The sequence below is a fragment of the Sorex fumeus genome, unplaced genomic scaffold (genome assembly GCF_029834395.1).
Source record: "Sorex fumeus unplaced genomic scaffold, SorFum_2.1 ptg000044l, whole genome shotgun sequence".
In the NCBI taxonomy this organism is placed as follows: Eukaryota; Metazoa; Chordata; class Mammalia; order Eulipotyphla; family Soricidae; genus Sorex; species Sorex fumeus.
In genome coordinates, this window is record NW_026606101.1 from 14158144 (window position 1) to 14228278 (window position 70135).

The window sequence follows — 70135 nt, forward strand, 5'->3', positions numbered from 1 at the left end:
CATTTTCATCACTCCCAAAACGCATGCCACACTCACTAGCAGTCACTCCCCAACCACTCCCACTGTTAGCCTGGCAGCCACAAAACTTTCTTTTTGTTTTGGCTACATCTGGTAGTGCTCAGGGGTTACTCCAGGCTCTACACTCAGGAATTACTCCTGGCAATGCTCAGGGGGATCACATAGGATGCTGGAATTGAACCCTGGTTAGCTGCTTGCAAGGCAAATGCCCTACCTGGTGTATTGTTGCTCTGGTCTCTGGAATTTTTTTTTTTTGGACCACTCTCAGCATTGCTCAGGGGCTATTCCTGGCTCTGGGTACTCTTAGGGGACTGACCATATGTGGTGCCAGGGATTCAAACCAGGGTTGCAGCCAACAAAGCTGCAGGCAAGGCAGATGCCTTACCTCTTGCACTGTCTCTATGACCCCAGTCCCCGCCTTTTTTTTCCCCAAGTGAGGAGATCATACCTAGAGGTGCTTTGTTGGGGCCACACCTGGTGGTGTCAAATGAGGGATATGTACAGTTCAGGGGATCAAACGTCGGACCTTGCTGATCAAACCCAATGTCACAGGGGCTAGAGAGATAGTACAGAAGGTAAGTTGTTTGCCTTGCATGTGGTTGACCCAGATTCAACACCTGCATCCCATATTGTCCCCTAGCACCACCAGGAGTGATTCCTGAACACAGAGAGGTGGGAATAACCCATGAGCATTGCTGGGTGTAGCCCCCAAACAAAAAAGCAACAATAAAAGTAGCAATTGCATGACTTTATCTTTTCTACTTGGGCTGGAGCGATAGCACAGCGGTTAGGGCGTTTGCTTTGCAAGCGGCCAACATGGCTGACCCAAGTTTGATTCCTCCACCCCTCTCGGAGAGCCCGGCAAGCTACCGAGAGTATCTCGCCCGCACGGCAAAGCCTGGCAAGCTACCCATGATGTATTTGATATGCCAAACACAGTAACAAATTGTCACAATGGAGACATTGCTGCGACCGCTTGATCAAAATCGATGAACAATGGGAGGACAGTGACAGTGACATCTTTTCTACTTATGAGTAGCATTCCATTGGGCATATGTGCCATAGTTTCTTTAACCAGTCATCTGTTCTTGGGCACTTGGATTATTTCCAGATTTTGGCTATTATGAATACAGTTGCAAAGAATATAGGAGTTATTTCAACTTAAATAATATTTTTAGTTTTGGACTACATTGGGAAGTGCTCAGAGCTTACTCCTGGCTTTGTATTCTGGAGTCACTCCTGGTAGTACTCAGGGAACCATATAGTACTGGAAATCAAGCCAGGGCTGGCCATGTGCAAAGTGAGTGCTTTATCCCCTCTACTATTTCTCTCTGGTCCTAAAATGTTTTAGATGCCCAGACACCCTAGCAAGCTGTGGCTGTGGTTATCTCTTGAGGCTTGGGATATGATTCAAATTGGAGGTGGATCATTTCCTTCCTTTCTTTTCTTTGGATCTTGGGATACACCTGACTGTGCTTAGGGTTTACTCTGGCTCTATGCTCAGGGATCACTCCGGAAGGATATTTGGGACCATCCGGGGTGCCGGGAATCAAACCCCAGTTGGCTGCATGCAAGGCCAGTGCCCTACCAGCTGTACTCTCTCTTCAGCCCCTCCCCATTCTTTATATGCACTTTTACATGATTTAAAAAAATAATAATGTATTCCTTATATTAAAACTGATTAAAGGACACATCTGCATTATAAATTTTTGTTTGTTTGTTTAGCGGCCACATCAGGTGATGCTCAGGGTTTACACCTGGTTGCACTCAGGAATTACTTCTGGCGGTAGTCTGGGGACCATATGGGAGCTGAGGATCAAACCTGGGTTGATTGTATACAAGGCAAGTACTATATGCAAGCAATAGTACTACCTGCTATACTGTCACTCTGGCATCCTAGATCATTTGGAAATATAGATCAGCTCTAAGACAAATTAAAATCATTAATGTCTTTTTTAAAGTTTATCTTTATTTATTTAATTTTGCTTTTTGGGTCACACCCGATGATGCTCAGGGATTACTCCTGGCTTTGCACTCAGGAATCACTCCTGGCGGTGTTCAGGGGAACCATATGGGATACTGGGAATCGAACCGGGGTCAGCTGAATGCAAGGCAAACGCCCTACCGGCTGTACTATCATTAATACTTAATTTTTTTTCTGTAACACACTTGGCAGTGCTCAGGACTTAACTCCTGTCTCTGTGCTCAGGGATCACCTCTGGCAGGGGTTGGAGAACCATATGGAGTTCTGGGGATCAGAACTGGGTCAGTCACATGCAAGGTAGCACTCTACCTGCTCTGGTCCAAAATCATCAGTAATCTTCTTCACTCCATAAATGCATCCAGTGGACCTCAGAAGGCCTGGGCAGAGAACTCGGTGGGCTGCGAGCAGGGCTCTCAGTGCTGGAGGTCCAGATTGGATCTCAGGAACCACATGCTCACCCCCACCCGCTAGGCCCTACCTGAGCACTGCTGGGTGTGATTCCCAAACAGAGCCCCAAACCCAAGCAATCAAAAGTAATGACAACAGTAATCCAGAGGTCAAGCTTTCAGGTTCTGATAAGGCGAAATTGGATTTGCTACTTTGGGACAGTGATGCTTGACATGCAGATGCATCTTTCTCAACCTCAGTCGCCCTTCCTGCAAATGGGGTTGGAACGAGGTTGTCGCAGGACAGCGTTGCCCTGTGCTCTGCCCTGACAGCTCTGGTCTCAGGCGGGCATTCCCGAGGCCTTCGCTCTCGCCACTCTCCCTGTCCAAGTCTCTCTCTGTCCTTCTCATCAGATCACAGAGCAGACAGTGAGCTGACTGACAATGGGGACTCGGGGACATGTGCTGTCCCCCTCTGACTCACAAACCAAAGGGAAATGAGAGGGGGGCTCCTCTCCTCCTCCCTCTCTCCCTTTCCTGGGAAATCCAACAGGTGGTGGGGCCCTGGCACCGGCCTTTGTGCAGGGGTGGGGGGGCGGGGCTGGGGGAGGGGACCTCGGAGGGCCAGAGGGGCCCCCCGTGTATGTCTGGGAAGATGGATGACTTCATTACCATGTGAATCCTGGGAAAAGGCTGCTGGCTGGGTGGTGGGTGGGCGTGAGCGGGCCGGGGGCTTGGGGTTCTCAGGCCTGGACCACACAGGGGCTGGAAAGGGGTCCCTGAAGCATCCTGAGGGACCCATTTAAAAAATATACAGTGATAGAAAATGGGATTTCCCCTCTTGTTTCACTTCTTATTTTAGGACATCTCCATCCTGCAGGGATTAAAAGAGCGCAGATGGAAAACAAAGAGATTTCTTTAAAGGCAGAGAAAAACTTTTTTCTCCCCTCTCAGGCAACTTTCCCACCGAAGGCTGCACATTTGGGGCCTGAATGGTTCCAGGGGAGCCTTTCACAGCAGGGCCGCAAATCAGCATCTCTGTGGGAGCATTTCCCGGCAGGCTGATCCCTGAATGGCCCTTTCATTCCTGTAAAATATGTCCGAGGTAAATCCGGGGTGATTAGCAAATAGCTGCAGAGAAATTGGGAGAAGCCAGTTTTAGGCCTCTCTAAGCAGAAACCAAACCAAGGTGCCATCAGTTTGGCCCCAGTGGGTAGGATTGGCTGGAAAGCAGGCGGCGGGGCAGGGAGGGTCAGAGGGCTCAGAATAAGGAGAACACCACTGAGCAACTGTGTTGTGCCCATTTTGCAGATTAGAAGCTGAAAGCTTCCTGTTAACTGGCTAAATTGACATCGTGAGGGAGTGAAAATCAGAATTTCAAATCCTGATTTCTTTTCTTTTTGGGTGGGGGTCACAACCGGTGATGCTCAGGGATTAGATGCTCAGGTGCTCTGGTTCTGTGCTCAGGAATCACTCTCGGTGGGAATTGGGGGACCAAACCCAGGTTGACTGTGTGCAAGGCAATTGCCCTACCCACTGTACTATCTCTCTGGCCCCTCAAATCCTCGTTTCTAAACTGGAATCCATGCTCTTTCTGTGAGGGCAGAGAGAGGACACAGAGGCTCCTCAGACACCAAGACTGGGAAGTGACACCGGCAGAGGGGGACATGAAGCACAAGATAAGACCCAGAACACACACACACACACACACACACACACACACACACACACACACACACAGAGAAGGTCAAATAGTGCCTAGTTAGAAGGTAGTGAAATCAGTGCCTTGAACAGGACTGAACTGTAGGGTACATGCCTCATGATGTGAGTCCTGGGTTCAATCCCATCACCACCAAGGATGTCAAAGATCCTTTCACTATCCCAAACACTCCCAGTGGCCCGTCATGTACACCCAAGTGGGCATTTCCTCACAAACGCTCTCAACCACCACAAGGCATCATGTAGACCAGAGCATGCCTTCACAAACACAAGTGGGTAGAAACACATCTATGACACTGTCCACGGACAGTTCCCACGCCCCCACACTTGGAGAAACACTCACAGGAGCACATGCTCTCTCTCTCTCTCTCTCTTTCTCTCTCTCTCTCTCACACACACACACACACACACAGGTCCTTTCCATTGAGCAGAAAGGACTTGGGTCCAAGAGAAGGGCCCAGGGCACCCCACCTCCATCCCTCACTTTACACCTTGCCCCTGGGTTTCTCTGGTTCCCACCACCTGTGACGTGTATGTGTCCTGTGCCTCCAGCTTGCCTCCTCCACTCTGCCACCCCAGCTGAGCCCTTTACCTGACATTAGCTCCCAGCAGTGAGGGGGTGGACACTAGCTCCCAGCAGTGAGGGCAGCAGGCACATGGAGTACCTGAGTGGAACCCCAGAGGTGAAGTCTTCTCTTCCTTTTCTCCCTGAGCAGGTCCCAGGGCACAGGGCAGGGCCACCCCAGGGCACTGAGTTGCTGGAGCACAATGCGAAGGAAAGGCCAGTAAGCAAACCTCAGCGGGTCTCATCCGCCACCTGGTCTCACTTTCACATGCAGATGGATTTTCTGTTTCACCTGAAAAGGACCAAGAAGGCGGATGCTGCCTGCTATTGGGTGAGATGACAATTGACCAAATGGCCAGCAGAAGGTTACTAAAGGTGGAAACAAAATAGAAATCAAAGGAGTATGTACCACAGGCAGGCTCTGAGTTAAAAAGACAAAATAGGCCTGAAAATAACTGAAATTTTGGGGCTGGAGAGATAGTACAGTGAGTGGGTAAGGTTCTTTCCTTGCACACGGATGATCCAGCTTCCATCCCTGACATCCCCTATGAGCACCTCCAGAAGTGATTCCTGAGTGTAAGGAACTCCTGAGTATTGCCAGGTGTGGCCCAAAAAGGAAAAAGAAATCTAAATCTATGTGAAGATATTAACAGCAGTAATCTATGACTGGCAGGAATGTGTTTTACTTTAAAACTTCACACATTTTAATTTCCCATTTTTTTTTTTGATGAGTGGAGGTCATACCTGGCCATGCTCAGAGGCTACTCCTGGTACAGTACTCAGGACCAAGAGGTGGCAGGGATCGATGCCAGAGGTCCCACATGCAAAACATGCATTCCAGCCTTCTGAGCAATTGCCCCAACCCCATATTCTAATATTATTTATTTTTTATTTCCAGGGGGATGGGGTGGGGTGGTGGTTTGAACCACACTCAGCAGTGCTCAGGATTTACTCCTGGTTGTGCATTCAAGAATCACTCCTGGAGAGCTTGGAGACCATACATGATGCCAGGGATCGAACCTAGGCAAGCAACCTATATCCTGTATTATCATTCTGGCCCCGTATTCTAATTTTCTACAAGGCATGGCTTCTGGATAACACAAGTTTTTGTTTTTAGTAACTGTTTTTTGGGAGTCAGACCTGACTTTGCTCTGGGTTTATTCCTTGCTTCTATGCTCAGGGATCACTCCTGGCAGTGCTCGGGGGACCATATATGGTGCTGGGTTGGCTGTGTACAAGGCAAGTGCCTTATCCCTTCTACTATCTCTCTAGTCCTAGGAATAAAAAAAAAGATTTTTATGGCACATGACAAGTGGGTAGTAGCTTCTTGTGGCCAGAGTTTGGGAAGGTTCCTGATTGTTGATGTCAGGGCCTTTCCCTGCATTATCTCCTCTGGAAAGGAGGCTCAACAAGTGGGCAGTGCAACAACAGGTATGCCGAGGCTATGAACTTCAACTGCTTCTTTTTTGTGGCTTTTTTTTTTTGGGACACTGGTGATGCTCAGGAGTTGCTTCTGGCTCTGCACTCAGAAATCACTCCTGCCAGTGCTTGGGTGGACCTTATGGGATGCCGGGGCTTGAACCCAGGTCGGCCTATGCAAGGCAAACACCCTACTCTGTACTATTGGCCCAGCCCCTGCTATGGGATTCTTCCTGAAAGACCACACTGCCCAGTCCAGACTGGGCCCTCCTGGGGCCTACAGTGAGGGGTGTGCCCGTGACTGCTGCAGGTTTCTACATGTGCACCTGGGTGTGTATTGCACAGGCTGCATTGCTCTGCGTGGGGGCACTAGGCATGTGCCCAAGCACCTGCAAAGAGGATCCCAGCCCTTCATCAGGAACTTTTGATTTTTTGTTTTGGGGCCACACCTAGCAATGCTCAGGGGTTACTCCAGGCTAATCAGTCCTGGCAGTGCTCAGGGGAATCTTATGGGATGCTGGGGATTGAACCCAGGTTGGCTGCATGCAAGGTAAATGCACGACCCGTTGTAAAATCTCTCCAGCCCCTCTGCCTTCGCTAAAACTTACCAGAAGTTGAAATTTCTGACACTTGACTAGACCCAGGGAACTTGAAGGGCCTTGCCACATTTTTGCTTGTTTTTTTTTTCCTCTCGGTTTTGGTGTTGGGGGCTCTTCCCAGCTGATTTGGTGTTGGGGGTAACTTCTGGGACCACTGGGGTCAAGCGTGTCTCCAGGCCTTGCCCTCAGCTCTTTTAGGTTATTTTGTTTGTCTCCTATCTGCTATTCCAATGCTCAGGCCCATCGCTTAGGATATTTTTGTTTTGTTGGTTTTGGGTCACACACACCCGGCAATGCTCAGGGCTTCCTCCTGGCTCTGCACTCAGGGATTACTCCTGGTGGTGGGTGCTTGGTGTACCATTATGAAGTCCAACAGATTTGCATTCAGATTTCTTCTTTGTCACTTGCAGGTGGTTTGTGAGCCTAGAAAGGTATAAGATGCTTCCTTGGCCAGATGGAGTTCATAGTTAATATTTCTTTTCCCTTTAGGCTAAATTTGTTATTTAGCCTTGTCTTTGTTTTTTTGGAAAATGTGGCCATCTATAGAAATATTAGAAATACAAAAGATTATGAAGATCACATTTACAGCAAAGATTACTTTCCAGGTCACCTGATTCCTGTTGTTGGCTTCAACTTTACCCCAATAGGAATTTTTTATACTTTTTATAGACTCTTCTGTATCGTTGGAGGGCCACACCAGGCTATAGGAACAGGAGGAATAAGTATCACTTATGGAGGCTCTCAGCCTCCCTTTTGGAGACTCACAAAGCTCCCTGGGAAGGAGTGATTGTGATTTAATGGGAACCTGAGCTCTAATGAAGGCCACAGCGCCAGGCCTGTACTGTCCCAGACCTGGCCAGTTCAGCTGCCACAGTGTTTTATCTTTAAAGTGCCCTTATCTTTCTGGTTGGACTTTCAAAGGTGGAGAGGAAGTGGCAGGCCCAGCGTTGCCAGAGTTCAGCACAGACGGCTGCCCAATAGCTCTAGTCCCATCTTCTGGGTAGGAAAAACAAGATAGTAGGTTCTGGAGAGATAGTCAAGCGGGTGAGGCCCTTGCCTTGCAGGTGACTGACCCAGCTTCGATCTCTGGCACTTCATAGACTCCCCGAGTCCTGCCAGGAGTGATCTCTGAGCGCAGAGTCAGGAGGGAGAGCTGTGCATCACTGGGTGTGACCTCTACCCCTGTCCCCACCAAAAAAAAAAAAAAAAAGAAAGAAAAAAAAGGAAAACCAAGGTAGAAGACCAGAAACTGCTCTGCGGCCCACGGTGATTTGAGCATTGAAATGAGCGGCCCGTCTCACTGGGTGTGGAAATGAGAGCAGGGAAAGCAAGTGACCGGCTCCAGCAGAGGACCCTAGCGAGGGGCAGAGATCTAGTAAGGCGCAGAACCAGTGTTGGCTGAGGCCCTTTGGCGGCCGCCTGCCCCCGCCCACTGGAGGCGGAGCTCCGGGCCTTCCCCGCCCACTGGGGCGGGGTCCAGGGTATCCCCGCCCGCGAGGCGGGGCCCCAGGCCTCGCCCCCACCCCCGCGCCGCCGTTTCCTGCCTGCGCGGCTGGGCGGGCGGCCGGCCCATCTGGCGGCCCCCACGGGGCGGCGCGGGGAGGCGGCCCAGACTCACTGGAGCCAGGCGCCGGCCGGGCGGGGTTGCGGGGGAGCCCTGCCCGCTCGCAGAGCCCAGGTGTGGCCGCGGCGGGGGCGGGGGTGGTGCTTTCCTTCCCGCTCGGCCCTTCCTGACGCACCCGGGGCAGGATGCAGCCTTCCCGGCCTCGCGGCGGGAGAGGGGTGCGCGGGGGGCAGCAGGGCCCCTGTCCGGTGCCCACTCCTTGTGAGACCCCCGGCAAGTCTTGCCCATTTTCCGGAAGGTTTGTGTGTATGTGTGTGTGTGTGTGTGTGTGTGTGTGTGTGTAGGGTGGGGTGGTGGGTGTCTCCTTTTTTCTATTTGAGTAAGAGCAATCGAGATCCCTGCATCTCATCACCCCCCACCCCCACCCCCATTGTGGGTGCTGGACACCCCTATCCTGCGTTAGGTCCTGCATGTCACCCACCGGGCAGCATCCAGTTCTCAGCCCTCAGATGTGTCCCTGAGCAGAGTCAGCAGGGGCATGGTGGGGTGGGGGTATGCTTGACCCCCCAGGGGCACTTCAGGGCTTTACTCCCCATTGCCCGCTGGTGGTCCCAGGAGGGGAGGGTCTTAGCCAGGTGCGCTGAGGCAGGACGGAGCCAGCCCTGCTCCATCCCATGCGACTCTCCTCCCTGCCAGCCCCTCCAGGAAGGGGACCCCAGAATCCGGGTTCAAATCCTCCCTGTGCGATTAAAGTCTCTACTTGTTTCCTTTGTTAAGTGAAAAAATAAGTAAAATAAAACCAAGGCGGAAAAAAAAACCAAAACAAAAAAAAGGAGGGTTTCTGCCTCACAGGGCTGTTACAACTATTAAATGTTTCTGAAATACATAGCATAATGCTAGACACATGTTAAATACAAATGAAATAAGTATGTTTTGGGGCTCTCTGCCCAGATTGGTCTTGCCCCCAGGGTCTCCCTCCCACCTACTGTAACCCCAGAGCCTGCAGGGGCCTGGAGGGACCCCAAACAGATCGGCGGCAGAACACGGGGGCTTGGAGGCAGCTCCCAGGAATCCACCCCCACTCTCCGGGGTGAGACTGGCACCAGGCCCACCCAGGGCCCTGCCCAGCCGCCCACCCCCGCCTCCCCAGTGCGCAAGCCCAATCCGTGCCCGGCCTGGTGCCATTTTTCCGTGGGACCCTGGCGGTGGCGGTTCACATCTGGAGTCTAGACTCGGAGGCTCTGCGGGCCGGGCCTACCGCCCGGGCGGGCCACGGCTGCCCGCTGTTTGCTCAGCTGAAGCTGGTTAATTGGAATTAGAGTGGCCTCTGTGGTGCTGGCTGGCCGGGCGGGCCCTGGACGGCCGTTGCCGAGGTCTGTGGAACATCTGGCCCCGCCAGGACGGTCATTAGGTGGCAGGCGCCCGGCGCCACTGCCACCTCAGGCTCCGCTGGGGGCCGGCGGTGACTCAATGAGGTCTTTGTAGGCCCCGGGCTGAGGAGCCAACCACGCTGTGGGCCTGGGCTGCCTGCCCCATCTGCCGCCCTCAGAGGGGCCTTGTTCGAGGACCACATGGCCGCCCCTCCGGAGGCGGCGGGGCTGGTGGAGGCCTGGGAGCCCCCACGCGAGGAGCCCCGCAGCGGTTCCCCCTTCCTTGCCTCATAGCACCCCAGGAAGGCCCAGAGAAGGGTTCGTGCGCACCGGCCAGCAGCCGCAGCCCAGGGCTCTGGAGGGAAGCTGCAGGGCGCTGGCCCGCGTTGGCTGGCAAGCTCCCACTGCTCACGCCTGCACGGCCAGACAGAGGAGCACCCACAGCCGGCAACGGCGAGCGTGGAGGAAGCCTGGAACCCAGGGGACTCCATGCCTAGAGCTGATTGCAGTGACACTTGATTCTCTGATCCTACTTGTCCTTTAGCCAATCCAAACTCCGGGGAGCTTTCGGCCTCCAGCCTGGGTCTTAAGTAGGGGCGGGCTGGGGTTTGGAGCCTTGAACCTGAGGCCGTGCCCTCTCCCCTGTTTCTCAACCCCAGGATCCTGTGCCAGGCAGGTGGGTAAGGGCTGCGCCCGCACCTTGCCTGGTCCTCTGGGGGTGCTCCCGCGGGCCAGGGCCGCTGTTTGTCCTGGAGAAAGCCCTGACCCTGGCTTCTCCAGATCTTCGGCCTGGATGGCACTATGGGTAGAGGCCCCTGCAGACTCTCAGGCGGGCGGCCTGCCCAGGGCTCCTGGCCCGGCCTCCCTGTGGGGATGGGGGCATTCCTACATCAGGATCCTCCGGGATGTGCAGGAGTCACTTTAGGAAGGTCCCTGGCCACACACAGAACAGGAGTGATGGGTTTGGGTGTCCCAGCAATCTCAAGTCCAGCGTGCTCCCGCCGAAGCCCTCGAGACCACAGGCCTGGGAATAACCGAAACTTCTTGGGGGCCGCGAGGCCCTATCTTGTCTCTGGCTTTACGGATGCCTGTCCTGTGGGAGCCAGGCCAGTGTCCTGCTGCTCCCCTCCACGTCTCCAGCGGCGGCCAGGGCAGCTGCACTTGGCACCAGTCCACCATGCTCGTTCTCCCCCCACCCCCCTGTTGGGAGTGGATGGTGGTGGTGGTGGTGGGGGAAGGGCCCAGAGCCCGTTCTGCTGGCCAGGGTGTCCTTGGGGTGCTGAGTCGACTGACTGGTCCATGCGGGGCCAAGACCTTGGGGTACAGAAGGGAGCAGAGGTCACAGCCTCACCCCAGACAGTGTGAGTCCGGAGTGCCCAGGAAGAAGCAGACAGGAAAGTATTTTCGGGGAAGGGAAGACCCAGTAAATCCAACACGAGATGCGGGTGCGGCGAGCTCGGCCAGGACAGCGGCCCACGGGGGGCAATGGAATGAGTTTTTTAATGGGAGGCAAAGTCAGTTCGCAATACAAAACCCTATAAAGCACACCCACTTTCCCCACCTGGCACTGGGGGGGATGGGGACCGTAGGGGGCTTCCTTTGCCTGCGGGGGTGGAGAGGCAGGGGTGGGCCTGCCCCACAGTCAGTCGGTCGGTCGGTTGGTCGGTCAGCTGGTTGGTCAGTCGGTCAGTCGCTCCCGTGCCCGCAGGCTGCACACGCGGCCGCAGTCCCGCCGGCGGCTCTGGCTGCAGAAGGTCTGGGCGCTGCCGCGTCACTTCTCCTTCTTCTCCAGCCCCTGCGACCCTGACGCCTCGGTGCCCTCTTTGGATTCTGTCGCTGCCGCTGTATCCTTAGGATTTGACTCCTCGTAGCTGACCGAGAAGCAAAACGAGCAGAACATCAGGTTTAAAGGAGGCGGGGAGACGCCTGTGTGCCCGGCTGGCGGGCCGACCCCCCCCACCCAACAGGAGCCCCTCGGCACACGGGCCACCGCCCGCCACTGACAGGATGCTGCGATGTCTGTGCCCGCAGTAGCCAAGAGAGAGCGAGGGCAGCGGCGAGGGGAGGGGAGGTGGGGTTGAGGCTGCTGCAGACCAGCGCTCGGCTTCCTGAATGTTCCACTGGAGGGCAGTGGCAGGGGTGGCAGGAGAAAGGCCGGGAGCCGGGCCGCCTCCCAGGGCACGAGGTGTCCGGGGGTACAGGCGGGGGCTGGGGCAGTTCACCCGGCAAGTGGCAAGGCGCCACGCTTGCAGGCGGACACCCTGGCCTACCTCTTCCTATGGACTTCACTCATTGAGCAACTGAGTTCAAGCCAAGGCCAACGGCACATTTCCTCACCGGGTCCCCCCCGAGGCAGGAATGTGCCCACTGAGGGATGAAGAAAGAGAACTCGGGGAGAGGAAAGTAACTTGCCCAAGGTTATGGATACACACCCGGTGAGGAGCAGTAGCACCCTCACGGTCCTGATCCACTCTCGGGAGCCCCACGTTCCTGTGGACACCCCAGGCCCCGGCCCCCAAGGCCTGGCCATGGACACCTGGTGGTGGTGGCGTGGAGAGAGGGTCGTGCCGCCCGCCCCAGGCAATGCTCCCTGGCCCGTGCACTGGAGTGGGGGGGTGGGGGGAGGTCTGCCCTACCTTGGGCCTCGGGGCAGTGGGGGAAAGTGGGCAGGCGGACACCCGCTGGGCACTACATGGCGCTGGGGCTGTGCGGGCGCCGGCGGTGCGGGCCGGCCAGCTTCTGCTGCATGGAGTCGGCCAGGCTGGCGGGGGAGCCCGAGACCGTGGGGAAGTGGGTGAGCCTCGGGGTATGAGGCAGGATTTCCGCCGAGGACTCGTAGCTGTGTGAGAGACAGACAGAGAGAGAACGAAGAGATGGAGAGGAGAGACCAGGGAGGTCCGAGCAGGGGGCAGAGTCGTGCCTGCGGGCATCGGGGCTGGGGGACACCACCCCCAGGGACCCCATGCAGCTGGGCAGGGGCATGTAGCCGCAGGAATCCCAGAGACCCACGCCAATGGCTGCGTGCTAGCTAGCTAGCAGAGGGCCCTGTGCCACCCGGGCTCTTCGGGGCGGTGGGGCGAGTGTCAGGGCTGGCCTGCCCTTGGGCAGCTGGGCCCGCTGGGAAGGGAGGAATGAAGGAGAAAGCAGAAAAGGAGAAGGAAAGAGGTGGACAGGGAGGAGACGGGCTGCCTGTGCTCACTGCCACCCCCTCGGGCGGATGGGCAGGTCAGGTGCAGGCGCCGGGGGTGGGGGGGTGGGGGGCACTGCCGAGCTGATAAGCGGGGGCTGAAGCTGGGAGGGGGGAGGCCCCCCCCGCCTGCCCCCAGGTTCACCCCCAGCCGTGCCTCTGAGCGTGTGGGGCTGCAGGCAGGCGGGCGGGGAGCCTGGGCGCAGGGCAGGGCAGAGGCAGGTGCGGGGGAGGGTGAGTCACGGGTTCCCCTGCAGGCAGCCAGGTGCACCGAAGGCCCCAGCAGGCGCTTGGAGGGACAACCGGGGGCCAGGCAGGTGGAGCGGGGTGGCGGGCCCCCAAGTGGGCAGCTTCCAGCTATTTCTGGGTCCCCGGCAGGCGGGTCTGGGGGTGTCGGGGAGCAGACACCTGTCGGCGTCACGCACTCGGGGGGCAGGGGTGAGGCTGTGCACGGGGCGTGGTGGGTGTGTGTGTGTGGCCGCGGGGAAGGGGTGTGTGTGGCTGTGTGGGACCTGCCGTGCGGGGGCTTCCTGCCAGCCCAGGCCCTCCTCCTCTTACTCAGATGGGAGGACCAAGGTGGGGGAACCCTGACATGGGGATGGGGGGGCAGCAGAGTAGGGTGGGGTTGGGGCAGTCAGCTGCCGGCCCAGAGACAGTTCCCAGTTCCGGCTGCTGCCCACAAGCCAGGCACACCCTAAGCGGCGACAGACATTGCAGGGGACAGGAAGGGCCCCCACCCGGCCTTACCTGAACATCTCTGTCACTTCTCCCTTGGCCAGTGCCACCAGGACGGGAAAGCCGATGCAGGCGGGGACCAGGTAGAGCAGAGCTGGCTGCAGAAGGACAGGCGGGTGAGGGGATGGGCGGGGCACACCCTGGGCCCTTTGTGGGGCGTGGCTGTCCCGCCCGCTGCCCCGTGCCCAGCGCCCTTTCAGGAACACAGGGAGCCCCCCATCTGCCCAGCCCCCAACCATGGGGGGGTCACCCAGCATGTCACCCAGCGCCCCTGCCTGGGTCCAGCCTGTTCCCAGAGAGCCTCAGTCCTTAGGTGGGGGCTAGAGCTAGGACACGGCCCTCGGGACGCCCACAGGTGGTGGCGCTGCCAGGACTCGCCCAGGGGTCCAGGCCGGGCCTGTGTGAGACATCAGCGAGACCGGGGGGACGAACATCACAGGAGGAGGATGTGAGGGTGTCCCTGCTCCCCTCTGCCTGCCCCCAGCCTTGGGGGGGCTGTGGGGAGGGGGAGGGGTCCCGGCCCCTAGAGGGATGTGAAGAAGCCTGAGGACAGAGTTCGGCTGCGCCGACTCAGAGCGACTCTCCCCGGAGCACCTGGCCCAGGTGCAGCCCTGCGGGTGCTCGGTGTTCCCAGAGGTCTGAAGCCCCCAGGAGAGGCCCTTGCATCCTCCTGCAACCTGCCCTGACCCGCCCGCCTGTCTCCTTGTCACTGGCCGCAGGCCCCCTGCCCTGCAGTGTCTGGAGTGCCTGGCCCTGGCTGCGAGCCGCAGGCAGGCCCTGTCCACTCGCTGTCCCTCTCCCGGTGCCTGGTACGCAGAAGCCGACCCGGCCAGTCCTGAGCAAGTGGCTTCAACCCGGGGGCTCAGGACGGCCGCCGGGGAGAGGACACTGCCCGGCTGGGGAGCGGGACTCCACGAGCATCCCTGCCGGCCCTGCGGGTCAGGACCCACATTTCCTAGAGGACCTGGCGGAGGCTTACGCAGGGGGAAGGAGTTGCCCGAGGCCCCAGAGCGTGGGAAAGTGGCCAAGCTGGGGTTCAGACCCGGACAGCCAAGCCTCCCCACCGCCCCCCCACTGTGTCAGGGCCCTGCTAGGAGCTAGGCTCCGGGGCAAGAGTGACATCGCTCACAATGACACAGGTCCACACCAAAACCTGGCAGAGGCAGCCAAAAGCAGGACTCAGCAAAACTTACAACTTCAAGAGCATCTACTAGAGATGAGCAAAGCAGGCGATCTCAGCTCCCAAGTCAGGTAAAGCTAGGGAAAGCTAAAACGAAACAACTACCCCCCACTACCCCCCCGCCCCCCCAAAAAAAACCCGAGGAAAAAGAAATGAAGGCCGAAGCAGAAATCAATGAAGGAGAAAATGGAACAAACACAAACGCACTAAGCGATTATTTCCGAAAAGTCGATCTCCTCATACCCATTTCATAGATGAAGAGGCTGAGGACAGGAGGGAAAAGGCTCTGCCCTAATCACACAGCCGGGCAGGATGTGCGCGCAGGCTCCTTGATCGCTAAGTCCAGCATACTCTCTTCGCTGCGGCTATGCTGGCAAGAGAGAGGGCTTTCCGGGGGAGGGGGGGAGGGAGAGGTCAGCCCCCTCAAGCCCGCCTCGCGGCCGCCCTGGAACTCCTCTGGGAGTCCACCTGTTCCTCTGCCTTGGTGAAGTGAAACTGTTTTTTGTTTTGTTTGTTCTGTTTTTGGGGGGCCACACCCGGCGATGCTCGGGAATTACTCCTGGCGGTGCTCAGGGACCCTGCCAGGCAAACGCCCTAGACCTGCTCAGATCGCTCTCTGGCCCCCGAAGTGAAACAGTTTTACTGAGGGGGCGGGGGTGGTGGTGTGGGAATCCCAGAGAGATCAGGGGGCTTCCTCCAAGCGGGGAGTGTTCTCAGGCGGGGGTGTGGGCTACCCCCCAGAACGGGGGCGGGGGGGGGGCGTCTTGAGATTTCTTCGTTGCTCTCAAGGCACGAGCTGAGGCCTCCAAAGAGAATGTGAAGGAGTGGGTGGCAGGCCCAGCAGGGGTGGGTGAGCTGGGCCACCTCCCACGAACCATCTGCATTCCCTCTGCGCCATGGACCCCCGGGGTTACTCCCTAGCTTGCACTTGTGGGTGGGGCTTTCGATGGAGGCTGATGGGCTGATGAGCACATAGATCAGGTGACCCCGATCAGGAAACCATCCCTGTGCCCAACAGAGGAGGAGATGAAACAATTCCAGCAACTGGCCACAGGGAAGAGTGGGGAGAGCCGCAGGGGCGCGCACGGGCTGGGAGCAGAGGTCAGGGGCCACTGGGCTGCTGTGAGACCCCCGGGAGGTTTGTCTTCTCCGGGCTGTTCTCTCCAGCGGAAACCGGCCCTGTCCTCGACCTCCTGGAGTCCAGCGTGGGCCTGATGCAAGCCTGCCACCTGGTGGCCTCCTGGGGAACAGTTCCCGGCCCGGGCGACCAAAAAGGTGAGTCCAGGCTGGCCCCCAGTTCCAGGCGCAGTCACTTGACAGCCTCCTTGCTAAATGCAGTTCACTCTCAGTCCGCAAAATCCCTGGGATTCTTTGGAGCAGAAATAAAGGGGAGGTGGTTCCCCACTGGCTTTTGCTTTGCTCCACTTATCAGCAGGGGAGCCTTGGATCTTCTATAGAGAATACTAGGGTCAGGTGGAGAATTCAAAGTGCTGGTGAGCATACTTTGCATGCAGGAGCCCCTGATTTAATCCTGGCGCCACGTGGCACCCTGAGCACCACTAGGCGCAAACCCCAAGATGGGAGAAGCTTCCAAGCCCCATCGGGTGTGGCCCCCAATCCCAACACCCCCCAATTCCTCTCCCTCCCCGACTCTCATGTCCATTTTGCAGATACTGTGAACCTATAAACACTGTGAGGACTGGATGTGTTAAATGAGCAAAAGCACATAGCAGAGGGCCTGGCACAGAGCGAGCAGCCTGGTGATTAGCTCAGAGGAGCTCCAGGGAAGAAGGGCTGAGGAGGGGACCTGGGCACTCACTGCATATCCACAGTGGCCACTCTTCCTTGTTCTTTTGACTCTGAGGTCACACCCAAGCAGCGCTCAGGAAACCTCACAGTGCTGGGGCTGAACTGAACCAGGACTCGTGGAGATGTCTGCGTGGAAGGCAAGCGCGTACCTCCCCAGCCCTGGTTCTTGTTAATTATGAGGGACTTAAGCCAGGGCCCAGCGAGGGGTGTGTGTGGGGGGGTGGGGGGGAGGGGAAGTGCAGGTCTGGCCAGCAGGCCCAGAGTGCGGGCAGGGACTGGGGCCAGGCCCCACGACACCCCCGTGGGAGACACCTGAACTCATCTCCCATTCCTGAAGGCCCCTTCTGAAGGACTGAGCGCAGCCTGGCACCTGGGAAGTACTTGTCCTGCTTTTGGTGGTACTGAGAATTGAACCGGGGGCTCCTGCAAGCGAAGCCCATGCTCCCGGGCTCTGCAGCGGCTCCCAGCAGAGTCAGCTCTGCCCTACTCCAGCCCAGTCACCCCCACCAGGCCATGCGGGCAGCTCCTGCCCAGCTGCCGTCACTCAGGGGCAGGCGGAGGGGAAGTGATGGCCAGGCAGGTGGGCACTGGGCTGAAACACCCAACACCTACCTCACCTTTTTTTTTTTTTTTTGCTTTTTGGGTCACACCTGGCGAGGCACAGGGGTTACTCCTGGTTCTGCACTCAGGAGTTACTCCTGGAGGTGCTCAGGGGACCATATGGGATGCTGGGAATCGAACCTAGGTTGGCTGCGTGCAAGGCAAACGCCCTACCCGCTGTGCTACCTCTCCAGCCCCCCCCACCTCCTTTCTTCACTGTTCTCCCCAGATCTACTGTCACTGGGGGCCAGGGGACACTCACCAGGCCCATGAGACGTGGGCAAAAAACTTGCTGAGGATTCTGGAAAAGGTTCTGCGCTCCTGACAACGCACCAGGCGCGGCTAATGTCCCTGTCCTACCCACACGCGGGTGGCTGCCTAGCGCAGTGGCAGCTGCTTTGTGACATGGAGGAAAGTCCAAGAGGATCACGGCCATGCTTACTGACCCCGCTGGGTACTGCCCATCTCTGCACTGCTTGTCACCTGCACCCGCCCTCCCACCCTGGCCCCACTGAGTATCGCCATGCTCACCTGGGCATGCTTGAAGATGTGCATGATGAAGATGGTGAGGCCCAGGCCAAAGATGTAGGCGGCAAAGCTGGTGTAGAAGTAGGTGTGGGTGTTCTTCTTCAGGCTTCCAGGAAGGGGCGGGGGGGGCAGGGGAGAGGGGGGGAGTGCAAGTCAGTACTGGAGTAGCAACGACCCGGAGTGCGGCAGGGACCCCAGAAGCCTGGAAGTGGGTAAGTGCATCCTAGTGTGGTCCCCAACTGTCTTTGAACCTGGAACTTGTCACCCCCCTTTAACACCTCCCCCCCCCCCCCCCCCCCCCCCCCCGCCTGTTTACTCAGGGGCAAAATGGGAAAATCACAAGCTGTCTTCCCGGTGGTTGTGCATATCAAATAGCTTAAACAAAACAAAACAAAGCAACACCCAGCACCCAAGGCCCAAGAGAGTGGCTGTATTTTTAGCCAGTGCATGAATCACCCAGAAAGCGTGGGAGGAGGAAAAAAAAAAAAAAAGGAATTCTGGACTCTGCTCTAACAGGTCCCGGGCAAGCACCCGGAAATCTGCATTCTGAAACCTCAGGCAGCTACGACACTGGTGGCTCAGGCTCTGAGACAGGGAAACGGTGACTGCACGGGGCGGAGGCCCTGCCCAGCCTTGCCCTCGTCACTCTGTCCTCTGCCACGTGAGCTCCACAAGCCCACCAGTCCCCAGCCTCTCCGTGAGGCCTGGGGAACTTGCCACCCCTCCTCTGCGCCCGGTGCAGCAGCTGCACGCACCCCAACAGCGCCCCCTGGGGGAAGCGTCTGGGAGTGTGGACGGGATCCTTGAAGCAGCTCTGCCCGGGTGGTCTAGCCGCCAAGTCCACGACAGAAGCCCAAGATTCTGCCTTGCAGGGTGCTGGTGATGGAACCTGCCTCACCAGCAAGACATGGGATCTCTGCACAGGTGGAGGAGAGTGGGCCCGGGTGTGTGTGTGAGCGTCCTGGGAGCGACTATTAATCTTGGTGCGGGGGTGCAAGTGGGCAGAGCTGAGTTGCCATGCACATGGGGGCTCGGTCTCACACCACTACTGGCCACATTACTGCTGGTTCTGCTTTGATGGGGACACAAGGAGACTAAGCAAAGCTCCTAATCCCCTCAAAACCAAGCACCCTCGCATGCCCTCCACGGGACACTTTCCCTTTTTTTTTTTTTGGACACACACACACACACACACACACACACACACACACACACACACACACACACACAGAGCAGTGCTCAGGGCTTACTCCTGGCTCTGCACTCAAGAATCATTCCTGGTGACACTCAGGGCACCACGTCGGGTGCCAGGGGTCGAGCCTGGGCCGGCCGCATCACAGGGAAGAGCCTACCCACTGTGCTAGCCCCCTGGCCCCACCTTCCCTGTGTCTCAGCTGCAGACCTGAGCTGGCCTGCTCTCCTCTCCCCAGTGCTCACTTCCTGCCATTGGAGCGAGACACAGAGGGGCCTGAGTCGGGATGCTGTAGGCTGGAGGCCCGGGAGGCGGGTGTTTCTTTGTGTGCGTGTTGGTTGGGGGGCCCCAAGGGGCAGAGCTTCCAAAAGCTTACTTACCTGATGTCAAAACGTAGCAGCAAGGCGATGAAAATTCCTGCGGGGAGAGAGGGTGCGTGAGAGGGGTGCGGGAAGGCGGGGCCTGCGGAGGGCCAGAAGGGGCAAGGCAGGAAGCAGCAGGGCAGGGGGAAGGCGTATGCCAACTGGGTTCAATCCTCATGACTGTGTAGGGTCCTCAGGCCAAATGAAAGTGATCCCAGGGGCTGGAGCAGTAGCACAGCAGGTAGGGCGTTTGACTTGCACGTGGCCGACCCGGGTTTGATTCCCAGCATCCCGTAGCACCGCCAGGAGTAATTCCTCAGTGCATGAGCCAGGAGTAACCCCTGTGCACCGCCGGGTGTGACGCAAAAAACAAAAAATGATCCCAGAGGTAGGAATAAGCTGAGCACTGTCAGATGTGGCTAACCTCCCCCGCTACCCCCAAAATATAACTTGCTTAATTGCGGAACCAGTGGCATGGGCCAAGGGGGCAGCCGCTACCCCGTCCCTCTACCCTCAGCCCACCTGGGAAGAAGCTTTGGTGCCATGGTCTTGCCAGCATGTCACTGGCCTGTCCACTCTCAAGCTCCCCACACAGCCGCTGCTGTTATTCAGGAGCCCAGGCGGGGGTGGGGGCAGGGGAGCGGCCGCTGACCACGGAGACACCAGCACTGTAAGTGCCCAAGTGGGCGGGCGAGCCTCCTGTGTCAGCAGCTGGTGGGGGCGGGGGAGAGGGGGTAAGGGGAGGTGGACAGGAAGGAGCGGCTCTTTGCCAGGGGTGGGCCATGTGCAGAGGTCTCCCTGGCGGGGTTGGAGGGCCGGGAAGGCTGCAGTTCCAAGCAGAGGCAGCCGACAGTGGCCACATGGCACGGGGCACCGACGGGGGAGGCCCCGGGCCAGGATGGAGGGGCCACCCCATGGGAAGGGTCTTGGCGGGGACATCCTGGAGACAGGTTTTCTTCCTTTTCTGATCACACCTGGTGATGTTCAGGGGTTATTCCTGGCTCCGCACTCGGGAATTTCTCCTGGTGGAACCCGGGGGACCATACCGGATGCCAGGGACTGAAGTCGGGTTGGCTGTGTGCAAGGCAAACGCCCTACCTGCGGTCTTATCTCTCTGGACCCCAGAGGTAGGTTTTGTTTTGTACTTTTTGTTTGGGGGCCACGACTGGCAGTGCTCAGGGCTTATTCCTGGCCCTATGCCGCGCCTCCTGGAAGAGCCTTTTCCTCTGTTCACACTTCCCCTGAGCCCAGGGCCCAGCGGCCCCAGCACGAGACACAGCTTCTCTCTTTTCTCATCTCTGGGGGCCAGAGAGGACAACAGCCAATTCTGATCTGGTGGAAAACCCAAGTCTTCAGTTTCAAAAACGAAAACTGGCAAAGGGGCTGGGGCACAGTGGTGCGCAGAGCGGGTGGGGAGTTGATGGGTGGGTGGGGGTCGAAAGTGCAGCCTCTCTCCGCGCTGGGCGCCCCCTGGTGGCTGGATTCTCCAACCCACTCCGAACAGGGTTCTGCCCAGAACTTTCAGGCGCCTTCCAACAGCCCAAATGCTGCCTCTGAGAGGGCAGGGGCTCCGGCAGAGGCTCCAGGAGGGCGCAGGCAACTGACACCCGCTGAGAGGCGGAGGTATTTTGCAGGGGTGGAGAGAGACGAATGCCCCATGCTTGCCTTAAGCCCAGACTACATTCGACCAGCACACAAGGTGTCAGGGCACGGAGGCCCTGAGAAGCCAGACGCTTGCTGGGCCTCAGACTCTTTCTTTTTGGCCACACCAGGCGCTGCTCCAGGCTTACTCCGGGCTCTGTGCTGAGATGACTGGGGGATCATCTGTGGTACCAGGAAATGAACCGGTTCGGAGCCATCCATGTGCAAGACAAGCACCTAAACTCCCACAATATCTCTCTGGCCCCCAATGTTGTTTATTTTTTTTGGGGGGGAGGGCTTTTTTTCATACAAACGCCCCACTCACTGTACTATTGCTCTGGCCCCCTGAAATTTTTTTTTTTCTTTTTGAACACCCAGCAACGTTCAGGGGTTACTCCTGGCTCTGCACTCATTACTCCTGGTGGTGCTTGGGGGACCATATGCGATGCTGGGGATCGAACCTGGGTCAGCCACATGCAAGGTAAACGCCCTACCCGCTGTGCTATCTCGCTGGCCTCTGAAAGTTCTTTTAAGCAGGCCTGGGGGTGGGGGTGGGGGGTAGGGGTGGGGCTTCCAGGCCTGATTCTGATCCCTGGGCCCAGGAGACCAGGTACGCCCTTCAGAGGCCACTGCCCTGACTGATACCAAGCCCACCCCTGCAGGTGCAGCACCCGGAGCCTTGGCCGCGGTGGGTGGCCTGCAGAGGAGTCACCCTAACCCTTTCCTGCTGCCCTTCTGCATGGGTCCCCTTCTTCTGACGCCCTGGCCCTGGGGCCCCGCCCGGCCTGGTCACCTGGAATGACGATGTCTCCGAGTCCCAGCATGGCGAAGTTGTCGGCATCCAGGCCCTTTTCCAGCAGGTCCTGGGGAAACACCACTGCAGGAAAGCGCAGGGACGTGAGAAGTTGGCCGGAGCCCACCCAGCTCGCCCCGGCCCCCCTCTGGGATTTCTGGGTGGGGTGGAGGATGGGTGGAGTGGCGAGAGGATGTGAATGGGCTGCAGTTACACGGAAGGATCCAGGACTGCCGGGGCCACAGCCGAGAGCGGCGAGTGAGCTGAAGCTCCCGGTGGCACTGGCCCTGCCTAGCAATGGGCAGCTCCCAGGGCACCGGCCCCAATGCTCGGAGTCAACGAGACGCTGACATCTGTCAGGCTCCCCAGGTCATGGACCCCCAGAAAAGGGCCACACGCCTGCACATTTCTCACTCTAAGCCCTCCCCACAAGTCCGCCGGTGGACGTGTTTGGATACGCAGATGGAGAGAAACGTCTCACTGAGCCACGTGCGTGCGGCCCCAGGAGCAAAACAGGCCACCTGAGGCTGTGAACGGGCCATGTAAGGGCTTCAGGCTGCTCACCTGTCAAACGGGCACAACAGCTTTAACCCCATCTACCGCGGGGAGGTTCAGAGACTCACAACCTGGGGAGCGGTTCGTCCCCTGACTCCTTTACAACCCAATCCCAAGGGTGGCTGGGAGGTGGGGACGACACACATCGAGAGGGGCTGTAGCCTTGAGTCCCTAGGCGAGACCAGCCATACCTGCCTGCTGCCATGAGCCTGTGCTCCCCTCGGTGCTCCCTGCTCCGTGCCATCGGCCCCCGGGATCCTGCCCTTGCCTCTGGGTCTCAGCCTGAATCTGAGGTTTCACTCCTAAGCCTGCTACACTTTCCCCCAGCCTCCCATGACAGGTCTGCGTTTGGCAGGGGATTTTGGGGGAAAAGCCTTTGATCAAAGACCAGATGCGCCCTCTGGCCCCTGATGCGGCTGAGGCAGGGGACTGAGGATGCCTGGGCTCTCGCTGCTGACCCGAGACGCCCCAGCAAGCATGTGGAGGGAAGGGAAGGGAGGGAACCGGCGCAGGGGCTGGCTTCCTGAGACCTGAACAGCGGCCACAGCCAGACCCAGACGAGCGGGGTGGGGAGCTCCAGGTGACAGCCCCCTGCCAGCCGTGTGCAAGGCCAGTCACCCCACGGCACGCTGCACTGGAGCCAAAGGTGGGGTCTTGGGTAGTGGCCGCAGAGGTGAGCTCAGAGGCAGGAGGGAGGTGGGAGAGCCCTGAGCGCGGAGGCCGGCGCTGGCTGTGGGGGGCGGGGCACGCACTCACATTTTATCGGCGCCTCAAAGGACTTGGCGACGGTCACCATCACATTGGTGCCAAACACCTGTGAGGAGGAGGAGAGACGGGGTGAGGCCAGGGCCAGGGTGGGCCCTGGGCAGAGCCGAGGTCCACTCTGGGCCACTCGGCCCGTTCATGTGGTTCTGAGGGGCCGCCGGGCTCCAGGGAGAGGGGGGTACGCGGCAAGTCTGAGAGGGGCGTGTGTCTGTTCCAGGTATGGCGCTGCCGGAGAGACTCGCTCAGCTCAGTGCCGCCCTCACCCCGGGCTGGGGATAGGGGTCTAGACCACTGCCCCTCCCCCTGGGCAGTCCCCCCACCGCCCCAGGACTGCTCCTTCAACTTGGCACCTGCCACCCTGCTCGACATCACCGTTGGTCCCCGGATGGGCCCAGCGGGCTGAGAGCACCCAGCCGGGGGTGGACACTCTTGGGTGGGCCGAGGCGGAGGCCTGGAGACTCACCCAGAACACGTCGTAGATGAAGAGGCCGCCCAGGAGGATGCAGCCGGTGCTGACGTTGTTGAGGTGCAGGAGCTCCACCCCGTTGAGGGAGAAGGCCAGGCCGAAGAGGTTGTTGGCGATCCAGTGCTGGGGGAGAGAGAGGGTGGTGAGGCCGGTGCCTGCGCCCACCCCGGGGCACCCCCCCCCCCCCGTCCCCACCCACTCACCTTCCGCAGCAGATACCAGACGCCCACGACGCTGCTCAGGCCCAGGCACACCAGGTCCTTGGTGTCGAACTCGTAGTTGATGATCTCTGGGCAGAGAGGCCAGGTAAGTCCACTCCCCGGGCTGGCCGGGGCCGCCCCTCCCACCTGTCAGCCCCTGGACGGAGGAGGGCAGGGCTGTGGGCACTGCTGGAGGCCACAGGTTGGGGTGCTCAAGGGTCAGCCCAGAGAGAAGGCGGGCCTGACTCGGCCCAGGGTCGCCCTGAGCAGCCACCACCAGTGTGGTGCCCCAGGGGTCCCTGTTTGCTACTCATGGCGGAGGCAAGAGGGAGGGTGCTGGCAGAGGAAGAGGAGTGGTGGGGGGTGCTCGGTGGCGCTCCTGGGGGGTCCCGCGGAGGCTCAACCCTCAAAGGTTCTCGTCGGCCCAGAGCCAGGGATGTCTCTCCAGTTTTGGAAGAGTGGGCCGTGTCTGGCATCACTGCCGCTTTGGCTGGCCACACCTGGCAGTGCTCAGAGTTTATGCCTGGCTCTGTGCCCGGGGTCACTCCTGGGGGTGCTCGGGACTGAACCCAGCCGGCCGCTTGCCAGGCTACTCTACTACTCGCTGTGCTGTCTCTCGGGCCCCTGGAATGACTCTGAGGACACAGCCAGCTCGGGACCACGTTCCCCACATCCCCTGGGCTAAATGGGCCTATGGTACAGCAGCCCTCGCTCTAGCTGGCTGGACCGTACAACGAGGACCCTCGCAGACCACCAGGCCTAGGAAGTAGGATCCCAAAGGCTGCAGAACGTGCCAGGCACCCCAAGAGGGCAAGACCGTCATAAGCTCAGACTCGACTTGTTCTCTGAGGGACAACACGTGCCACTCAAAAATGGATGGCACGTCTGACAGGCTCCACAGGCCACCCTACCCCGGAGCTGCCTCAGGACCAGTCTGTCAGCGCACAACCCCAAGGCTTGTCCACCTTAAGACGACTCCTGGTGGTCCTGGGGATTGCGGTTCCTGGGGGCCAAACTGAGGCGTCACACCTGCTGGGCCCACTGTTCACAGACGGTGACTGCGCTTCCCTCTGGCCAGGCCACTCACACCCGCTGCAGCACACCCTAACCAGCCCCGGGACTGGGTGTGTCCCGACTCCCAGAGTCTTCATTTCCTTTTCTCTTTATTTTCTGGGGCTGGGGACTGGATTCAGGGCTAGTGTGTGAGGCAGGAACCCTACGGGGGAGCAGGGGAGCAACAGGCCTAGTTCTGCTTTCCCAAAAGTTGTGAAACCTAGCTCTCTGACAGGGCCATGACGGGGTGGGGGTGGGGTGGGGGAACGGGGCTAGCCTGGGTGTGAACCCCAGCACCACACACACAGCTACACATAAAAACCATCCTAGCGGGACAGCAGTCACACACGAGAACAGGCCTGATGAAAACAGTTCAGGATGGCCTCCCCATCCTGGTTGGTGTCCAGGGGTGCTCAGAGGAGCCTCCAGCCCATGGAGCTGCCTCCCCGGCCTGGTGCAGGCTCTCCCCTTCTCATACAGAGCCCTAACTACATGCCTCCGAGGCAGGAATGAGGTCCTGGGTCCACTGTACAGATGCAGAGAACTCTCCAACCAGGGACGGCCAAGGTTCGGGGAGGGAACCGTGCTGGCCCAGAGTCGAGGGTGCAGGTAGGTGGGCTCTGGCCCCACCATCCCGCCCTCCTGGAGAGGTGAAGGGGCGGCGGGTAGCACTGACCTTCCTTGTTCTCCCCAGAGCCCTGCGTGAAGAGCAGCTGGTACTGTCGGTTTGGGAAGTTGGCTGGGAAAAACTTATTCATGAAGGGGCTGGAAGGAGAAACAGAGACGTCAGTAAGCAGAGCTCCCGGGGGGCGACCACCGGCCCAGCCACCCCATGCAGGCACCAGTCACGGCCGGGGAATGTTCCCGCTTCACAGGGGAGAAAACAACCTGAGGAGGGTCAGGCAGGGAGTCGGGATCTGAGCGGACCTGCTTCTCGGTTCCGTGATTGCCCATGACGCACAGAGCCCAGGTGGGTGTGCGGTGACACTCACGTGGGTCCTCAGGCGGCCACAGACCCTGACGCCTGGTCCCTGCGCTATTCCCACACTGACCTGAGCCCACCTGAGATGTTTATGGGGCCATTTATGGGGCCGCATGGGATGGGCAGGTGAGTCACAGCCCCGCGGGTGGGGCCGCCCTCACGTTCCTTCCTCCCACCAGGCCTTTTTGGACCTGGATCCAGACTGAAGGATTTTCTCTGATGACTCAGAATATGGCAATTCCTGGCCAGGCGGGCACTGACTTCCTCTCCAGGATCACCTTTCCACTTCAGTACCTGGGGCCTCGGGGCAGCAGGGCTGGGGAGTAGGTGGCCCAGCCCCGAGGTCGCCTCCAGCTGTGGAGAGGCGAGAAGGCAGGGGCTGTGCTCAGGCCGGGCCTGGGCCCATAAACGCAGCGTTTGCTGTGATGTTCAGCTGGGGCATTGGCCTCAGCAGATTAGAGCGGCAATGACTGAGGAGGGTGTCAAACCCCGAGGGGTCGCCCCCGACAGCAGGTAGATGGAGGCGGTTGGCGTGCAGCTGTAAGGGGGAGCCGAGGGACCTCTTGATGAGACCCGGGGCCTTGGGAAAAGACGTGGATTCAAGAGACAACTCGGCCTCAATTCTCCGCTCATCCAACAGCCAATCCCACGGAGGAAGGAGGGGCAGGAGTGAGTGCCTGGGCTGGGGACAGGGTGGCACCAGGACAGGCGGAGACGGGAAGGAACCATGAGGCTGGAAGTCACTTTCATTTACTTTTCGTTTTTGAGTCGCACCCGACGGTGCTCGGGGGCTACTCCTGGCTCTGTGCTCAGGGATCCCTCCTGATGGTGCTTGGGGATTGAACCTGGGTTGGCTGTGTGCAAAGCAGCACCCGGCTCCTGTTCTGGCCCGGAAGTCACTTTGATCCCGTCTGCAGAGGCAGGGAGAGGCCCGAGCTGCCGGGCCTCCACAGCGGCTTCTTCCACAGGGAGCTGGATCTGGAAAGCCCCTGCGTGTCCTGGAAAAGTTGCTCTCTGCTTCCTTACAGGGGAGGCGGCCAGGCCACAGTTCTCTGTCTCAAAGGCTACGGAGGAAGGCAACAGGGCTCGCCCGCTCCGGCACTGGGAAGGACAGGTAAGGGCAGCCTCAGCCTCGATCAGGAAGCCTCTGCGAACCGGAGTCTGTGAGCCCGCAATTGCAGGCAGGGGTCCCAGCTCAGCACCTCGTGCCCGGCAGCGGGGAACACTCGGTTCCCGGCTGGCCGCCTCTGGCTGCCTGACATCTGTGGCAGGCGGCCTCTTCCTGGCTCCTGTCAGAACTAAAGGTCACTCCTCCCTGAAACCACATCCTGGAGCCCTTCCCGCAGGCTGGGGGTGGAGGCGTGGGCAGGGGAGCCATAGTGTGGGTTCTGCTGGCTCAAAAGGTCAGCTGAAGGCGAGAGGGCGAGCTCAAAGGGCAGGAAAAGAGGCTGAGGTTAATTTGGCAGCAAGGATTCTGGCTGGGGCCTGGAGTCTTGGTGCCGGGGGCAAGTGATGGTAGGCACAAGCTGTGGACTTGGTGGCGGCAGTGTCTTCCCGAGAGGTGTGAAGTGGGCGGGGGAGGAAAGGATCCCAGAGCCTCAGCCTGTGGCTCTGAGCTCAGCTCTTTGTTTTTGGGGGGGCACGCCTGGTGGTGCTCAGGGGTCACTCCTGAGTGCAGGAGACCATCGGGAATGACGCAGATCAAACGTGAGTCGGCTCTGTGCTACTGCTCCAGCCCCTCAGGCTCAGCTCTGGCAGCAGATCACTCTGCCGCCCCTGGAGACCAGAGGCCAAGGCAAGAGCACCTGGCCCAGCCGCTCTCCTTACCTGGCTTCCACCTGCCATGACCACCCCCGCTCCCAGGGCACACACCCTCTGCGCCCTGATCTCCCTGTCTTCAACCCTCCACAGACCACGTGGCTTGGAGGAAGGTCTGACTCTAGGTTTGTGCACGAACAGCTCACCAGAATTCTAGTAACAAGGCAGACTTTTTCTTTTTTGTTTCTGGGCTACCCCCTGCAGTGCTCAGAGCTCTGTGCTCAGGGATCACTCCTGATGATACTCCCGGGACCATATCAGCTGACGGGAATCAAACCTTGCTGGCCATATGCAAGGGAAGCAGTGACCTGCTGTACTCTCTCTCTGGCCTGGTCATAGTAAATGTTACCATGGACAGTTCGTGGTGCTCCTGGCTTAGTCTGTGTTGCTCATTTCTAGGGTCAAAATTATAAACTGGCTAACAGACGACTGCCTCCTGGATAATAAACGAGGAATCTACACGGTTTCTTAGTTATTCTACTAAAAGGGGAAAACAATGGGAGCTGGAGAGAGAGTACAGTGGGTAAGGCCTTGCAGGCAGCTGACTGGGTCCGATCCCTGAGCACAGAGCTAGGAGTAAGCACCTAAGCACTGCCCAGCATGTCCTCTCTCCCTGTAACAAAACCAAACCAAAACAACCCCCCTAAAAAACCATAAAAAGATAACAGGTTCAAAACACCCAGTGTGGGCAACTGGGTGGAGATCTCTCTGGCAGAGTCGAGTTAAAGAACAAACAAGGAGGCTGGAGTGACAGCACGGCGGGTAGGGCGTTTGCCTTGCATGTGGCCGACTCGGGTTCGATTCCCAGCATCCCATGTGGTCCCCCGAGCACTGTCAGGAGTAACTCCTGAGTGCATGAGCCAGGAGTAACCCCTGAGCATTGCTGGGTATGACCCAAAAAGGAAAAAAAAAAAAAACAAAAACCCCAAAATAATACAAAACAAAGAAACCCCAAACAAGTCCCTCAGTAAAAGGTGAGAACCGTCTGGGTCACAGAGAGGATGGCGGTCTCAGGGCTCCAGTGGGTGCGGGGTAGGTGGGCGAGTGCTGGGGACTCGAATCATGACAGGAAGGAGAGGATCTGCCCACCAGTAACGGGACCGACCACATTGGGTGTGGCTGGGCGAGTGCACAGGAACTCACCCACTTCAGCCAGAACAAAAATCAAGGGTGAGGTGGCAGGGAAAGACGACAGGAAGAGGTGAAAGGGCAGAGCTCCAGGTTTAAGACTGTGAGTCCAGCCACCCAGCAGGCTCTGGCAGGCCGGCTCCATGCCCAGGACGTCCCATGGTGGCTTGTCTCTCTCCTGTCACCCCGCAAGGGGAGATCTGCGTGAGCCTCATGTTTTTTTTTGTTTTTTTTTTGGGCAGGGGTGAGGGGGGATCACATTCAGCAACACTCGGGTTACTCCTGGCTCTGTGCTCAGGAATTACTCCTGGTGATGCTTAGGGGAACCGTAAGGAATGCCAGGGATCGAACCAAGATCGGCTGTGTGCAAGGCAAACGCCCTACTTGCGGTCCTATCGTTCTGGCTCTGCCTCCTGCCCTTTATTTCCCCTCTTTTTGGTTTCTGGGACACAGCTGGTGGTGCTTGAGGGGTGGGGACGGGGGTTGTCCCTGGTGGGGCTTGAAGAGCCGCTGCTGGGGGTCGGGCCTGGGGCTCCCACAAGCCCTTTGAGTCGTCTCCATTCACAGGCGAAGGAACGTGTCGGGACGTGGAGTGCCGCGTGAAGGTGCTGGAGCCAGGTTGTTCCTGGGCGCCTACAGAGCGGCCTGGCCTCTGGGGTCCACTCCTGACCACTGCACTGACCGGAAGCGAGTGGGAGCGAGGCCAATGCTCACCCTGCGTGCAGCCTCTTTCCGTCAGCACTCTCGCTCTCTCTCTCTCTGCACCTTCCACCCTCCTGGGCCATCCTTGGTTCTCCACCGCACACCAGCTCCAGGACCCAGCTGGGCAGGGCTGGGGAGCCAACTGAGGTGGCAAGTGGAGTGAGGGATGCCGGGTGCTGACGACCCCCCCATGAACAGGCCTTGGGGGCCAAAGTGGCGAACCGCAGACCCCCAGGCCCAGACCAGGAACCCCCACTGGACTCCCACCAGCCCGTGTCAGAGCAGGATGCCCGGGAGGAGAGCAAAGGCTCTGAGGCCACACAGGCCTGGGTTTGACTCCTGGCTCTCCCATCTCATCAGCTGTGTGACCCTAGCTGGTTTCGTAACCTCTCTGGGCCCCAGTTTGCTTTTTTTTTTTTTTTTTTGGCCTTTTGGGTCACACCCAGCGATGTTCAGGCGTCACTCCTGGTTCTGCACTCAGGAATTACTCCTGGCGGTGCTTGGGGGACCATATGGGATGCTGGGGATCGAACCCGGGTCAGCTGTGTGCAAGGCAAATGCCCTACCCACTCCGGCATCCTGGGCCCCAGTTTTCAAACATGATTAAAAGCAAAAGTCAGCCATTGGAGGTTATCCGGCAGGACAACACAGTTCACACAACGCACGAGGCACCAGGCTCTGGGTGCAAAGCTTCCCTGGTGGAAGGTACCGTGGGATCCTCCCAACACTCAGGTGAGGCAGCTGAGGCCAGCAAGTGCTCCTGAGGCAACTAGGACTCCAGCTCGGGTGAGGCCGTCGAGTTCCAGGGCCCACGCTCCCGGCTCCGCCTGGTGTGGCAGCAGATGAGGGCGCCTGCCGATGGCAGTAGCGTCGCCAGCCTCAGTGTGGAGGCGACCTCACCCGCCCTCACCTCAAAGCTCCCTGGGCCCCCACCCCACCCCCCCGTGTGGTGGGGTCAGACGCCCCAGGCTACTCTCAGCCCTGCTCCGGAGGAAGACTGTGGCCCAGAGAGGTTAGAGACCTGGTCCCAGGTCACCCGCAGTTGTGACATGGGGTACGAGAACCCGGCTGGGACAGCCGGCAGAGGCCACGCTCCCCTCCAAGGCCCTCGCCCGTTCCTGGGAAAAGCGGCTTCGAACGCTGCAGAGGCGGCTTCTGACCTGATGGTGTGGGACAGGGCCAGGATTCCCAGCACGAAGAAATACATGGACAGCAAAAGGTTGATGTACTCCTGGGAGAATATCTGAGCAGAAATACAAAGAGAAACAGAAAGTCAGGCCATGAGGAAACCAGTGCGCCCCTTTCTCGCTCTCTTTTATTTTTATTTTTTGTGGGGGGGGGGGAGGCTGGGGGTCTGGGCCACAACAGGGGCTATTCCTGGCTCTGTGCTCGGGAGTGACCCCTGGTGATACCCAGGGCACCATCCATGGTGCTGGGCAAATGGAAGAGGGTGGGCCGAAGAGGCGCAGGCCAGTGCAGGCCCTCAGTGCGGCTCCCCGACCCCTCTCTGGGGTGGGCTCAACCGGCTGAGGTTGGGGAGTGGCGTCAGGGAGACTCTCAGACAGCCCCGGGCCTTCTGGCTTCTGTGGCTATGGGAGGCGGGTGGGGAAAGAACCTCACTGTGGCCTGAGTACTAGGCCCAGCCCTCTGGGGCCCCAGGCGCCAGCCTGTCTGCGCGATGATGGGGGAAGGGGGCATTCTTCCGAGTCTCGAGTCTTCTGCACCCCGGAAACACTCTTCTCGGGCTCCTCCTTGCTCAGAATCCAGGTAGGGCCTGGCAGAGGCCACCTCGGCCCTGGGCACCCTAAGACACAAGCTCTCTGTGCTGCTCCGCTCCCTCAACCCGCGTCTCTGGGCGCTGTGCACCCCCCCCCCCCCCCCGTCACGCCCACAGGTCCGGAGCTCTGTTCCTGGTGTGCCAGACTCTCTCGCAGTGCTCCTGAGCTCTGGGACGGCAGCACCTCACCCCCCCTCCATCACATCACATTTGCTGCGTTATCTTCCGACTCTGTTGCCACCGAGGCTCTCTCACCGGGAGGGACGGGCTCTGGTGGGGGGTGTGGGGAGACGCTGCTGGCAGGGAGCAGGAGGGGAGCTACGGGGGCGCCCCTGCCTGCAGGCTCACTCTGGCCTTGCGTCCACGCGCCACGCTGCCCTCTGCGCAGGCCTCGTCTGAGCCACCATCCCGTGCACCTGCTTCCTGCGGCCCGTCTTCTCCGAGTCTCCACTCAGCTATTTCCTTTTTGTTTCTGTTTTGGTTTCTGGGCCACACCTGGTGTTGCTCAGGGGCTACTCGTGGCTCTCTGCTCAGGGATCACTCTGGGCGGGCTTGGGGGACCTTATGAGATGCTGGGGATCGAACCTGGGTCAGCTGCCTTCAAGGCATGCGCTTTCCCCACTGTACCGTCACTCTGGCCCCTCCCTTACTATTTCCTGCGTCCCTCCTATGTGCTCACCACTGGGGAAGGCCCAGGGAAGAAGCAGACGAGCCCATGGCCTCATGGGGTTTGAGTACCAGTGAGGGAGAAAGAACATCACAGGACCTTTACCCAAAAGACCATCTGGGGGGTCATGGGGACAGGCAGACACAGGGGGCAGGGGGAGTGAAGGGGGAAGAGAGTTGTGCCTCAGCCAGCCAGCCAGCCAGCCAGGGGAAAACTACTGGAAGACAGCTGTGTGGCTGTCAGAGGGTATATCTGAGATGGCAGGAAGGGTGCGTGCAAAGGTCCTGAGGTGAGTGCAGATGGTGCAGGGAAGAGGGAGGGCTGGAGCTGAGGCAATACAGAGTGTACTGTAACTCCCTGAGGAACGGAGACCCTGGGAGGGGTTAGAGAGGCATCAGGGTGAGACAGGCCAGCTGTGATCTGACGCTTAAGAGGCCATCTCTGCTGCTGTGGGGGAGCAGATGGCCCCCTACACCCTTCGGCAGTGGCACCATGAACTGGGGGTGTAGGGGTCTGAAGTCAGTGGCCACAGAGTCCAGGTCTCTCCTGAGAGTGGGAGCTGTAGGCAGTGCTCAGCGGCTGGCAGAGGCTGGGAGAGCAGGGCAGGACAGGGGCGGGCCTTCCGCTTTCCTGGCCCTGCAGAATGGCTTTCACTTCCCGTCTGATCCTGGGATGATCTGCTTGGTGTCAGTCTCTGCCACTGAGCACGGTCTGCGCCGAGGGTGTGGAGGGGTGGGCCCTTCTCGCTGCCGTGTCCCTGGCATCCAGCCCAGACTGGTTGTAGGGAATGAATGAGCGAACAGATCCTGGAGGCTGCACAAGGGGCTGGGTGCCCGTTTCTCAGGCCCGCAGTCGGGTTCTGCTGATGAAGCGGACACTTTTCTGGGGTGTTAACCCTAAGCCTGTCTGACGAGCATGGCTGAACCCCAAGACTCTCACTTCTTTGCGCTTTGGCTGCGAGGAAGGCAGAGCTGTGGCCCCGTCAAGAGCATTTGAGCGGAGGAGCACGTATCTTTGGGACATGGGGTTGGGGCATGGCTCTCGCCCAAGGCTTCTTCTTTTGATCTTATTTTATTTTACTATGATGAGGATGATGATCCGTTTTTGGCTTTTTGGGTCATACCTGACGCTACGCAGGGGTTACTCCTGGCTCTGCACTCAGGAATCACTCCCAGCAGTGCTCGGGGAACCATGTGGGATGCCGGGGATCGAACCGGTGTTGGCTGTATGCAAGGCAAACACCCTCCCTGCTGTACTATCCTTCTGGTCCCTCGATCCTGTTTTAATGGTTTGTTTACTCTAAGTTCTTCCTTTTATGTTTCTTATGTTGTGGGATTTAGGTTCTCTTTCCTTTTGGACCACCACATCTGGGGGTTCTCAAGGTGAAGGGCCATGCAGTATTGGGGATGGAACTGGGGCCAAGCACATGGTTTTGGAGCACAGCCGGCCATGCTCAGGGGGTGACTCCTGGCTCTGCACTCAGTACTCATTCCCCGCAGTGCTCGAGGGACCATACTGGGAAGCCGGATTGAACCTGGGCCGGCCACATACTATTTCTCTGGCCCCAGTTGCCAGAAATTCTTTCGGGAAACCCTGCTGCAAGATAAACTCTGAAGTCATAAAAACGTGAAAGGGTTCTGAGGAAAGGGTATACCATGAGCACTCGGCACAGACCCGAGAAGGACCTGCTGAGGGGCCACAGACAGACACGGCACACACTCGGACTCGGGGAAAGCAGACTCGGGCCCAGCACACAGGGACACACCAACACCAGCAACGTGACCAGGAGACACACAGCTGAGAACATGACCCAACGTGACGGAGCAGGAGCCTCTGGTGAAGGAAATGCAGCTGGGGGTCGAGGTGGATTTCAGGGGTGATGCAGAAGGAAAAAAAATGAGAAGGCTCTAGCATGGACTGATGATGGAGTGCCATGATTTGAAAGAGAAGATAAATTCAACTATTTACCCAGGAAAAAAGGGGGAAAAAAACCCCAGTGACTACCTAATTTGGCATAGGCTTGTTTTGTTTTGTTTTGGGGGTGACACTTGATGCTTCAGAGGGTGCTACTCTCGGCTCAGTGCTCAAGGGTGGTGCTTGGAGGACCATATGGTGCCCAGGGATGGTACCCGAGGCCTCCTGCAAACAAAGGTTGTGCTTAGCCCATAGAACTATCTCTTCAGCCTTCGATGTGCTCTTTTCTGTTTGTTTTTGGGCCACACCCAGTGGTGCTCTGGGATCAGGCCTGGCAGGGCTCAGAGGACCATGTGGGGTACCGGGGATCAAACCCAGGTGGGCTGCATGCAAAGCAAGCACCCAGCCCACTGTTCCATCTCTCTGGCTCTCCTTGATTAATTTTTAATTCTCTCTTAGAGAATTAAAACCAGAATGACTTTTTCTGCTTCAAATGATGGAGGCAGTGGAAGTCGGCCATGTGCCGGCCTTTTGGGTCGCACCCAGTAAAGCTCAGGGCTTACTCCTGGCGCTGCACTCAGAAATTACTCCTGGTGGACCTCAGGAATCATATGGGATACCAGGGATTGAACTCGTGTTGGCTGCGTGCAAGGCAAACACCCTCCCCTCTGTACTATTGCTCTGGCCCCTTGCTGAAACTGTTACAAAGTGGAGTTCTGAAGGAGTTGGATGAAACTGAAACAGGAAACAGGTGCAGGTAATGCAGGTGAGATGCAGAAAGCTGATCCCTAAGGCTGGGAGTGTAGGTTGGTTCAATCACTTTGAAGAGATCTAGCACTATCTCTAGAGACGTTGTTTCTATCGCAGACACACTTGAGGCTCTGCACACATGCCAAGCTGTGCATATGTGCAGGGGGATGTTCAGGGCATCCCGGCACTGTGCAAGGTCCCAGAAGTCTGCAGGGTTATTTCTCTGAACACGGTCATGAGCAGCTCTTGAAAGAAATGAGAGCTGTAACGGTGTGGATAAAAATATCTCCATGGTGAGAATAAACACATTCTCATATACAGTGATACACTTACTTTTAAATTTTAGCAAAACAGATTCAAAAGAAATCATATTGAGGATATCTGTCCCTTTGTGCCTTTAGGTTGAAAACCACTGTTTTGGTGGGGGTGGATGGTTAGGCCATACCTGGTGGTGGTCGGGGGTCATTCCTGACAGTGCTTGGGGGAAAACATGGTTCTGGGAATGGAGCAGGGGTCGAGTACGTGTGGAGCAAAGCACCCTAACACCTATACTACTCACTCCAGCGTCTTGGTGAAAAAACATAGAAACCATGAATTATACATAACCATGTTTTTTAAGGCCCCCCAAAGCAGGAGGCCTGGGGACCCCAACAGCAATTCTTGGCCAACTGGGTCTTGGCATGCGCTTGGGGATACTGATCAGGCCATGGTCCCAGGATTACTTGGGTCAGCTGAGGTGCTGCAGGCCTTCAGGGCTACCCCCAAGTGCTTAGGGAGCCTCCAGGGCTGCTCCCAGTGATGCTTTAGGGACCACGAGTTGTCGGGAATTGAACCTAGTTTAGGTGCTTACTAGGCCTGTGCCCTAGCCATTATACTATCTCTGGTCCCTGGACATGTTATTATTTAAAAATATATATAGTTTCTGGTTTGGGGGGCATACCCATTGGTACTCAGGGCTTACTCCTGGCTCTGTGCTCAAAGATCACTCCTGGAAGTGTTCCGGGAGACCATATGTAGTACCAGGGATTGAACCTCGGTCAGCTCTGTGCAAGACAAACATGGTACTTGCTGTACTACTGCTCTGACCCCACAGACATATGACTTTAAAATTTAGATTAAAATACATCCTAGAGGGGCCTGTGTGGTGGCTCAAAGAGCTGGTATAAGCTCTGCATGAAAGAGGCCCAGGTTTGGTCCTGGCACCATATGTCCCTGAGCACTGCCAGGAGTGTTCCCTGAGCAGCGAGCTGGGTGTGGCACAAAAACCAAAGAACAACAACAACAAAATAGCATTCCTGAGAAAACTGCAACGACCAGGAAGGAAAGTGCTTGGATTGCACTAACAGTACAAGAAAACGTAGGACACAGCACTTTGGTTACGAGAGGATCATAAACAGGCTTCTGGGGAATCTGAAGGTGCTCATGGCACCAGGCTCACTGTGAGTATCTCTGTGCACCCCCACCCCTGCCTGGAATTTCCCCCCCTCCTTTTAAGGTTTCGGTACCTATCACTTTTATTATCAGAAAAGTTTTATTTTATTTATTTATTTTGCTTTCTGGGTCACACCCGGCTTTTGCACAGGGGTTACTCCTGACTCTGCACTCAGGAATTACTCCTGGCAGTGCTCAGGCGACCATACGGATGCTGGGAATTCAACCTGGGTTGGCCACGTGCAAAGCAAATGCCCTAACCACTGTGCTATCGCTCTAGCCCCTCTCAGAAAAGTTTTAGAGAATATTAAAAAAAAAATTAAAAAAGGGTATGGGTATTTTGCAGAAACATGAGAATGCTCAGGATGCTGTTAACGTGAGTGGGAAAAGCAGCTACGAGACTGCAGACACCACGCGGTCACAGCCACGAAGAAGCCGCCCGGGGAAGGGCGGGAGGACACACCTCGGCCGGAAGCCCGTGGCTGTCTCTGGCAGTGGGGTTTTGGAGGACTGCTGCTTTCCCCTTTTTACTTTTCTGTGTTTTCCAGGTTTTCAACACTGAGCCGGTGTAACTTTTACTAGGAAAATAAACCTCGATAAATTAAAAAACAAACAAAAAAGGCAATTAGTATGGTAGAGGCATGTCGAAGACACAAGCTATACACCCCATCCCCGTACACACGGTACAAAGAAACCAAACTGGAGCCACAAAAAAAAAAAAAAAAAAAAAAGCAAAAAAAGCTACCTGGAGTTAAAAAATAAACTTGGGAAGAACTATCAAGCACCAACAGCGCTAGTCTGGGCGGAGGGTGGTGGGGCTGTGGGGAGACTATCTTCTCCTGCTCTTAAAAATTTTCTTTTTCTTCCCTTTAAATAAATGAACATGCATTACCCCTGTGATGGGGATAAATAAAATGAAGCTATTTTTAAACCAAAGGGCACAGAGCTGGCCAAGGACTTACTTTGAAGAAGAGGTAGAGCCCCAAGAGCGTGCAGCTGGCGATGATGGGAAAGCGGGCGGCGTCCCGGCTGGTGATGGTCTCTGGCATGTCCGAAGCGTTCTGGGGGAAGAGAGTGACCCCTGAGTCGCTGTGGGAGCCGTGTATTGGCACGGACCCGAAGCCCCAGAAGCCCAGAACCAGGCTGCTCCTGATTCAGTCATGGGCCCTGCTGCTTCCCACATTTCCCAACCTCAAGGCTCTTGAATTTGGTGGCCCAGGGGGGCCCCAGCGACCCTGCGGCAAGACATTCTAAGTGTCCACGGAGGAGACGGGCACTGGCAGGGTTTGGACAATAGTGGCAGACCAAAGGAGAACCAGAACCAGTCTTCTTTTTATGGGAGGGTCACACCCAGTGATACACAGAGGTTGCTCCTGGCTCTGCCCTCAGGAATTACTCCTGGCGGTGCTTGGGGGACCATATGGGATGCTGGGACTCGAACCCGGAGCGGCTGTGTGCAAGGCAAATGCCCTACCTGCTGTGCTATGGCTCCAGCACTGGAACCAAGTCTTCTTAAGGATTAGCAAAGGCAGAGGCTGGGAGCCCTTCATCCTGAGGGATGAGTACTTATGAGTAAACAAACCAAAAGCAACGGAGAGGATGAGGGTTGAAACCAGACAGGAGAAGACACCAACTATAAGCACAAGCAACTCTTTGCAAAACTTGACTGAAAAAAAAAAAAAAGAAAAAAAAGTTACTAGAATCTGTTAAGTTATAAGCACAGGGGCTGAAGCTGTATAGTTCAGCAACTGGTTCTACTTGGCACCTTAAAAAAAAAAAAGAAATCAACTAGTAGGGCTGGAGAGATAGTACAGTGGGTAAGCACATGCCTTGCATGTGGACTACCTGAGTTCATCCCCGAGCACACAGCCAGGAGGAAGCCCTGAATGCAGCCAGGTGCGGCCACACCTTCAGCACCACCCCTCTCTGCAAAGAACCCGCAAATTTTTTAATGGTAGATGCTCTAGTTGACAACAATGTGATCAGGGTAAAGAGCTGAAGGAGGATAAATATTTACATAAATAACTGAGTCCTGGGCTGTAAGGAGAGTGTAAGAAGCACGTGTAAACAGTGTGAAGAGCAGGCTCTGTACAGGGAAGGAAGGCCTGGTCTGTCCATGGTACTGCATGTCCCCCAAGCACCACTCAGATAATCTCGTTACTGGGCCAAGCCAAGAAGCCCGGGCACTTTACATATGATCCCAGAGCATCACACCAGGAGTCAGTCTGAGCAACGCCTGGTGCAGGGCCCCTCACAACAAACACGGCCAGAGAGATAGTGCAGGGGGTTTAGGTGCTAATCTTGCACAGGGCTAACCCGGGTTTGCACCCCGGCAACCAGCACTGCTAGGGACAGTGATTCCAGATCACAGGAGTAAGTCCTGCACACTGCTGGGTGTGGCCCCAAAACTCACCCCCCCAAAAAAAAACAACAAACCAAAAACCAAACCAAACCAAACCCCTATCCAAAAAACAAATCGAAGTAATTTCAGTGTATGAAAATGGAGAATTGGGGGGCTGGAGCGATAGTACAGTGGGTACAGCATTTGCCCTGCACGTGGCTGACTCCAGTTCGATCCCTGGCATCCCATATGGTTCCCCCAGCACTGCCAGGAATAATTCCTGAGTGCAGTTTCAGAAGTGACCCCTGATGCAGAAAGGGGAAAAAAAATTGGGAGTTGAAATATCTGTTAACACAAGAACGAACTCATAAGAGAAGGCAGACTTTCTCAAAACCACCTGTAACAGAGTAACTCTGCTCTAAGCAAGTAAGGCACAGTCCAAAGCTTTCAGGATGATCTTAGGATGCTCTCCTGGATCCGTCTGCGAGGCACAGCCCTCCTACAAAGGCTTCCCAGCCGTGCTCACCAGGACGAGCCTAGTCCCCAGCTGCGATTCCCATGCCACTTTACATGGCCGGTTCCATTTTACAGCACAGCTAGCAAAGTCCTGGTGCTACCAGATTCCATGTCTGCTCACGCTAATGGGGCGTTTTCTCCCCAAGAGCCCCAGGCTCATCACAGAGCCCAGGTGCCCCGTCACAAGTCTGTGCTATGAATAAGACCTTGACATCCCTGGTGTGAGGAAAGATCTGTTCAGCACCAGCGTCTCAGTGGTAATTCAGATCAGAGCCACCTTGCCAATGAGGCAACACATATTACTACAGGGTCCTTGGCGTGTGTGTGTGTGTGTGTGTGTGTAGGAATCCTGGCTCAGGGTGGAAGCTGCAGAAGATGATGAGGGCATAGGAAAGCAAGCCCCGGCGAGGTCGATGGAAGACAGAGATGCGGGGAACAAACCCCACTGGTTTGTGACAAATGGGTTAAGGCAGCTGGGGAGGGTAACCTGCAGGCCTCCAGCTGGAAACTGGACATGGCAGACACCTGGAAAAGAGTCACGGAAATGGAAACCGCAATGACCCCAAACCTCCGGGAAACCGTTGACTCTCTCTAGTAAGGGAAGTGCAAAGGGAAGGGTGTAGCTTCGGTGCTTTTTCTAGCAGGACGGCAGCAGTGCCGGTTTGGTGACATAGGGAGCGGGTGATGCTGTGGCTGCAGGAACGCCCCGCCCTGGGGACAGGGGAGCACACCTGGGCAGGACAGATCAGTCTTAGCTGCACACACGGTTTGAGCCAGCAATTTCACTTCTGGGGAGTTTTCCGATAGAAAGAAACTATATAAGTGGGGGAAAAAAAAAACAACCAAACCAAACACGACACAAATACAAAGCATAGCTAAGACTGTCACTGCTCTAGTAATGGCTGGGGGACTGAGACAAACCATTTGTTCTCTGTGTCTCAGTTTCCTCATCTCTAGCTTCACTGACCTCGGAAAAGGCTAAGGGCTTAATAACCCAAGGGAGGGACAGGATGCCGGGGTGTGAATCACAGCAGGGCTGCAGACGAGCAGTGAAACCCTGGGAGGCACCAAAGAGGTTGGTGACTGCTTCTGACATATCGACATGGGCCTGGCAGACCCTCTTGGTCCCTTGCTGCCCTCTTGGTCCCTCCATGGCAGCACCGAGGGGCAGTGGGACCACCGGCCTCCCCTTGCTTCCCAGCCCTCGGTGCTGCCTTTGGGGAGTGTGCACAGCACGGCACAGGCCAATGCCTCACCCCTGGGTACCACCACGAGCCCCGGCTGCTTCCTCTGCAGCAGTGCACAAAGCCAGTGAGATGAGACAGCTTCTGACTTGGTGCTCACAGGCCGGCAGGCAAAGACCCCCCCCGAACATGGGACACCCCACTGGAGGGATGGGATAAGAACTGCAGGCCAGTGCTGAGCGTTCCCAGGCGGACTCGTGGTCCTGCTTCCTCCTGGCAGGGGAACCTGGACACGCCGTCTCCTCAGCCCTGGCGCTTGTGCTGTCAGGGTCCTGAGTGGGGCACTGGCCATCACTCCTGCTAGACTCCGGATCGGAAGTGTCAGAGTGTGTAGGGGACACAGGAGAAAGCAGGAGACGGCCGCCAGCACCAGGTGGCCCTGGGCAGAGGCTCTGGGTCCCATTCTTGGAGCTGCTGGAGCCAGGCTGTTTGCTCTGGGTGGAAGGAAAGCAGGTACCCGATGGACATGGGGAGCACAGCACATGGGGAAGGCTCCAGGGGGCTCTGGCTTCACCGAGACCAGCAGGAAGCTCTTGGTCACACACTCCTTTCAATTCCCCCCCCCCCTATTTCCGGGTGAGAAGAGGTTTAGTACTATCTGATGACAGACCAAGGCCGGACAGACACCCCACCTCGGTGTGGTGGGTGACTGTAGGATAACACTGTTTTGTCCTTCCTGCATAGCCTCAGGTAGTTTAGGTTTATTGGGTTGCTCCCATCACAGTGTTCCCATTCCTCTGTGTTTATTTGTAACTTCTTTCTTTGTGCTCTGTTGACTTGTAAATATTGTTTTTTTCTTCTCCCTGCATCCTTTGCATAGTTTATTCAGAGCAATGTCCTTTTAGTATGGACACAAGAAGACTTTTGTTGTGTGACTCTCAGTGATATTTTCCTCCTGGGCATCTGTTCTCTCACCTAAGCCTCAGCTGCCCTTTCTTCCTAGGGCCCCCAAAAGCAGGGTCCTGAAGAGGGACTGGATGGAACCAGGGCAAGCAGTAAGCTATGTGCTACCCTGGCATCGAGATGGGCCTGGCCAAAGTGCCATAATGCTTAACTATAAGTTAAGAACTTGGTCATGGACAAATGTGGTCATGATCCAAAAATTAATAATTTGATTCGGACCCTGCTAGGGTTAGGAATGATTAATCTGTCCTGAGCGCTGTAGTCTGAGACTGTGGCAAGATGTTCCCAGGAGAGCTACCCTACAAGCCTCAATGTTATCTCTGTGACTATACAAAAATAACTAGTATTTCGATGTTGATTGAGTTATTGGACTGAGGAAAGGAAAAAAACACCTTAGGAGGTATTTTGCCTGGGGCAGTCAGGAAGGGCTTTGGAATACCTTTTAGGTGGTGTTCCCTTTGAACTTGGTGGGCCCTCAGGAACGGATTTCTTTCTTTCTTCTTTTTTTTGCTTTCTGGATCACACCCAGCCGATGCACAGGGGTTACTCCTGGCTCTGCACTCAGGAATCACTCCTGGCGGTGCTTGGGGGACCATATGGGTGCTGGGAATCGAACCTGGCTCAGCCGCATGTAAGGCAAATGCCCTACCCGCTCTGCTATTTGCTCCAGCCCCAGGAAGGGCTTTCTTAGGTTGATTTTGCTACCTGACTGGGTGCAGTGTCAGCCCAGAGTATAGGGGTGCTGGAAACGAAGAAAGCTGGAGAGAGAGGAGGGCGGCATGACGGACCATGGAGAGGCTAGCAAGGGGGACAGAGAGAGAAGAATGTAGAAGAATACAGGAGCAGGCAGCAGGCATGTGGAGAGAGAGAGAGAGAGAGAGAGAGAGAGAGAGAGAGAGAGAGAGAGAGAGAGAGAGCGCCCAGGCTGCAAGATGAAGCACAGAGAGATGAGCGGGAGAGACAGAAGGGACGGGAATGAGGAGCAGTGAGAGACTAGAATGGGAGGCTCAGAGAGGCAAGTGGGGAGAATGGAATAAACAGCATCTGATCAATCAACTGGCTTGGCCCTCAGTTTCCTCCGCTGTCTGTTCCATGGCCTGGGCCGCCCTGGCTTGGGGAGCTTCCCGGGACCCCCCCACCCCAAAACCTGGGCGGCCAGGGGAAGAGCCTTCAGGGCCACCCCCTGGGGGCCCTCAGAGTTTTATAGAGGTGACAGTTATGAACGTGCCTCGGCTGCAGCCCCAAGTGAGCAGGGAAAGTGGCCAGACAGGAACAGCAGCCTGGACGGCCTCACAAGAGCTCTCTGGCTCCTCTTAAGTGCTTCATAGGATTTTATGCTCACGAAACCCATGAAGAACAGGCACTTATATTTATCTGTATTTTGGGGGCCACACCCAGTGGTTCTCAGGGAACCACAGGGAACTGAGAACCGAACCCAGGACTCTTGCACGCAAAGCTCCAGCTTCCGGCATGCTCTCTCCAGCCACAGACCCCACTTGTCCCCAAAGCCGGAACTTGGGTAACAGTTATTTTATAGACAAGGAGACGGAGGCTCAGAGAGGTCAAGGAACCTGAGCAGGTCATGAAGCTAGTGAGCCAGGACTCAACTGAGACAATGTAGGTCTAGTGCCTGACCTCCTGGCCACCCTGCCTCAGGTGGCCTCCACCTGACCTACATGAAGATCTCTGCAGGACAGCTGTGACAAGATGCCCAGGAGCCTGTGACCTTTCAGAAGGACAGACTCCTAAAGGCACAGAACTTTTTTTTGGGGGGGGGGGTCACACCTGGCAATGCACAGGGGTTATTCCTGGCTTTGCACTCAGGAGTTACTCCTGGTGGTGCTCAGGGGACCATATGGGATGTTGGTTCAATGCTGGGAATTGAACCCGGGTTGGCTGCATGCAAGGCAAATGCCCTACCCGTTGTACTATCGCTCCTCCCCCAGGCAACAGAACTTGAGGCGCCAGAGAGTGGGTGGGGAACCTGCCTTGCATGTGGTCGACCCTGGCACTGTCAGTGTGGTCTTCCCGAGACATGAACAAAACTTCTGCAGTTAGGAAAATACGACAAGTTGGCTGGATTATAGTTCCAAGCATTTCAGGCTTAACACTGGGGTGTCCTTTCTCCTGCAGAGAGCTTAGGTTAACTGAACTACTCACTCTAGTGCTCCTGCGGGCGCTCCCAATCCTCTGTGTTTATCTTTACCCTCTCCTGTATGTTCTTCTTCCCCTGTCAGTCACAAATAACTCCAAGTCAGACACGGTAACTTGTAAAGTCAAACATCCTGATGGCTCTGTACATCTGTCAAACTGACTTAAGCCTCAGTTGCCCTTAGATTGACCTTAGTTCCCACACCTCAAAAGGAGCATCCCGCCTAGGGACTTGGATGGAGCCAGGGCAGGTCGTAAACTACCCTGGCTTGGACGTGGGACAGCCTAAGGGCCATGAAGTGTAGTAAGAGCAGTCATGCAACAAACTATCATGACCCAAAAACAAGTAATGAGTAAGGACCCTGCTGGGGTTAGAAAAGACCGACCTGGCCTGAGGACTGTGGTCTGGGAAATGTAGCGAGTCATTCCCCAGGAAAAGCCACCCTTTACCACGCGTCCAGAGAGACCATTTGAGCTTAATCTAGGGTATAGATAAAAGCCTTTACCTCTTACTGCTTATACAAAATGACTAGAAATATTAAGCAAATGTATTATGAGTGCTTAAATGGTTTACCAGTAAAGGAAAAGAGAAAGCAATAGGCCTCTAGATGGAATTCGGCCGAGTGGATCACCTAGAAGGAATCTTGAGTACTGAAGCCCCGAGGTGGAATTTAGTTGTTGAGTGGATCTCTTAGAAGAATCTCCCCTGAAGGAAGGGCTTTACATCTTCATTGTTTAGGCTGATGTTCAACCACATCAATGTGTAACTGCTGCCCTCCAACCCTTCCGGTTTCTCTATCATAATCCTGACTGACTTAAATAAACTGCCACTAGTTACCAGCCTGTGGACCCATTCCATCATCCATCAGCTGGTGGACAGTCATCGGCCCTGAACGTGCCAGGGGTCCCCCCAGTCCCTGTGGGATGGTGACTGAGACCTAAGTCGTTAGAACTGTCTTCCAATTCAATTTGGAATTTTAAAGCAGACGCTCTTATGCAAATGCAGTTGCTCCTGAAACACAACCATAATGAGAGTGTAGAGAGTGGGGGGCGGGGGCAGAGACAGATACAAATAGGAGAAATAAATTTAGCTTCCAGTGACAATCTGGATGTACAGCTACTGGGGCTGCGGGGATGGCGGAGATGCCCAGCTCCAGCCACCGATGCAGCGTGAGGATCAGGCCATGCCCTAGGAGCATGAGTCCGTTCTGCTGGTCTGTGGCTGCAGCCGTGCAGCCCACGGTCTCCACCTCCACCCCCGACACTCACTCCCCACTGCATAATTCTACTTCCTGAGCATTTCCTGACCTGCCCCTGCCCCCACTCCTTCAGCCCACACTCCGGGGCAAGTGCATAATTAAACTCCATCCCTAGTGATCACGGACCCAGCCAGGTGCTCTTTCTAGACCAGATTATGTCACACTTCTTCTCATGAATGTCTGGAAAGGGAACATGAAAAGGCCACTGAGCAGGAAGCAAGGTCACCAGAACTGCCTCTGTGGTGGCCGATTTGGAGACGTCCATCTCAACCAAATATGCAGAGACCTTGACCCAGAAAATCAATGTTGAGGAATTCTGCTTGACAAGTACAGACAGGGGCTAGAGCCAGAGTAGTGTGGGTAGAACCCTTCCACTGCATGTGGCTAACCTGGCGCCACACAGGGCCAGCTGAACCTCACCGGGAGTAGTGATCTCTGAGGACAGAGCCGGGAGTAAACCCGGAGTACTACAGGGTGGGCACCAAAAAATCATAAAGTCTTCATAGGACCACAAGCAACATTAAAAACAAAACCAAACCAAAAAACCCCACCCCTGATACACAGACAAGGCTGGCACACCTGCCTGGCATATGCAGGACCCTGGTTTGACCCCTGGCATGGCAGGGTCTACTGAGTACAGTTGTACTGTATTGAAGGGGTCCCCAGCATTGCTGAGATCCAAACAAAACACACAGACACGTGTCAATACCAATGTATGAGATTACACTCAGTACAACTGGTTAATGGCCAAAGACTGGCACAACCTACAGCACGGATGGAGAAATGAAACCAGGATCTCTCACACTTGTAAAGACGTCAGAAGCACCCAGCTCATGAAAATGCTGGGGTTGATCTGCATTTTTTGGATAGAGTGTTGACTTTTTTTGTAGTTCCCAGGTGACATGGATGCTGGTGGTCTCCGGGCTGTTTTATTTTACTTATTTATTTTGGGGGTCACACCCAGCAGTGCTCAGGGCTTACTGCTGACGAGGCTCAGAAGACCCTAAAGGATGCTGGGGACTGAACCCGGACGGGCTGCATGCAAGGCACGCATCCACCCTGGTACTATGGCTCTCCAGGTTTCTGTTTTAGCGTCACTGCTCCCAAAAACTGCAGGGCAGGGATGGGCCACCGAGCAGTGGTCAAGGACCATGACTGCCATCCCAACTATACCGACATTTTGTACTTTTTGTTTTGGGGCAACCTCTGGCAGATCTTGGGGACCATGTGGAGTGCCAGGGATCCGCCCAGGCCAATGGCATGTAGGCAAGCATCCTACCAGCTGTACCATCTGACCGGCCCTTGTGCTGATATATTTGACCTACAAACACATTTAGTGAAAGACGTGTACAAGAGTGTCGACACAGTAAATACAAGTGAATGAACAGAAGCCGTGACACACTAAAATAAAGTCACTTAGAAGCGGGGAAAGCACATGCTAATGACCTAAAATTCAGTTTGCTTTCTTTCCTGTGTGCTCAGGGAACTGAACCAGCATCAACTGTGTCCAAGGCAAGTGCCTTCCCCACCGTACTATGTCTCTGACCCTTAGACCCACTCTGGACCAAAGTCTAAAACAGACGGCAGTACCTGGTCCTGGGGAGGAGTATCAGGTGGTTAGGTGGGAGAGAAAATTGTCAAACCCTGTGTGAAATGAGGTAAATCGCCAATGAATTGTCATAGGAAAATGACCAAGATATATTGAAGGGGGAAAAACAGGCAAACTGCTGTCTAGAGGTATGTGCTATGTGATTCCACCGAAACATGAATATATGTAGGCACATACTTAACACCAAATAGGCAACTGGGCTACTTTCAGGGTAGTAGTCAATTTTCATTGAGGGAGAGGGAGAGGGGGGAGGGGGGAAAGGAAAAGAGAGAGAGAGAGAGAGAGAGAGAAAGAAAGAGAGAGAGTGTGTGTGTATGTGTGTGTGTTGTGGGGGTCATAGCTGGTAGTGCCCTGTGGGGCCAGGGCCTGAACCCGGGCCGTGCGCATGCCTTGCCTGTCAGCCATCACTCCAGTCACATCCCCAGTGTGGGCCTTGATGAACAGAAGCCATCGGGCTGCCTTCAGGGGTCTCACCTCAGGACAGCTCCAGACTCCCAGGGAACCTTCCTGCCAGCGCGCCCAAGCCCCAGGACTGGGCTCCCATCGCACCCCTCGCGATCTCCCCAACACACCTGCCAGCCCATCGCTTCCCGTGCCACCCACAGGAGGGGGCGGGCACTCAGCTCAGGCAGCTGGCCACACATCTGTTTCTCCTTGGCGCCAGAGCTGTGAGGGCAGGGCTTGGCTTTCCCTGCCCCAGTGTCCAGGGAACCCAGCTCAGGGCCTGGCACCGGGCAGGAGCCCTGACAAGCTGGCCAGGGGATGGGCTGCTTTGGCCGGGACCAGCTGCCTCCCTCCTGGGAAGGTCTCTGACGGGCGGGACAGGGTTCAGGGCTGCCCCTCCCGGGGCCCCTTCATCCCCACATACTCCAGGTGTTCCACCTTCTCTCCCCGTGGGCTTTCCCCTGCCCTGCTGGCTCTGAAGGGCTCGCTACCAGGAAGAATTCTACCCGTGTGCACATTTCAGGGGACCCTGGGGCTGGATATGGGTGGGCAATCAAAACTCTCTGACCTCCACCAACTTCTCTCTCCTCACCAGATGCAAACATGCCACCTGGGTGGGGCTTTAGAGGCACCCAAAGAGGGAGTCCTAGATTAGGACCGGGGGCACTGGGTGCTGCCCCTACTTGCCACAGAGCGGTCTAGGAGTGTTTCCACCCCACCGACCCTCAGGGGCTTCCTTTGAACGAGGGATGTAACAAAACTGGCAGTTACTTTGAGAATCAGATGGCAAAGGCTTTGTGAACTTGAGGCTAGAGGCTTCCAAACTTACTTGACTTGCTATACTAAAAAACAAAAACACAACCAAAAATACCCATGTCCCCTCAAAAATGGACCTTCTCTAAGAGAGCAAACTGAGAGTGGGCCCTATCCTGCCACTCAACACACCTTTCACTGCACCCATGGCTGCTACTGCGTCCCTGGGTCATTCCAGTGCTGCCTCCAGGGGACCAGAGTGGTATGACCACATTTATTTTTTCGTTTTTAATTTGGGTGCCACACCCCACACAGCTCAGGGCCTACTCCTGGCGTGGGGACACCATATGGGGTGCCAGGGACAGAATCCAGGTCACCCGCGTACAAGGCAAGGGCCCTATCCACCGTTACCATCATTCCAGCCCAGTGGTATGGGCACCCCAGGAACCACTGCTCTGTTCTTCTAGTTACTGGTGGCATATAAGCTAGTCCGGGTCAGGTCGCCTGCAATTCCCTGCAGTTTTGCCCTAGCTGGGTGGTAGGCGATGCTCAGGGAGAAATTTCAGGCTGCTGAGGATCTAAACCTCTTTTTTTTTGCGGGGCGTGGGGAGGGGGAAGGCAAGCCTAGCAGTGTTACAGTTTTACTCTTTTTTTTTCCCTTTCTTTTTGGGTCACACCCGGCAGTGCACAGGGGTTACTTCTGGCTCATGCCCTCAGGAATTACTACTGGAGGTGCTTGGGGGACCATATGGGATGCTGGGAATCGAACCTGGGTCGATCCTGTGCAAGGCAAAAGCCCTACCTGCTGTGCCATTGTTCCAGTCCCCTCCAGGTTTACTCTGGGCTCTGTGCTCAGGGATCATGGTACCCTATGGGGTGCCAGGAACAGAATTCGGGTCGGTTGGGAACAAGGCAGGCACCCTGCCCACTGTACTATCACTCGGGCCCCTCTAGGTCTCTCTTCTGTCCAAGGCCTCGGTGCCAACCCTGCTGGATCCGTCGCCTGCTCCACTTGGCATTAGCTCACATGCTCTCTGCCTACAACATCTGGCTGGCGCTGTCCTTCTCCATCAAGTCTGTCTCCAGCACATAGCTTTCCCTCCTCTCCCGGGTGCATTCCCTTCTCTTCCCAACCTCCTGGAGCACCATCTGCATCACGACCACAGAGCTGGTCATTCAGCCCTCAGCCTAACTTGACCATGCCTGGTGACGGGCTCTGATGCCCTCACCTGGGGCAATAACAGAGGCTCAGAACAGTCTGGGGCCTGGAAGACGTTAATGGAAGAGACTAGGGATTGGGGTGCAGAAGGCACCGAAGGAGGCCCCTCTGACCACACTGCCCTTAGTCCTGACCTATTCAGGATTTCTCCTCCACCAAGGGTCTTCCGGAAAGGCAGGGGAGGGAAGTGGAGGCTACTGACAGCTCTGCTTAGAAGCGGCAAAACAGGGGCTGGAGCGATAGCACAGCAGGTAGGGCGTTTGCCTTGCAAGCGGATGACCCAGGTTCGATTCCCAGCATCCCATATGGTCCCCCGAGCACAGCCAGGAGTAATTCCTGAGTGCATGAGCCAGGAGTAACGAATGTGCATCGCTGGGTGTGACCCCCAACCCCCCCAAAAAAGAAAGTAGCAACACAGAAAGAAGGTCACCTAGGCCCTGCCGGCCACCTCCCCTGTGCATCTGTTCACAGAGCTCCCAGGTGGCGAGCATTCTGATTTTGGGGAAGGAAGAGGGCAGGCCCCAGCCGTTGCTCGAGTTGGGCAACTCAGTCCAGGTCTGAGCTAGTTTCAAGAGCGGCAGCTGTCTGGTTAGCCGCCCTGTGAGCGAAGGCGGCTTCCGCTTAAGATTTCGACTTCAGGCCAGGATGGGCAGAAGCCGCTCAGGGAGCTGCGGTTTGCCAGCCGGCCGGAGGAGAGGGGGCCAGAGAGGCGAAGCCGCCTCACAACAGTTCAGACGGAGCTGAGGAGTGAGGAAAAGGCCGACGAATGAAAGGAAGTCAGAAGAGGCAAAGAGCTAGAATCCTCTAGAGTGCCTGACAGGGCAGAGTTAAGGAAGACCAAGGATGCTTCTGCCCAGTCTGGCCAAGGAGCTGACAGCAGCCCAAGCAGACAGGACTGGTTTGGGGGAGTGGGGGGGACGACACAGTGACTGGTAGTATGAGACTCTGAGAGAGGGTCAGGATCTGGGCTCGGGCAATGGTTAGGTGGGGCTGCAGGGAGGGGAAATCCACAAAGCCAAGGGTCAAATACAGGCTGGGGGAAAAAAAAAAAAGAGGTCCTGACGGTGCCTGGTTCAGAGGAGCAGTTCCTGAATGCGATGCAGATGCAAGACCAGAACAAAACCCCAAATGACCCCCCATCCCCTCCCCCATATAAAACTGGGTGCTGCGGGACAGCGGCGTCTGGGGCGAGGGCCAGGTGTGGGTTTGGGGAGGAGTACATAAAGGGCCACCGGGGCCGTGGTCAGTTGGGCGCTGCCGGCCGGTGTGCGTCCTGGGGTGTCGGAGGGCGGCGCCGACCCTCGGCCAGGGATGGCACCAGCCCGAGTCAACCGGGGCGGGGTGGGGGGGGGCGGTTCTCAGGGACCACCGCGCCCCGGGGCAGGGCGGGGGCGGCGCCGAGCTCGGGATGGGCTGGGGGCGCCTGCTCCAGATGGGACGAGCGGCCGGCGCCTAGGGCGGGGCGGGGCGGAGCGGGCCGGACTGGACCCCGCAGGGTCGGGGCCAGGCGGGTGGGCACCGCGGGGCGCGGCGGGGCGGGCGGGATGCTGGGCGGGACGCGCCGGCGGGCTGCAGGGCTGCAGGGCAGGAGGGCGGAGGGCGGGAGGGCGGCGGGGCCCGGCGCCGGGGAGATGCTGGTGCCCCCGGGCCCTACCTTGCCGCGGGCGCAGCGCACCGAGCGCAGGGCGCCGAAGAAGATGGGCAGCAGCGCCATGAGCAGGAGGCTGCCGTAGGCCAGCGCGATGCCCTCGGGCGTGGACGGCGGCCGCGCCGTGCCGTTGGCGGCGCCGCTGGCCTCGGCGCTGCCGTTGTGCGGGTCGCTGAGGGCCGGGTCCATGGCGAGGCGGCGCTCGGGCTCCGGCTCCGGCTCCGGCGGCGGCGGCGGCGGGGGCGGCGGCGGCGAAGCGGAAGGGAAGACGGACACTGCGGGGGGGAAAAGCCACGTTCCCCTAAAGCAACAGGAAGTGACGTCCGCCCGGCCGGGGCCCCGCGCGCAGGCGCGCTCCCGGCCCCCCGCCCGCGCGCCCTCTAGCGGTGGCGGAGGAGCGGGCGCCGCGTTGCTAAGCAACTGCTTAGCGGTCGTCAAAGGAACGCTGGACCGCGGCCAGAGGAGGCATCCCGGGGAGATCCGAGAACCCTTCCAGGCCTCTGTTCCAGACGCCTTCTCAACCCGAGGCTGACCGAGTTCTCATCCCGACAGAGTCTCATCCCGACGGCTAAGAGTTTATTCAGGCATGCCGCCATTCACTATTGGGTCCTTGCTTTACTCCTTAAATAATTGAGTATTCTGTATTCATCATCATCATCATCATCATCATCATCATCATCTTTACTTTTTTTTTTTTGCTTTTTTGGGTCACACCCGGCGATGCACAGGGGTTACTCCTGGTTCTGCACTTAGGAGTTACTCCTGACGGTGCTCAGGGGACCATATGGGATGCTGGGAATCGAACCCGGGTTGGCCGCATGCAAGGCAAACGCCCTACCCGCTGTGCTATCTCTCCAGCCCCATCATCTTTATTTTTGGATTTCCCAAGTATTGCTCAGAGATTTTTCAACCTGGCCGGAGGTTCAATGCAAGGGCTTGAGGATGCGAGTCTGCTTGGATTCTTGTGGTCCCTCTGGTTACCAGGCCACACTAGTGATGCTGAGGGCCACTAGGGCCATGGGATGGAGCTGGGATCAGCTGCATGCAAAACTTGGCCCTAAACTTCTATATTATCTATGAAGGCCTTGAGTATCCCATTACATCCTAAGCATCTAGACTCTAGTGGATATAGACAAAAAATTCATCTTTGACTTCACAAGTCTTGCTTTTTTTTTTCTTTTTTGGGTCACACCCAGCGATGCACAAGGTTTACTCCTAGTTCATGCACTCAGGAATACTCCCCGCGGTGCTCTGGGGACCATATGGGATGCTGGGAATTGAAAACGGCTTGGCCGCATGCAAGGCAGACGCCCTACCTGCTGTGCTATCACTCCAGCCCCCAGCCTTGCGTTTTAGTACAGTGGGAGGGAGGATGTGGCAAATGCCCTACTCGCTGTGCTATCACTCCAGCCCCGATGTGTTTTCTTTGATCGAATGATAACAGGGAGGGGTGAATGAGTTTCACATTTACAGATTAGGAAACTCACCGGGCTCACCAGTGAAAGAGGAGAGACTTGAGCTCAGGTATGTAGGATTTCCATGCCTCTGCTCTTTCCAACACTCCAGCTACCCAGCTTTGGCTACAGAGTTCATGCCAGAGTACCTTAGTCCTGGGAAGATGGTGCAGTGTTTCAGGCTCTGGAGTTCAGTAAGATGAACATGGCCTGAATGGATGGGTGAAAACGACCTGTCTGATGATTTCCTCCATCAATAATTCAGGCCACAGGATTTTCCCACCAACTGAGCTGCTGGTTGGAGCTTCCTCATCTGAGAGCATACAATTGGAAATTGGAGATTCCTCTTCTTCTCAAGACACTGAGCACTTGAGCTAGTTTGTTTTCAGGCACTTCTGGGCATCTCCCATTACACTCCAGAGTGGGAGATAGTAAAGATAACCCAGAACCTAAAGGGTTAATCCAAGCTCAAAAACTCTAGTGAAAGCTTCCGTAATGTTGGATTTCTGACATGGAACTGCTATGTCTTGGTATTCTCTGAAGACTGGATGGGAATGATTGAAGGCAGGGGTCTTCTGAATCTGTTGAAATGACCTGCTTGAGGTTATTTTTCTGGAGAAGATGGAAGCTGAAGGAAAGAATAGAGACTGTTTCCGTAGTGTAGCGGTTATCATGTTCGCGTCACACTGTTTGGTTAAATGAACAAATACTATTTTCAACAGAAGATCTACTCCTTCCCATCACATATTACCAAATCCCAAGATCGTGAATGAATTTCAGATTTTTAAATTTTCATTTCATATGTGCTCACACACACATACATGCACACACACAATAAGTAGCTCTAAAAAATAACAGGGTCTGGAGTGATAGCACAGCAGGTAGGGCATTTGCCTTGCATGCGGCCAATCTAGGTTCAATTCCCAGCATCCCGTATGGTCCCCAAGCACCACCAGGAATAATTCCTGAGTGCATGAGCCAGGAGTAACCCCTGTGAAACCCCGCGTGTGACCCAAAAAGCAAAAAACAAAACAAAACAAGACAGCCAAGATTCATCAATGGATGATAAAACTATTAGCAGAACAGGATATGCATGGGTTAAGGGGGGTTAACCCCAGATATTATTAGTTATAAGTGTAACTTTCTTTACAGTGGGGTGATCTGGCAGACACTGCCTTACCAACTAAACTTAGCATCACCCATTGGGAGGGAGGAAAATGACAAGAGGTGATGCAGTGTCAGGACACCTCATGAACCAGGCTATTTATTTAATTAATTCATTATTTATTTATTTTCAGTGGAAGCGCTGTGACTTCCTTTACTATTAATGGCAGGGTTTCATGCATACTTTATCAACACCACACCCCACACTGGAGTGTCTGCTTCCTTCCACCATTGTCTCAGGGTTCCCTCCCCATACACACCACGTCTCCCCGCTAACTCTCCCCACCCTTGGTTAAGTTTAGTTTTATAAATCAGTTCTCAGAGTCTATTGTTATTGATAATTTTTTAATTCCCTTACTATGCTTCTTTCCACAAACAAGAGAGATCACTCTGTATCTGTCCCTCTCCCTCTAATTTCACTCAGCTTGATGTCTCCAGATTCATTTATGTGGCGAGAAGTTGCATGATTTTGTATTATCCCCAGCTGAGTTGTAATAGTTTATTTCAGATTCTAGCTATCGTGAATAGTGCTGTAATGAGCATAAGAGCACAGATGTCACTTGCTCGGCCAGTGGCGTGGCATCTTTGAAAATACCATTAGCCTCAATGTCATGGAGGGTTTTGCCAACTTTGTCTTCAATGTACCTTATGGTTTCTGGTCTGATGTTGAGGTCTTTAATCCATTTTGATCTTACCTTTGTACATGGTGTTAGGCAGAGTTCTGAGCCCATTTTTTTTGCATGTAGCCGTCCAGTGATGCCAGCACAATTTGTTAAAGAGGTTTTCCTTACTCCACTTCACATTTCCTGCACCTTTATCAAAGATTAGATGATCATATGATTGAGGGGAGATATCGGTGTATTCAACCCTGTTACACTGGTCTACTGCTCTGCCTTTGTTCCAGTACCATGCTGTTTTGATTATTACCGCTTTGTAGTAAAGTTTGAGGTTAGGGAGGTTGATGGGACTATCTTAAACTAAGAAGCTTCTGCACCTCCAAAGAAACAGTGACCAAAATACAAAGACAGTCTACAGAATGGGAAAGAATATTCGCCGAATACACATCTGACAAGGGGTTGATATCAAGGATATACAAAATACTGGTTGAACTCCACAAGAAGAAAACATCCAACCCCATCAAAAAATGGGGCAAGGAAATGAACAGAGACTTTCTCAAAGAAGAAATCCAAATGGCAAAAAAGCACATGAGAAAATGCTCTACATCATTAATCATCAGGGAGATGCAGATCAAAACCACAATGAGATACCATCTCACACCTCAGAGACTGACCCACATTCAAAAGAACAAAAGCAACCGTTGCTGGCGCGGATGTGGCAAGAAAGGGACACTCCTTCACTGTTGGTGGGAATGCCGACTGGTTCAGCCCTTTTGGAAAACAGTATGGACGTTCCTCAAAAAATTAGAAATTGAGCTCCCATTTGACCCAGCAATACCACTCCTGGGAATATATCCCAGAGAGGCAAAAATGTGTAGTCGAAGTGACATCTGCACTTGTTTGTTCATTGCAGCACTCTTTACAGTAGCCAGAAACTGGAAGAAACCTGAGTGCCCAAGAACAGATGACTGGTTAAAGAAACTTTGGTATATCTACACAATGGAGTACTATGTAGCTCTTAGAAAAGATGAAGTCATGAACTTTACATACAAGTGGTACAATATGGAAAGTATCATGCTAAGCGAAATGAGTCAGAAAGAGAGGGATAGACATAGAAAGATTGCATTCATCTGGGGGATATAAAACAACAAAATATGAGATTAATAACCAAGAATAGCTGAGATCAACACCAGGAGGATTACTCCATAGCTAAGAGGCCAGCCGGGTATTCTAGAGGAAAGGACAGTTCAGATAGAGAAGGGAGCACCAAATGGAGGGTGTTTGGAGGATCCTCCCAGGAGGGGAGATGCAGGTTGAAAGTAGACAGGACTGAACATGTTTGCCACTCAATGCCTCTTTTGCTGATCACAACACCCAAAAGGAGAGAGAAAACAAAAGGAAATGCCCTGCCACAGTGGCAGGGGGGGATGGGGGGAATGGGGGGGGAGGGATATTATCCTTGGTGGTGGAAAATGGGCACTCGTGGAGGGATGGGTATTTGATCATGGTATGACCGAAATCCAAGCACAAAAATTTGTAAGTCGACAACTGTACCTCATGGTGTTTCACTAATAAAAATTAAAAAAATAATAATAATTCACAGGAAAATTTGGCAAAACCGTAAAAAAAAAAGAGCATAGATGTCTTTTGTTTTTTGGGGGGAGAATCACACCCATCAATGCGCCGGGGTTACTTCTGGCTCTGCACTCAGAAATCACCCTTAGCGGTGCTTGGAGAGACCCTATGGGATGCTAGGACTTGAACCTGGGTCGGCTGCTTGCAAGGCAAACGCCCTACCCGCTGTGTTATCACTCCAGCCCCGAGCACAGATGTCTTTTTGAAATAGAGTTTTTGGACCCTTCGGATAGATACCAAGAAACGGAATTACTGGGTCAGATTGAAACTCAATTCTTAGTTTTAAAAAATTTATTTTTAAGTTTTTGTTTTGGGGCTATATCCTGTGGTGCTCAGGACTTACTTCTGGTTCTGTGATCAGGGATCACTCCTGGTAGGCTCAGGGACTATATGTGGTTCCAGAGATAAAATTTGTGTTGGTCATGTGCAAGGCAAGTGCCCTACTCTTTGTGCTATCGCTATGGCCTCTTAATTTTTTACCAGAAGTGTCCACATTGTTTTCCAAAAAAGGATAAACCAGTTGACATTCTCACTAGCAATGAATAAAGGTACTTTTTTTTTTCATACATCCACTCCAACTCGGGTTGTTTTTCTTATTTTTGGTTTGTGCTAATCTTACTGGTGTGAGATGATATCTCATTTTGACTTCCATTTCCTTGATCATAAGTGATTCAGAACATTTTTTCCCCTGTATATTTATTGGCCATCTATATGTCTTCTTTGAGGAAGTCCCTGTTTTATGTCTTCTCATTTTTCAATAGAGTGTTTTTTCGTTGTCTTTGTTTTTGTTCGTTTTTGGGTCACACTTGGAAATGCTCATCGCTCTGCACTCAGGAATCACTTCTGGTGGTGCTCAGGGGACCACATGGGATGCCGGGGATTGAACCTGGGTAGCTGCATGTAAGGCAAGTAACTTACCTGCTGTACTCTCTCTCCAGCTCCAAAACTGCTTGTTTTTTGTTAAGTCTTTTTTTTTTTTAACTCCTTAATATATCCTGGATATTATTCCTTCAGATATGTGGTAGGCAAATATTTTCTCCCAGTATGTGGGCTGTCTTTTATTTTTATTTTTTTAACTTATATTTAATATGTCTGTTGACGAACCTAGAAAACTGGAAATTAACCAACAAATATTTTTAACCAGAAAAATTAGTATTTGCATGTTTCAACATTAATCAAATAAGTTTAATATTATATATTTTTTCCTGTACTTTTACATTTTATACCCCCATATTAGAGCGATAGCACAGCGGGTAGGGCGTTTGCCTTGCACGCAACCAACATGGCCGACCCGAGTTCGATTCCTCCGCCCCTCTCGGAGAGCCCGGCAAGCTACCGAGAGTATCTCGCCCGCATGGCAGAGCCTGGCAAGCTCCCCGTGATGTATTCCATATGCCAGACACAGTAACAACAAAGTCTCCAATGGAGACGTTACTGAGCCTGCTCGAGCAAATCGATGAGCAACGGGAGGGCCTTTACCTTTATTGCTATTATTACACATTTGAGGCAATTCATTTTCAGTAACAAACTTTTGGTCATAATTCTAAAAATGTTGTCCAATTGTTCATTTTAGAGGTTTCTTAGCTTTGAATTTCTCACACAGAATCTATGTAAAGTATTATTTTTTAAAAATCTCAGTATAAGATGGGGCTAAAAAATTAGTAACCAGGAGCAAGAGTGATAGTACAGCGGGTAGGGCACTTGCCTTGCACATGGCTGACCCCAGTTCGATACCTGTCATCCCATATGGTCTCCTTAGCACTGCCAGAAGTGATTCCTGACTGCAGAGCTAGGAGTAACCCCTGGGCACTGCCAGGTGTGGAGTGGGCTGTCTTTTAATCTAGTCATCTTTTTTTTTTTTTGCAATGCAGAAACTTATTTTTCGGGGGACACATCTGATGGTGCTCAGGGCTTACTCTTGACTCTGCACTCGGGAATCACTCCTGGAGGTGCTCAGGGGACCATAAGGGATGCCGGAGATTGAATCCAGTCAGCTGCATGCAAGGCTAACACCCTACTCTTTGTGCTCTCTCTCTGGCCCCATGCAGCGAAGAAGCTTCTTAATTTGATGTAGTTTTTTGTTTGTTTGTTTGTTTGTTATTTAGGGGCTGAAGTGATAGCACAGCAGGTAGAGCTGCCTTGCATGCGGCCAACCCGGGTTTGATTCCTCTGCTCCTCTTGTAGAGCCCAGCAAGCTACTGAGAGTATCTTGCCCGCACGGCAAAGCCTGGCAAGCTACCGTGACGTATTCAATATGCCAAAGACAGTAACAACAAGTCTTACAATTTGTTGTGAGATGTTACTGGTGCCTGCTCGAGCAAATCAATGAACAACAGGAGGACAGTGACAGTGACAGTGTTTGTTTAGCTTTGCTTCTGTTTGCTCGGTCAACTGCCAGTCATATTTAACCTTCAACTACTTATGAGATCACGATCACGATCACGGTCCTCCCATTGTTCATCGATTTGCTCGAGCGGGCCCAGTAAACGTCTCCATCATGAGACTTGTTACTGTGTTTGGCATATCGAATACGTCACAGGTAGCTTGCCAGGCTCTGCCGTGCAGGCGAGATACTCTCGGTAGCTTGCCAGGCTCTCAGAGAGGGGTGGAGGAATCGAAAAATTTGGAAAAATATAGACTGTGGCATTATCCAGACAATCAATCTGGACTCCAAAAATATCATGAAAGGAAAATAAAACCCCTCATAAGGATTCTTGTAGATGAGTGGAGACAGAATAGGGATAAGAACCACATGAAAACTACCATTCTTGATAAGATCTGGTATCACCACTTTTTAAAAAGTTTATAAAGGAGTCTACTAAGAAATATTTCAAATACATCAGGAAATCTGAGTATGAGTTGTGTGGGTGTGATCACAATGTTCTGATTCTGTAGGAGCTTGTTAGACAACATGGAGTCCCCAGATTCCCCAGAAACCAGTAAGAAATGCAGAATCTCAGTCTCCACCCTAGACCTACAAAGGGCTCCCCTAGCATGCATTGTTGGAGAAGTGCTAGTGTTACAGAACCTTGTTACTTGTACGGATTTCTGCTTCAGAAAGGCAGATGATCCCCAAGCCAACAAAGTTAAGAAGCAGTCAAACTAAATGTTTGCTCTTCTTATAATCTGCAGAGGCCACAGGGTTTTGAATCAATATTTGCACATGGAAGAATTGCTATATTGTTCCATCTAGCCAACCTTCTTTCTTTCTCAACTCACAACCCTGGTTAACCCTTTTTCTGGGCCTGAACTCAAGATGCACTCAATCCTCAGGGATATCCCTTATGTCTAACAGGGTGGGATGAGCAGCCCGTGCCACAGGGTTTTACACAGACAAAAGAAACAGTGATGGGGCCAGAGAAATGGAATAATGGTTAGAACGGTTCCCTTACTCGAGGCTGACCTCGGCTCCATCTCTGATGTCCCATATTGTCTCTTGGACACCGCCAGGAGGGATTCCTGAGTGCAGAGGCAGGAGTAAATCCTAAGCATAGCTGGTTGTGGCCCAAAAACAAGAGAAGAAAGAAAGGAGGAAAGAAAGAAAGAAAGGAGGAGAGAAAGAAAGAAAGAAAGAAAGAAAGGGAGAGAGAAAGAATGAAAGGAAGAAAGAAGAAAGAAGGAAAGAAAAAAGAAAGAAAGAGATAAAGGAAGAAAGAAAGGAAGGAAGGAAGGAAGGAAGGAAGGAAGGAAGGAAGGAAGGAAGGAAGGAAGAAAAAGTCACAGGTCTGCCACATGCAAGGCAAGCGCCCTAACCATTATCCTGTCTCTCCAGCCTGATCACTGTTTCTCTCTGTGCCCCCAAGCTTCTTGCAATAGAGCTGGAATCATTTTGGTTTGGGGGCTACCCCAGAGGGCTATGTAGTGTCAGGGATTGAAACTTGGGGGATTCGAACACACAAAACATGTGCTCCAGTCCTTGAGCCTGGAATATTTATTGGGAAGCACGTGTGTGTGTGTGTGTGTGTGTGATGCTGGAATGTGTGTGTGTGATGCTGGAAATTGAACCTAGAGCTTCTCATATGCAGAACAGGTGCTCAATTGCTAAGCCATATCTCTGGTCCTTTGGGAAATTTTATTTGAAGTTTCAAACTGCTTTTGTGGGTCATTCTTCCAGCTCCACAATCCTAGAGAAATTATCACATAGATCTATTAGGTGACATGTCCAAGGACTTTCCAGCAGTGTCCCCACTTCTTCCCCTTTCACCCCTGTAGTAGTAGCTAGTAGTAGCTGGGAGCTATATGTCACTGGGATGTCTATTAGAATCCACAGCCCCGTGCTTAGTGAGGGGTTGCCGCTGCATGCTTTGGGTAGGGCAGACAGGGTTTCTCTCCTCTCCCCATGCCTAAGTATTGGTAGACACCCCCTGCACTCTCAAAGTGTTGCAATTTGGCAGGGGAGGATGGCTCCGTGGCCAAAGCCCCTGCCTGGTGAGCCTGAGGCCAAGAATTCAACCCCTGGTGCGATGCTTCCGGAGATCCTCAGATCCTGAGCCCTGCAAGGAATTTCCAGCTACGCCACAGCCGTGTGTGTGTGTGTGTGTGTGTGTGAGCATTGTGGTCAGGAGTGTGACCCTTGGTGAGCGTGACAGCCAGAACGAGCGTGAGCATTGCAGCTGAGAAGTGTATTAGTGAGCATGCGTGCAAAGTGCTGGAATAGAGCAAAGGTAGCGGGAAAACTAGCGGCAGAAGTGACACACTAGCGGAGTGCCCCACCTCAGGATGCCTGAGTCACAAGTGCCAAAAGTACAAGAGCACGTCAGGATGACCAGACTGGTCAGGTCCCATGAACAGGACTAGAACGGGGGTCACTGAAACAATTAGCAAATGTTTACATGGAACTTAGGTCGTAGAAACCACTGATTGTCCCAAAGATGCGTACGTTAGCAATCAACTTAGCAACCAGGTGGATGTTTGGGGGAAAATGCTTCCCTAGAGATGATGTAGCCTATATCTGGCCTATGAAAGCTTCTGTGAGCTGTGTTCAAGGCTTGACTCAGTAGTGGCTATAGCCAGGTCAAGTCCGCCTGTGTCATCAAACTGTCTTGACCTCCCTCATCCTTCTCGGGTGATGCCTGTGTCTTGGGCAGATTTCCATAGCACAGCCCCATGGGAGCACCTAGGAGAAGTATTTGAGCATCACCATAGCCTGCTCCACGCTGGCCGGCAGCACAGATGTGAGTGCCGGGTGACTCCCAATCATTGGAATCATTGATAGTAAGGAGGGAGGGAAAAAATGTTCCTTTGTTTGTTTGTTTGTTTGTTTTTTGGGCCATGCCTGGTGGTGCCCAGGGCTTATACCTGACTCTGGAGCTCAGGGGTTACTCCTAGTGGTGGTCAGGTTCTGGGGATCGAACCCAGGTCAGCTGCATGTAAGGCAAGTGATCTACCTGCTGTACTATCTCTGCAGCCCAAACGTGCCCATATGTATTAAGTTTGGTTACTGTGTTAGATCTGGGGCTGGGGACTCTTGTCTGAGTGAGTGACTGTGAGGGACTGCATTCTCAGGAGGAAGAAAATGAGAGAAGGCAGGAGATAAAAGACTAAGTGAAGATGGATCTCAGCTTGGACTCCAGTTTGGCTCCTAGGGGAACTCTGGCCGTGAGTACAGACGACACTATAGAGTTCAGGTTCTTGTACCCCTGAATCTTCCAATCAACAGCCATGGTCTAGAGAGCAGACGGCAAGGGACAGTCCGCATGATAGTTGTTTCCTGCGTCGTAAAGGGAAGTTGTCCAGAGAAGGTGGCAGTGATGGTGTTCAGTTAGTGCTTTCAGCAACCAGGGCTGGATGAACACAGTATGTTTGGTCCCTTATAATCATCCAAGTCCTCCTTGATATGTTTCAATCTTTAAATCGTACAGCTTAGGGGCCAAAGAGATAGAGCAGGAAGTGAAGCACTTGTCTTGCATGTGATTGAACCTGGTTTGACTCCCCTGTACAACATATGGTTCCCAGAACAGAGTCGGGGATCACTCCTGAGCACACAGCCAGAAATGGGTCCCAGAGCACTGCTGGGTGTGACTCAACTCCTTCCCTCCCATCACCGAATAATAAAATGTAGATCTGAGCCCTAACCAAAATGTGCATGATTTATGTACATTAAAAACATGCACACATAGCAACATGGCAAATTGAGCAAGGAAATTTACATATTAAAGACCACAGACCAAGCATATTAGAATGGTGGCCTATATAGGGATGGGAGCAAGAGGGAAAATGGATGAGTGTACCCAAGAATAGATGCCTGCGTCATATAAAACAGGGGCTTGTGTAAAACAACGGCGATGGTGTGCCACGGGACTGAGCGTACCATGAACCCATTCTTCTGCTCCTGACAGTCAAAGGAGAAAACCACAGATCACTGAAGATCTTAGGAAAAAGCAGTCCCTTTGGAGTTGCTTTTGCGCGTTGTTGGGTAGGCGGGGGAGGGGGAGGTTGGATTTGCAGAGCAAGAGTCGATCTGATAGCAAGTCAGGCTTCTTTAGTTCACCAAGCAGCTGGAAGACGGTAAGCAAAGGCTGGAATGTGTCGGATACTGAACTCCAATGAAGTGGGAAATGACCAGACTCCGGCCAGGATTGGCAGGGACAGTGTTGGGTCCCGGTATCCCCCACCCCTGAAGCATCTATGTGCCAGGATTTCTCTGAGCTCTGTTCTGCTCTCTCTCTTGATTGTCCTTCTTAGCCAACCTGCCTGCTCTGAGTAGCAGCCCATGGGCTGAGCTGACATGCTGGGATTTGTTTCCAGAAGCTGCCGGCTCCTGGGTCCATGGACCGTCTCAGTTCACTATGGTCATGGGATCCCAAACCCTCCGGGAAGAGTGAGACTCCTCAGATCAGAATCTGTTTGTTTGTTTGTACCGCACTTGGCAGTGCTTGGGGGCCTCTCCTGACTCAGTGCTTGGCGTTGCACCTGGTAGCGTGCAGAGACCCACACAGTGCCAGGGCTCGACCCCAGATCTGAGGCACGGACAGTACGCACTCAGCCTCTGAGTTACCTCTCCGGCCCCACAGGGTCAGAATCTGGAACTGGTAATGGTTTCCTTAATCTCCAACTGAATCCCAGGAGGAGAGGATGAGGGAAGATGAGTCACAGAATGTCAGCATCACATTGTACTCAGTGAAAAGGCTATCGTCAGAGAGATGGCTCTGACATGTGCCTGGGTTGTGCATACAGCAGGAGTTTGCGAGTTTGCTATTGATTGAGCGCAAGGTTTGCAAGCAGGATGCTTAGATTCAGTGCTCAGAAGTACTCCCAAGCAGTACTAAGAAGAACATGTGAAACCAGGATCAAACCCGGGGCTCTGCGTGGAACCTTGAGCACTGCCAGGAGTAATCTCCAGCATGGAGCTGCACGTGACCTCTGAGCACTGTCATGTGTGCTCCACCCCCTCAACTCCAACCGCTGCCCTCCACTGTGTGTTTCAATATTGTTTCAAGATTATTTTCCTAGAGCATTTCTTTTTTTTTTTCGCCTTTTTTTTTTTTTGCAGGGGGCAGTCACATCCAGCAACTCTCAGGGATTACTCCTAACTCTACACTCAGAAAGTACTGCTGGCAGTGCTTGGGAGACCATATGGGACGCCAGGGATCAAACCCCGATTAGCAGTGTGCAAGGCAAATGCCCTCCCTGTTATGCTATCGCTCTGGCCTAGAGCAATTATTTTCTTAGAGCAATTATAAGCAATTAATGTCTTGGAAGTATTATTTTTTTAGGAATGATATCTTGACAATCTGCTTGGGATATGTTCGTGTGACAGACCCTTCATGTCATGGCTCAAAGGTGCCAAAGAAACAGAAACGGCAAATCTGCTTTGCATTAGCGTGGGATGGGGGGATGGGGGGTGAGAGGGATACTGGTACCCGTGGTGGTGGAAAATGGGCACTGGTAGAGGGATGGGTGTTTGATCATTGTACAATTGAAACCCAAGCACAAAAATTTGTAAATCTACAACTGTACCTCATGGTGTTTCACTAACAAACATTTTTAAAAAAATGTAAATGATGGAGAATGGGCACTGGTGGAGAGATGGGTACTAGATCATTGTATAACTGAAACCCAAGGACAGAAATTTGTAAGTCTACAACTGTACCTTGTGGTGTTTCACTAATAAAAACTTAAAAAAAATAAAAATGTATAGGAGGGGTCTGGAGCAATAGTATAGCAGGACACTTGCTTTGTTTGCTGCCAACCCAGGTTAAATCCCCAAAACCTCATAGGTGAGCCCACCAGGAATGATCCCTGAGTGCAGAGCCAGGAGTAAGCCTTGAGTACCACTGGGTGTGGCCCAAACACAACAACAACAACAACAACAACAACAACAACAAGAAGAACAAGAAATGTACAGGAGGGAGGGAATGAAGCAGACAGAAAAGGGGGCCTGGAGGAAGGAGAGGAGCCAAGGGCTGGGACACCATATGGAGAGAGGAGAAAATTTGCAGATATGTGTGTGTGTGTGTGTGTGTGTGTGTGTGTCCAAATACCTTATTTTCGAAGCTCTGGAGTGAGCTTATCAATGTCCCTCCTCTTCCTACAGTTCTATGATCCACAGGTGCCTGGGTTGTGAGGATAGCAGGAGTTTGCTATTGACTTAGCACTGAGTGGGATGACGAATAGGAAACTGAGAGCAAAGGATAATCAGAGGACAGCGTGAGCGCACTGCCGCGGAGTGGGGAAAGGCTTAGCTGGAAGCAGAGTAAATGTGAGAAAAGACATCAAAGAAAGTGCTTTAGGCTACAGTGAGGTTGGTGGCGATGTGATGGGTTTGACGAATATTAGGATCTATTTGGGAAATTGCACGTTTGGGGTCTTATTTCGAAAATAGCATTGAAGAACTGGAGAGATAGATCGTGCAGTGGGTAGGATGCTTGCCTTGCATGTGGCCAACCCCAGTGTGAGCCTTGGCACCCTGTAACAGTCCTGAGCTCCACCAGGAGTGGATCCTGAACACAGAGCCAGACTAAACCTTGAGCACTGCCTTGTGTGGCCCCAAAACCAAAAAAGGGAAGAAAAAAAATAGAATCAATAGAAATTTTTAAAATTGAATCACAGTGAGATACACAGTTACAAAGTTGTTCATAGTCGGGTTTCAGTCATACAGTGTTCCAACATCCATCCCTCCACCAGTGTACATTTCCCAGCACCAGTGTCCCCAGGTTCCCTCCCACTGCCCTCCCCCCTAGCCCCTAGCCTGTCTCTATGGCTTTCCTTCTCTCTCTCTCTCTTTCTCTCTCTCTCTCTCTCTCTCTCTCTCTCTGTGTGTGTGTGTCCCCTTTGGGACACTATGGTTTGCAATATAAGTACTGAGAGGTTATCATGTTTTTTCCTTTACCTGTTTTCAGCACTCAGTTCTTATCCAGAGCAGTCGTTTCCAACTCTCTTTGTCATGGTGGTCCCTTCTCTGTCCCAACTGCCCTCTCCTCTAGCCCTTGAGGCAGGGTTCCAGCCATGAACCAATCCTCTTGGTGCTTTTTTTTTCTACTGTCCTAGGCGACTGGTCTCATATTAAGTTTTTTTTTTTTATATCCCTCAAACGAGTTCAATCCTTCTATATCTACCCCTCTCCCTCTGACTCTTTCACTCAGTATGAAATTCTCCATAGATAACTGGTTAAAGAAACCATGGTACATCTACACAATGGAATACTATGCAGCTGTTAGGAAAAATGAAGTTATAAAATTTGCTCAATGGAAGTTTTTTTTGATGAAGGAGGAAGGACTGAATACTCTGTTGTGTGTGTGTGTATGTGTGTGTGTGTACGTGTGTGTGTGTTGGAAGTTTGGATTTCGGGTCACTCCAAGCTGTACTCAGGGTTTACTCCTTGTTCTGTGCTCAGGAATCATTCCTTCCTGGCAGGGCTTAGGGAAACCATCGGAGGTGTGGGTGACAACACCAGGGTCAGCCAGGCACAAGGCAAGCGCCTCCCCCTCTGCTGTGCAGTCGCTCTGGTCCTGAGATGACATTTACAGAGGTGGGGAAGGCAGGTGGGGGCCAGCAAAGAGGGAGCAGAGGGTTCTACATCCTCTTCCGTCTTGGAATTGTTTCTTGGGGGCAGTTGCTCCTCTGGCTGTTGTGTTCTTTCCTGCCAGCAGAGGGCGGCTTAGGCCAGTTAACGGCTGGAAGGGGCCTCCTGATCACTGGCTATGGGAAGGTCATTGTCAGGCCATGGAGGGTGACTGAGGCTTATATCCGGATCAAACAGTAAACTGGGGTTGTCCACCTTCAAGGATTCTGGTTGATCTGGGGCATATAATTTCTCCAGGGCTATTTCCATAGCTTCCTAATTTGTTCCCTTGCTTAAAGGCCATCAGTGTCTACCCACACATTTTCCTCATGATGGTTTCAGGTGTCTCATGAGGCCTTTGAGGTCCTACAATGCTGCCCTTGACAATATGTCCCATGCATGCACCACTGTGCTCTCCTTTTTTATGAAGCCCGTTTCTGCCACAGGCCCTTCGCACAGGTCATCCCTCCTGTGTGGTCCTCAAACTCCCTGATGTTTCACTATACTAGCTCCTTCTCTGCATAGCTCTTCAAATGTCATCTTCTTTGAGCTTTCTTCCTTCTCTTTATGTCAGTTGCTTCAGAAAAGAAAAAAAAACCTCTGACTCTTCACTCTACAACATTTAATGTTGTGTTTTCTCTCTCCATTCCTCCTCTTCTTTATTTCTTGCCTTGGGGAGGTTTGGTGAGAGGGCTCAAAGAGTTTATGACTTCCATTTTCTGTAAATTGAAATAACATAGAGCAGATATTATAGTCAGTTTTCCAGGCCCAATAATTCAGCTTGAAGACATGTCTTTCAAAATTAAAAAAAAGTCTTTGAATACTTATTTACCTTTTTAACTTATTATTATTATTATTATTATTATTATTATTATTATTTTTGTGAGAGTGATAGCACAGCGGTAGGGCATTTGCCTTGCACCAGCCATCCCAGCCGAGCCAGGTTAAATTTCTTCACCCCTCTCGGAGAGCCCGGCAAGCTACCGAGAGTATCTTGCCTGCGCAGCAAAGCCTGGCAAGCTACCCGTTACGTATTCAATATGCCAAACACAGTAACAACAAGTCTCAAGATGGAAACGTTACTGAGCCCGCTCGAGCAAATCGATGAACAATGGGAGGACAGTGTTTGTGGGAGCATATCTGGGAGTGTTTGGTAGTTTATCCCAGTTCTGCTCAGAACTCACTCCCGCAGTATTTGGAAAACATGCAGTTCCTGGGATGGAAACTGCTCTGGCATGCAAGGCGGGGGCCTCTGTCTTTGAGCAGTCTTCTTCCTGAGATGTGTTTTGAATGATCTTTACCAAGGTTTATTTATCTATCTACTTATTTTTGTTTGGGTGCATACTAGGCAATGCTCAGGGGTTACTCCTGGCTTTGTACTCAGGAGTCACTCCTGGCAGTGCTCGGGGGACCATATGAAATGCCGGGAATTGAACGCAGGTAGGATGCATGTAAAGAAAACACCTTCCCCCTTGTGCTATCGCTACAGCCCCTATTTTAGTATCTTGCTGGTAGAACAGACCATGGAAACATTTGTTGGGTGGAGTTTTTGTGTGCCGTTTCCTTTCCTGCCTTACTGTGGATGTTGGACCATATGGGATTCTGGAAATTGAACCCAGTTCAGCCACGTGCAAGGCAAGCGCCCTACCTGCTATACTATCCCTCCTGCAATCTTCACCAAGGCTTATTTTCACTCAATTGCTGGAGTGAAGAAAGAGGCACTTTTTTTCTCCTGTTTCTGGGAGCCACCCAGGGTGGTACTCAGGGACTGCTTCCCAGGGTGTTGTCTGGAGGTGGCTCCAGCAGAATTTGGGGGAACATGCGACACTGGGGAATGGAACCAGGGTCTCCTGCTTGGAAAACAAGAGTCACTAAGAAAAAAAATAGATATTTTCAAAATAAAAACTTTAGGAATTTGACCTGCCTTGACTGTGCAGAGGGTCTGACAATCTGAGCCCTGCACTGTTCCGGCAATGAGTGTGGACATTTCCTATGTCCTCGTGTCTGATTACAGGCCTTTCTCAGAGGAAGGCGTCCAGGTACGAGGGAGATCCTTCTTGTGGACACAAGTAGAATGGGGTGGTTTGCCCATGAATGCTCAGATGGCAGCACTCGTGTTTGAACTCGGGCTCAGGAGTGACTCTGGGGGTGGACATTAAATATCTGTCCAAACTGAGGGTTCCTCCTGCCTCAGCACAAGGAGGGATATCATGAGGCTCCCCCTGGCACCCAGAGATCAGTGTCCAAGTTCTAGGTGGCTTCTAAGGCTCAGCAAGCCCAGCTCCCTCCCAAGCCAAGTAAGAAGCTTCACAGTCTTGCTGGAGGCTGGGAGCGCTGTCCTTCTGTCCCCACAATGTGGCCAGTTCTCAGAGTACAATTAAGAAAGGGCAGGATGGGACCAGAGAGAGAGAGCACAGTGGGTGAGGCACTTGCCTGGTGCACAGCTAATTCCAATTCAATTCCCAATACCACACATGGTCTCCCAGGGGAGTGATCGATCCCTGAACAGAATCTAGGAGTAAGCCCTGAGCACACCTGGGTGTAGCCCCAAAAAAATGAGGAGGAGGAGGAGGAGGAGGAGGAGAAGGAAGAAGAGGGCAGTAGAAAATAAAACCCGTATCCTGGACTTACAGGTAATAGAAATTATTTTTAAAAGTGAGTCTGGAGGGACCAGAGTGATAGCATACAACGGGTCGGATGTTTATCTTGCACATGGCTAGCCTGAGTCTGATCCCCAGTACCCCAGACGATCCCCTGAGCCCACCAGGAGTGATTCCCTCAGTGCAGAGACAGGAGTAAGCTCTGAGATCCATTGGGTGAGGCCCAAACATGAAAAAAAAAAAGAAAAGAGAAAAGCAAATATGTTTTGTACACTGAATTCAAAGGTTTCAGATTTATATTCAGTGCAAAATCTGTGACTATCTGCTTTCTGTTTTGGCGACACTTTCTGCTATCCCCTGCCGAGGGTGAGCAAACAGGCTGAGCTGAGTTCTCACTGTGCCCCTGCTGTCTAGAGAGAACGAGGAGCTCGTGGGTGTGCTGAAGTCATCAGGCTAATTTTAATGCACATTTGTGGACGACCTACTTCCCATGCACAGCACTTAACGGAGATATGCGCTGACCTACTCCGCACACTCTTCCTTGGGGACAGGCAACGTCATTATCCTCTCATTTCCCAGGAGGCATCTGAGGCTGATTCACTAAGTCACTCAGGCTCGGGTTATGTCTAATAAATATTCATGGACTGAGTGGGTGAGTAATGGGTTCCTGGAGGGAATTTTTTCTCCTCTGCCTCCAGGCTGTTTCTCAACCCAACTAGCTCTATCTATCCCACAGTTGGAATTTCACCATGCTGAGCTCTTAAGGCCCTAGGGCCACATTCTTTTCCTGAATCTGGTGATGGAATTCTGATGGGTCTTTTTCAGTCTCCTCTTGCCTCCTCTCTGAAACCTACATTGTTTCCTCCTTAGTGTTGGTGCTAAGCCAGGACATTAAGATGAGCCTCTGGATGCTGCCCTCCAAGCAGGAAGCAGAACTGAGGCCCCACTTCTCATTAAGTGGGCAAGATAAAACTTCTGAGTCCGATGATCTGGAGAAGTACAGCATGCTCTCATACATCCGCTTAGTCATACACTATCTTGGCAGTACAAGGCAGCAGTTTCCCCCTTTCTTACACATCCTTAATCTGGATTGACCTTCAAGTATCAGTATGAGCCTTCTCTTGGCCCTATGTGTAACCAACCACAAGAAAGTGGGGGATGTAATCTGTACCGTCTATGTGTCCAGTTCCATATCTTCCTCTGACGTTTTTAATCATAAAAACATAGCTTTGACAGCATAGCCTTGACAAGACATGTGTACCGTGATGTTCCTTTGACGAACGCTCATCTAATAACTGTTTGTACTCTTGTTAGTGAGTCTTTCTCTGTGATGAAGTCATTAGGACGTAACTGATAAAAAATAGAATAAAAGGTGGCCAGAACGAGCCTTGGCTCTCGATGCTCTTTACATTCCTCTCGTGGGTCTTGTCTCTGTGCCTCCACCGGAAGAATATTCATGCAACACTTTAGTGTTATATGCTTCATTTCAACACACAAATTAGATGATGGCGATTTCTGACTTTTGGTCCAAAAAGGGTTTTTTGGGTTTGGTTTGGTTTTGGGCCATATGCAGAGGTGTTTAGGGTTTACTCCTGACTCTGCATTCAGGGATCACTCCAGGTGAGGCTTGAGGGACCATGTGGGATGTTGGGGATTAAGCCCAGGTGGGCCATGTGCATGGCAAGTGCCTTACTTGCCATACTTTCACTCTCGCTCTGGCCTAATAAGGTGTGGGGCTATCTTGGCACAGTTCTACGGATGACCAGGACCACACCAGATTGTAGGAGACCATCAGGTACCGGGTTCTAAACCCTGGACTTCCACATGAGAAGCATGCACTCCAGCCCTTTGAACTACTTCTCTGATCCCAAAGTAAACTCTTTCCACACTCCTTGTGTTTGCTCTCCCTCTCCCTGGATCATCCTTCCAGCCCCGAGGTTCCATAATTCTGAAAGGAAAGATCAGGAAGGTAGGTTGGTCAGTCTTTTCTCTTTGTTTGATTGTTTATGGGCTGGTACTCAGGGATTACTCCTTGTAGGACTTAGGGAACCATATGCAGCGCTGGAGAGTGATCCCGGGTCAGCCGTGTGCAAGGTAAGTGCTCTACCAACTGTACTATCTTTCTGGCCTCACAGTTATTTAAATTCAGGCTTCTTAAACTTTCTCCACTCATGACCCTGTTTCATCTGAGAAATGCAAGAGGGGCAAGCATCCCATGTTGAAAGGCCTCGGATTCGTGACACACTTGATTTTGAACTCATTTTTGGTTGTTGCATGTTCAGAGACCTTTTACCAGTGCTGACATTTTCACCCTTCCATCCCCCATTCAGTTACATTGTAATCCACAGTTTTAAAAGCTAGGCTTGGGACTGGAGGGATAGCACAGCGGGTAGGGTATTTGCCCAGGTTCGATTCCCAGCATCCCATATGGTCCCCCAAGTGCATGAGCCAGGAATAACCCTTGTGCATTGCCAGGTGTGACCCAAAAAAAACAAAACAAAACAAAACAAAAAAAATCTAGGCTTCAGGGCCTGGAGTGATAGTACAGTGGGGACAACACTTGCCTTGCATGCGACCAAACCCAACCAGGTCCCATCCCTGGCAACCCTTATGGTCCTCTGAGTACTAACAGGAGTAATTCCTGAGAGCAGAGCCATGAGCAATCCCTGACCATCACCAGATGGGCTCCCCAAACCAAATCAAACCAAACCCAGGA

The 70135-nt window shown here is 53.9% G+C and overlaps 1 protein-coding gene across 3 annotated transcripts; it reads right to left on the bottom strand.

Annotated features, from left to right (window-relative positions):
* Positions 1-11106: 11106 nt before the first annotated feature.
* On the bottom strand, positions 11107-50252 carry LOC130030209 (minor histocompatibility antigen H13). 3 transcript variants are annotated; one of them, XR_008793464.1, is made up of 13 exons: positions 49953-50249; positions 36822-36920; positions 30481-30563; positions 25367-25455; positions 23641-23726; positions 23435-23560; positions 22963-23020; positions 21652-21735; positions 19236-19272; positions 17667-17769; positions 13559-13644; positions 12261-12463; positions 11107-11495 (listed from the first exon to the last, which is right to left on the bottom strand). XR_008793464.1 is itself a non-coding variant. In XM_056121440.1 (13 exons), the coding sequence occupies exons 1-13, from the start codon at positions 50133-50135 to the stop codon at positions 11396-11398; spliced, it is 1281 nt and encodes a 426-aa protein (XP_055977415.1). In that variant the 5' UTR covers positions 50136-50252; the 3' UTR covers positions 11107-11395. The 3 variants fall into 3 exon arrangements, 2 of the variants coding, with proteins under 2 accessions (XP_055977415.1, XP_055977414.1); XM_056121440.1 differs by having other exon boundaries at positions 12317-12463; positions 49953-50252; XM_056121439.1 differs by lacking the exon at positions 12261-12463 and having other exon boundaries at positions 49953-50250.
* Between the last annotated feature and the right edge of the window lie 19883 nt (positions 50253-70135).

Excerpts from the sequence above, each read along its gene's own strand:
- LOC130030209 (XM_056121440.1), bottom strand. The coding sequence starts at position 50,135 with ATGGACCCGGCCCTCAGCGACCCGCACAACGGCAGCGCCGAGGCCAGC. Across the intron at positions 36,921-49,952 it reads TGCGCTGCGCCCGCGGCAAG|AACGCTTCGGACATGCCAGA; the intron begins GTAGGGCCCGGG and ends CTCTTCCCCCAG. Across the intron at positions 19,273-21,651 it reads CGGAGACATCGTCATTCCAG|GAATTTTCATCGCCTTGCTG; the intron begins GTGACCAGGCCG and ends CTCTCCCCGCAG.